This window comes from Bos indicus x Bos taurus, chromosome 9 (genome assembly GCF_003369695.1).
Source record: "Bos indicus x Bos taurus breed Angus x Brahman F1 hybrid chromosome 9, Bos_hybrid_MaternalHap_v2.0, whole genome shotgun sequence".
In the NCBI taxonomy this organism is placed as follows: Eukaryota; Metazoa; Chordata; class Mammalia; order Artiodactyla; family Bovidae; genus Bos; species Bos indicus x Bos taurus.
The window spans coordinates 74,289,451-74,350,398 of record NC_040084.1 but is presented as its reverse complement, the minus strand read 5'-3'; the positions used below and the strand labels follow the sequence as shown (position 1 = coordinate 74,350,398).

Sequence of the window (60,948 nt, the reverse complement as noted above, 5' to 3'; positions counted from 1 at the left end):
AAAATCCCATGGATGGAGGAGCCTGGTAGGCTGCAGTCCATGGGGTCGCTAAGAGTCGGACACAACCGAGAGACTTCACTTTCACTTTTCACTTTCATGCATTGGAGAAGGAAATGGCAACCCACTCCAGTGTTCTTGCCTGGAGAATCCTGGGGACGGTGGAGACTGGTGGGCTGCAGACTATGGGGTCTCGCAGAGTCGGACATGACTGAAGCGACTTAGCAGTAGCAGCAGCCCTTACATACAAAAAATAAACTGTAAAGTCTGTAATTAAAACTGTGGTATTAGCCCATGAATATACAAGCCCATGGAACACAAAACAAAAAATCTACAATTTGATCCAAGCTCATATGAACTCTTTAAAGTGGTATTTCAAGTCACTGAGAGCAAGAAGGTATTTCAATAAATGATGCTACAACTGGCTGGTTGTTTGGAAAAAGTTACATATGGTGTGAAGCATAAAATCTAAGACTGAATTCCCAATGGACCAGTGATTTGAATCTAATAAAAGATGAAATTCCACAAGGACTGGAGGAAAACCTGAGTGAATTTGTCTTTATCTTGAGTGAGAAGAAAGACTTCAACTATGACTGAAAGTCCAGAAGTAGCAAAATAAAAATGGACACATATGATTGTATGCAGAGTACATCATGAGAAACGCTGGACTGGAAGATACGCAAGCTGGAATCAAGATTGCTGGGAGAAATATCAATAACCTCAGATATGCAGATGACACCACCCTTATGGCAGAGAGTGAAGAGGAACTCAAAAGCCTCTTGATGAAAGTGAAAGAGGAGAGTGAAAAAAGTTGGCTTAAAGCTCAACATTCAGAAAACTAAGATCATGGCATCCGGTCCCATCACTTCATGGGAAATAGATGGGGAAACAGTGGAAACAATGTCAGACTTTATTTTTGGGGGCTCCAAAATCACTGCAGATGGTGACTGCAGCCAGGAAATTAAAAGACGCTTACTCCTTGGAAGGAAAGTTATGACCAACCTAGATAGCATATTCAAAAGCAGAGACATTACTTTGCCAACAAAGGTTCATCTAGTCAAGGCTATGGTTTTTCCTGTGGTCATGTATGGATGTGAGAGTTGGACTGTGAAGAAGGCTGAGCACTGAAGAATTGATGCTTTTGAACTGTGGTGTTGGGGAAGACTCTTGAGAGTCCCTTGGACTACAAGGAGATCCAACCAGTCCATTCTGAAGGAGATCAGCCCTGGGATTTCTTTGGAAGGAATGATGCTAAAGCTGAAACTCCAGTACTTTGGCCACCTCATGAGAAGAGTTGACTCATTGGAAAAGACTCTGATGCTGGGAGGGATTGGGGGCAGGAGGAGAAGGGGACGACAGAGGATGAGATGGCTGGATGGCATCACTGACTTGATGGACATGAGTCTGAGTGAACTGCGGGAGTTGGTGATGGACAGGGAGGCCTGGCGTGCTGCGATTCATGGGGTCGCAAAGAGTCAGACACGACTGAGCGACTGAACTGAACTTGATTGTATATTTTCAGGGCAAAAATACCATAAACCAAGTCAAAGTCAGGCTGACACAAGTTGCAAAATATATCATAAAGGTCAATATGTTTATCTATCTTAGAAACTTGAGTAAAGGGGAAAAGGCATGAATAAAGTATGTGAAGAGACAACTCATCTAAAAATAAGGCAATGACTCTTACCCATGTCAAACAGTGTTTGACCTTGCTTGTAAGAAACTACATTGAGATACTATTTCTTGCTTATCAAATTGGAAAAAGTATAACATACTCTTTGGGCAAAGCTTTGGGGAAACGGGCACTCTTACATTGCCTGTGGCTTTTCAAATTTGTACAGTTCTCTTAGAGGGCATTTTGGTAATATTTAATAAAACTACAATTGCATTTACTTTTTGACCCAGCATTTACCTTTTTTCCTCTGGCTTCAGTGGTTTTTGATGAGAAGTCAGCTGTTATTTGTGTAATTGTTCACCTTTAGGTAATGTATGTTTCTCTGGTTGCTTTCAAGATTTCCCTTTATTTTTGTTTTTTAACAGTTTGGATTATGATGTGTCTGTGTGGGTTTTGTTTATAGTTACTGAATTTTTTTGTATATCTGAGTTTCTTTGATCTGTGGGCTGATTATTTTATCAATTCTAAAGAATGCAAATACTTATTTTCCTCCCTTCTTTTTCTGTTTGTTTACTGTAATCTCTATTGACTTGTCAAGTTTACTGATTCGTTCCTTAGCTGTATTCAGTCTACTGATAAGCCTATTGAAGTATTCTTCACCTCTGAGACCATTTTTTATTTCTAACCTTTTCCTTTGGCTCTTTGTCATAGTTTCCATGTCTCTGCTAAAACCCACCATTTACTCATATTGTCCACCTATCCAACTAGACTCATTAACATATTTATCGATTTTTTTTTGAAGAGTCCCTAATTGGTAATTTCGACAGCTCTGTCATACCTGCATTTGATTTTATTAACATTTTGTTTTTTGACAAGGCCATGCTTCCTTGCATGCCTCGTAATTTTGGTGGAATGCAGTATATAGCATGTTTAAAAATTGAAGGGGCTGAAATAAATTTTATGTCCAGCAAGGGGCATATCTTTCTTTCCATCAGGATGTTAGCCTTGAAATTTGAGTGAATCTAATCTGTAGTTGAGCTGGGCCTGGGCTCTATGGTTAGATTCAGCTCACCACAGATTAAGTTATTTGAAAATCAAAGTGTTAGCTGCTCAGTTGTGTGCAACTCTTTGTGACCCCATGGACTATAGGCCACCAGGCTCTTCTGTCCATGGAATTCTCTAGGCAAGAATACTGGGAGTGGGCTGCCAGGCCCTCCTCCAGGGGATCTTCCCGATCCAGGGATTGAAACCCTTGTCTCCTGCATTGTAGGCAGATTCTTTACCAAGTTATTCAAGGGTTGCATCAAAACACTGTCTTTGATATACTTGGAAACTGTATGCCTGAAGAGCTTATTTTAGCTCTCCGATCTCCCTCTGAAGCAGGCCCCATGTTTTACCTTGGGGTTGGGGGCCTCTCATACAGTTGCTTCTCCCCCAGCTGAAAACTATGAAAAGCAGCACAAGGCCAAAAACGCCTGTGGATTTGTTATCCTCTGGTTTGGCCCTCAGATTTCAGCAGGCCCCACAGAGGTGTGCCTCAGCTGGTGTATCCTTCAGCTCTTCTGCTTTGCCCCACAAACACTCCATGAAAGTCTATGGAAGAGAGCTGTGTCTCCCAGGGATTTTAAGGGCCTGTGTCAGGGGCTTCCCTGGTGGCTCAGTGGTACAGAATCCACCTACCAATACAGGAGACAAGGGTTCGATTCCTGGTCCAGGAAGATCCCACATGCCATGGAGTAACTACACCTGTGTGCCACAACTATTCAGCCTGTGCTCTAGAGCCTGGGAGCTGCAACTCCTGAGCCCACACACCCTAAACCCTGTGCTCAAGGGAAGCCACTGCCAGGAGAAGCTGGCATACAACAATGAGAGTAGCTTCTGCTTGCTGCAACTAGAGAAAAGCCCACGCAACAATGAAGACCCAGCACAGCCAAAAATAAGCAGAAAATTTTTTTAAAGGGGCCACGTCAGCTAAATTTCATTACAAGCTCAGTTGTTCAGTTGTCTCCTTACCTGCATCTGTGGAAGCTTCCTCCTCTCTGCACTGTCCTGTTCACAGCCATGTCAAAGATGAAAGCAACTGTTACAATCTCTCTTCTAGGAAGTGCTTTTACTTTTTGGATTCAATAGGTTTTCAACCTTAGGTCTGCTGCTGCTGCTGCTGCTACGCTGCTTCAGTCGTGTCCAATTCTGTGGGACCCCATAGACGGCCTCCCACCAGGCTCCCCCGTCCCTGGGATTCTCCAGGCAAGAACACTGGAGTGGGTTGCCATTTCCTTCTCCAATGCATGAAAGTGAAAAGTGAAAATGAAGTCGCTCAGTCATGTCCAACTCCTAGTGACCCCATGGACTGCAGCCTACCAGGCTCCTCTGTCAATGGGATTTTCCAGGCAAGAGTACTGGAGTGGGGTGCCATCACCTTCTCTGAACCTTAGCTCTGGCAGGCTCTAAATATTTTGTAGTTTATGCAGCTTCTCATTGGTAGGACGGGAGCAGTGTGTTTTTATTAATAGTTTTTTGTTCTTTTTAATATGCCTACTGGTGTATTTTAAATTACACATATGCCATTCATTGTATTTCTATTTGCCAGAGCTATTCTATTTATGAGCTTCCCTGGTGGCTCAGTGGTAAAGAATCCGCCTGCAATGCAGGAGACACGGTTCAACCCCTGGGTCGGGAAGATCCTTGGGGGAAGGAAATGGCAACCCAGTCCAGTATTCTTGCCTGGGAAATCCCATAGACAGAGGAGCCTGGTGGGCTACAGTCCATGGGGTTGCAAAGAGTATGACATGACTGAGCAACTAAAACAACACTCTATTCATATGAGTGAGCTGCAGATGGCCTACTCCTTTAGAATGCATTTCTTATGCAAAAGGACATTTTCTTATACAACCCATTTAGGTTTTTTGGTACTACAGAACTTGATGTAGAAAAAATGAGAGAACCTGCCATTTCTTAATGACTCTCATTTAAGCAGCAATTTGGCTAAAGGCAAAAAATGGCCTCTGCAGAATCTATTATGCTAAATTTTAGCAGTATTTTCACATTTTCAGAGGAAAGCTGTAGGCTTATTCCAAGAACACAAGTATAGAAATAGATCTACCAGATCTCAAATACTTTAAGAAGTCAGTGATCTGGAATTTTCTTTATCAACATCTTTCCTATTGCCTATAAAATAGTCATCCTACCTGTCATTCTAAAAAGGCATGCATTCATAAGTTATATATCAAGTGTTTTGAGTAACACATAGTTTGCACATCAAAAAGGTATGTGAAAAGCACACAGTAGGTATGCAGTCCACTTGCCCTGCTGGCTCACATGTTAACAGAGGAAATCCAAAAGGCTATAATATTCTTTTCCTCCAAAAAAGTCGAATTTATTATTTCACATCAACTTTATAGAAGTTAAAGAGAACAATCAAGTTGTTTCATAGACTGGAAGGTGACTTATTAATTCCCTTTTATGTCCAAATCTCATCAGTCACTACATTTGTGAGGTAAATCAGCCAAATACTTGAAATCCAGATGAATTTTAAGATCTTCAATCTGTCCTGTTGAATATTCACAGTATTGAATAAATAAATCCCTTCAGATAAATGTGAATTTAAATGTTTGCAATATTCTAGCATACTTGATGGACAAGGCAATGGCACCCCACTCCAGCACTCTTGCCTGGAAAATCCCATGGACGGAGGAGCCTGGTAGGCTGCAGTCCATGGGGTCGCTAAGAGTCGGACACGACTGAGAGACTTCACTTTCACTTTTCACTTTCATGCATTGGAGAAGGAAATGGCAACCCACTCCAGTGTTCTTGCCTGGAGAATCCCAGGGACAGGGGAGCCTGGTGGGCTGCCATCTATGGGGTCACACAGAGTCGGACACGACTGAAGGGACGCAGCAGCAGCAGCAGCAGCAGCATACTTGAGATGGAGAAGGAAATGGCAACCCACTCCAGTATTCTTGCCTGGAGAATCCCAGGGACAGAGGAGCCTGGTGGGCTGCCGTCTGTGGGGTCACACAGAGTCGGACACGACTGATGTGACTTAGCAGCAGCATAGGTGAGAAGCCTTTCCCACAGTCATCACAAACATGAGGAAAAATTTTACTGTGTTTAGTAGCAACATGTCTGTTCACATTTGTATGAAGTCTACTCCGAAACCCACACACTTGACAAACAAAGAAGTTTTTACATTTGTCAAATGTGATTTTGCTTAAGAGGCTATACTGTCCATGTTCTCCATTGTTATACTTACCACTTAACTCTATTAAGTGGTACACGCATGCTTGTTTACCACAAGGCCATGCAAGTCTTCTGGATCATTCGTTTCATGTTCACAGAACAGACACAAGTACTGTTCATCACAGCTGCTCCTGGAAATGTAGGTAGAGTTCACTGCTTGAAGAGAACTGTATGTCACATTACTTACACCAATAAAGGTGATCACTAAAATGGGTGTCTGCAACGTGCTGTCTGAAGTTCTCAAAAATTACTGTCTTATAATCACACTATTTATAAATGTAGGGATCCTCTTCATGCAGGTTGGCATGTTCGATCAGAAGCATGTTGGTAGAGAAACTCTCTTTGCATACTCGACACACGTTTGAATCAGTACGCTTGTGCTTCAAGATCATACACCTGCTTTAAATTGGAAAAATATTTGCTGTTGAACTCACAGAGTTCACATTTATAGAGGCCACCATTGCCAGCTCCCAGTAAAGGCCATTTCTGCTGTGCAGTCACATTCAAAGCTCGGCTCTTGTCAACAATTTTGCAAAGTTTAGCTGGTGGCTTTTCATCAGTTTGGGCTTGGAATCTCTCAGAGGAATTGTTTCCTGTCTCTATATCATAGTCTTCAGAAACTGCATGCACTTCTGCGGCAACTGGAACACCTTCAGCAGTCTGAACTTCTATGGGGCTCTCCTCTTGGGTTTGCTGGTGGACTGATTCAGGGGAGCACAGTCTTTCATCACAAATTTCAGTATCAGCAGATTTTTCTGTAGGAAAGGCAGTGTGGTCTAGAAGTCTAAGTACAGGACTGGAAACCAGGTAGTTTTAATTTCTGTTTCTGGCCTATATTCCATCTGTAAATTTTGGCAATTCATTTGACATCTCTGTATCAGAATCAAAGATTTTGCTGTCAATTTAAGTCTGGTTATCTCACAGAACATACACTGTAACAATGATCAGAAGAACTTCCATTCAATCCATCTGCAATTCTGCTTATTCCAGAAGAATCTGAATAATGAGAAGGATGTAAAGTTTCCCTTTTTCTTTTTTTAGGATATTCATTCGTATCTTTTTAATTTGGTGTAATTCGTAATACTGGAGTGAGGAAAACTGAATTACAGGGAAATTTTCACAGATGGTGAAATATGCCAGTACCCGGGGGTACCCGACCAGCCCAGGCGCAGCTGCGAGGCAGCGGCCAAGAGGCCCGAGCGTGGTCAGAGGAGCGGCCCTGCTCAGGTTGGTGCTCCACTGGGCCCTATAATACAGCATTTTAAAGAACATCAAGTTTCTTTTTTTTAGAACTTCTAGCATTTTCCAGCTAGGAAGAATTCAAGTCCTAAACAAATGCAAGGTAATAAAACAGACATCATACTGACTGAAAAAGGTTGGTCTCAGAGAACAAGAAAGCAGACTATTCCAATCGTGTCTGCACACGTTTATGGAATCATGCTTACTGGGTACCTCAGGTAGGCTGGCCCACAAGACTTGATTTAAAGGTGGGAGTGGGGAAGACTGGGCTTCCCAGGAGGCACTAGTGGTAAAGAACCCACCTGCCAATGCAGGAGACATAAGAGACATGGATTCGACCCCTGGGTTGGGAAGATCCCCTGGAGGAGGGCATGGCAACCCAGTATTCCTGCCTGGAGAATCCCATGGACAGAGGAGCCTGGTAGGCTAAAGTCCATAGGGTCGCAAAGAGACACGAATGAGCAACTTAGCATGCACACATGTGGGGAGGACTTATGCATCTATATTATAGCTAGTTGGTGCTGCAGGACACTGCTTTTTAAAATATTTTTATTTATTTTTTGGCTGCACCAGGTCTTAGTTGCAGCATGTGAACTTTCTTAGCCGTGACGTGTGGGATCTAGTTCCCTGACCAGGAAGCAAACCCGGGGCCCCTGCATTGGGAATGTGGAATCTCAGCCACTGGACCGCCAGGGAAGTCTCACATAGGCCACTGCTTTTTACAATGTTTTGCTCGCTAGTGGCTTGGGATGAGGAAGGTGGGTGAGACACTGGAGATGGACACAAAGATGCGCCCCTAGCATGAGTAGTGGGAGATGATCAGCTGAAGGAAAAGGTGGCAAAGGAGGAGGAGCCATTGTTGCAAGAAAGCAAAGGAGCAGAAAAAGCTTTTTTGGAAAGTAAGCAAAGAGACACTAAGAGTTAAAAACGGCGAGGAGAGATAGATACTAAATTTTGGTAAAAACATAGATATCAACTAATGGATATAGCAGTATGTATGTTGGGCTACACCCCACAGCTCTGCAAGTTTTGTAGTTGCCCAGCCTTGAGACTGAAAAAGAACCCAGAGATAGCGACAGAGACATCAAAGGCTTAATAGATGGGAGGTCTTACATACCTCAAGCAGGTCCTGGAGAATCCACATGCAACAGACTGTGGACAAGACATGGGAGCAGTCTTCGCTACCTGGAGGGAAAAGGCTACTATTTATACAAAGAATTGACATCAGGTTGGCTCATCAGCTACCAGGGAAACCAGCAGCTGAGGCACGTCCCTCATTGCCCCTTGGGTTAATGACCATCACAAGAGTAGATATTGCCCTTTAATAAATTAGCAGATGGAGCCCTTCTGGCCTAAGGGGCAAGCATGCTTATGAGAACAGGGCACAGGTGAAGCAGGGACTGGTTAAGCAGGGGGCTCAAAAAGCAAGAGAATAGCCATCTTGCATGGCCCGATCATATACTCCTTCCCTACCTATCCTGAATGACCCTTATAGTCACAGGGGTCGTATGGGGGTTCTGATGACACACACGGCTGTTCTAGACTCCATTCACTGTTTTTTTTGCATTGCCTGAGGACTCAGGCAGGCCTTTTGTAATATCTTCCACCTGTTGTAACGCATTGCAGACGACACAGGGAACAATGGCTGTTATCACGCTGTATCACTGCTTTGCCCCCTTCTGTAGCTAAAGTCAGAAACCCAAGGTACTCTTACTATTTTACCATTGCCACAGGTCCCAACCAAGCCCTACAAACCTGCTCCTAAGTCCATGTCCCTAAAGCCTGTGTCTGTAATTGTTTAGGGGTGATGGGTTCAGTGTATGGTTGTCTTTTGTAGCTAACCCAGGTCCTTGTATTTTGTCTATGTGAAGCCTACCCCGTACAATGAGATGAACCATGAGGATGGAGCTGCTACTTTTAAGCTGGGAAAAGACTGAGGTTAACAGAATATCACCAATATAATGGAAGAGAAAGCTATCTCTCCCAGTAGACACCTGTCACAGGTCCCCAGATGCTAGTGGATGGCCACCTTGGCATCACCCCCACAGCTTTCTGTTCCCCGTCCTTATGTCCTTATTTCCTGGTGCCTTGGCGTTCCCCAGGAGTTTCCTCAGCCTCTTGGCTGGCTCAGCAATTGTTGGGCTACACCCCTTGGCCTGCAAGCCTTGTAGTTGCCCAACCTCAAGACTGAAGAAAGAGCTCAGAGACAGTGACCCAGATATAAATGACTCCATAGGTCGGGAATCTTACCCATCTGAAGCAAGGTCCTGGAGTGACACACTGCCATGTGCGGCAGACAGTAAGCAGGACACAGCAGCCATCTTTGCCACAGCAGATGTGGGGGAGGAGCCTGCCATTTACAGGGGGAACTGATGTCAGCTATTGGCTCATCAGCAACCAGGGAAACCAGCAACTGAGGCACTTCCCTCATTGCTCCTTGAGCATCAGAAGGTGTTTTCCTTTAATAAACTAGCAGGTGGAGCCATTCTGGCCTAAGAGGCAGGGGGCAAGCACATTCATGTGAGTAGGGTATAGGTAAAGCAAGGGCTCAAAGACCAAGAGAACAGCCATCAGAGTGGTCTGACTATACAGTACATAACTGATTATGCAGTACATAACTAAGGTCCCGGCACTGCAGGCTGTCCTTGCACTGACAGAGAAGCCCCAAGAGTGGAGAGTTTTGATGACTTCTAAGACTCAAGAGTTAGAGTAGAGAGGAGATGGCAGGTAGTTCAATCTTTCCACCAGAGACGGCTACAGCCAATCTTCCCTCTCTGCCTCAAATTACCTAGGTGCACATACAACTGCCTCTGCAAATACTAATCTTTCTCCATTATCCAGATTTCTATTTCATATTTCTATTAGCATGACTTTTATCCTGTGAAATTGTGCTCAGTCACTCAGTCATGTCTGACTCTTTGCAACCCACTTGGCTCCTCAGTCCATGAGAATTTCCCAGGCAAGAATCCTGGTGTCGGGTGCCATTTCCTACTCCAGGCGATCTGTGAAATAATAGCCTATCATGTAAAGCAGCATTTGATTCTTTCTTGATCTTATTTACAATATAAGGATAATTTAATCAACCAGGAATGGGTCTATTACAGTAGTTCTCAAACTCGAGTGTATATTACAGTCACCTGGAAGGTTTGTTAAACCACAGCTTGCTGGACCTCATCCCAGAATTTCTAATCCAGTGGTTCTGTGGAAAGAACAGAATTTGCATGTCTAATAAGTCCCTGGGTGAGGCTGCTGCTGTTTCCAGAATCATTTGCTCTGTTATAGTCACCTGGGATGAATGATGATTCCAGCTGTTCCCCCATCATCATGCTTCTCTTTGATAAAAGGAAAAGGAAAGAGCATCTCAGTTCACATTGATAAAAAAAAAAGTTACATTCAAAATGTTGTACAACTGATTGCAACTCACCAGGGTGCTGACACCAGGCTTGAGAACAACTTTAAACTATTGACCAAAGGAAGGGTCTGGATTACTTACAGAGGCAAAATGCTGTCAGTTGGGCAGAATGTCAGGATTAGTATCTTTCTAAGAGTCAGCTAGATCCTTTTGAAGAGGACTTCTTGAAAATTAGATGTTTCTTTAAATAGAACTATGACAAGCACTCCCTCATTCCTGTATTTTTTTCTGATCGATGCAATGGCAAAGCCTGTTTTAATGAGATATGATTTTATAAGTTATTTGGCATCAAGTTACTTGTGTTTGATGAGATAATTCATTTCTTATCCTTGTCATATGCATAATACTCAATTTCTTCACCCAAGGAACAACTGATCAATAAATATTTGTTGAATGAATATTCAACATCATAAAACTGAGTATAATTCTTGTGTTGTCCTGTTGGCTGCATAAGGATAATAGACATGGTGCTAAAAACTCAAGTTGTTAAGGTGAGGGTCACAAAGGGAGAAATCTTCAGAAAAAAGATGTAGTGGGGAGACGTGTTGTTTTACCGAGGAACTTTCATGCAAGAGCCTCTGCCACGACAGTAGATTATGTAGATTACTGTCTGCACCAGAATATGCAGCTGGGGGTGACATGGGACTGGGACCCAGCCTGCATTCTGTTCATCTACTCATCAAGCCACGTACCTGAGCATGGGGCTGCCACCATCCAAGGAAAGAATAGGTTTGCCTAATTAATCTCAAAGATGCATGCTCAGTTGCTCAGCCATGTCTGAATTGCTGTGACACTTTGGACGATAGCCCATCAGGCTCCTCTGTCCATGGGATTTTCCAGGCAAGAATACTGGAGTGGATTGCCATTTCCTCTTCCAGGAGATCTTCCCGACCCAGGGATTGAATCTGAGTCGCCTGTGTCTTCAGCATTGTAGGCAGATTCTTTACCCATTGAGCCATCAGGGAAGCCCCCAATACCGATTAACTCTTGGCAGCCTAGTTTCCCTGTGTCTGGATTTTTCTCCATTAATTGGTCATTGGCCATCTTGAAAATGTTGGTGGGTACATAGCACTACTAATTGTTTCACCTGAACACTTCATGCATGGAACCCCATGGTGGACCTCCAAGAATTCTTTGTTGCCATGCCCCCATCAGCAGAGGATTGGACTCTTTTCTATGAATACTGATGGACAGCTTTACTTTGTGGATTTAGGGATTCTGGGAAGGCCTAATAAATGATCCCCAGAGGAATCTTACCCTATTTAACAACTAGAGCTTGACATTCCAATTTAATTTGATCATCTTAGCTCAAGGCATGTTGAAATGAAACAAGTAATTAAGAATTATTCTGCTGTCAGTGTACTGCTTTTAGCACTCTGTGGTTATGTATGTCACAGTACTGAGCAGAAGACATTATGGATTTACTTGGCTGAGCCATTTCCCTTATCCTAGGCTCTCTGGGTCTTGTCTCAGTTTTAGTCCTCTCATTTTCCCCAGTACTTCCTACAATCTCTGTTACATAGTAGGCCATCAGCAGATGTTTATTGACTAAATGAATCACCAACAATCCTATCACATCCTTGTTTAGTTTATTCAGAAAAATTAAGATTCTATGTTCATAACCTTAAAATTTTATTTTTAAGGTAGGCTAAAGATTTTGATTTCTTATTTTCTGATCTAGATGGTAAACCCAAATTAGTTCTTCGCATCTTTAGATTTACAGATGTCTTATCATTTGGAATAAAAATCACTTCACAGAAAATGGTTTGTTATTACCATCTGCTTCTTTCATTTGACTCTGTTCAATTTTCAAATGAGCTTTAACATTCTACTCTAGTACATATTATTTTCATTGCTTTTCTTCATATTTTGGGCATTTGTTCTGGCACTATCCATTAGACCATATCCTCCTCTTACATGGAGCAATGGCTAGCAAATGGTCGTTCACCAAGAACTACATTTCCCAGCCCTCATTGGGTCAAGTTGTGGTCATGTGACTAGTCCACACCAATAAAATGTGATCAGAAATGATGTCTTCTTCTAGGCCAATATAAAAAAGTATACTTCCTCTGTACCCCTTTTTTCTTTTGCTGGTTGTCATAGAGCAATAATGAGCCTTGTAATCTTTACTGTATTATGGATTCCTTTGGCACATATTAAAAGCCTCTGAATCCCTTTGCAGAATGTTTGTTAAATGTATACAAATCTAGAATTATAAAGGAAACAAACTATATTAAATAAAATTATTAGACTATTTAGAAAATCAGTAATACATAATATATCTGAGTATATTCATTATCTATCACTATGTAACAAATTACCATAAAACAAATTTTTTTTCATGGTTTCTGTGGGTCAGGAGCAGCTTAACTGGGCAGTTCTGGTCCAGAGTCTTTCAAAAGGCTACATTCAAGGTGACAATTAGGAATGCAATCATCTGGAAGCTCGAGTCAGGGAAAGACCCACTGCTAAGCTTGCTCAAACAGCTGTTGGCAGGTTTCAGTCCTTTGTCACATCCATTCCTCCAAAGAGTTCTCATGTCATGGCAGCATGACCTCCCCAAGAGCAAGTGCTCAAAGAAAGGGCACAGAATCCATTGAAATGTTATAGCCTAATCTCAGAAATGACATAGAATCACTTTTACCAGAATCTATTCACTAGAAGAGTATTATACAAAGGTGCAAATGCCAGGAAACTGGGGGCCATGCAAAAGCCTGCATACCATAATGATTTTTTTGTTTTTGTTTTGTATTAAAATACAAGATCTAGAGGAAAGTCTAATAACCACTGCAATTTTGAAAGTGTGCTGAGTATAAGTGATTCTTTGAAAGTTTGGCAACAACAGTGATGATTTTAAAAATCTATGATTTGTTTGTTACAAAGATGCAAGTACTGCTAATAGTTTCTGTGGTTCTTGCCTATATTTATAATTAAAGGAAAGGACAAATTTTGGTTTGAAATTAACAGTGATGTAACTTTTCCCTTGCAAATATATGGGCAGCCCTGAATTCTATCCATGAATCCTTTGGAGGTTAGCAGACTCTTGAATTCTAGCCAATGACCCTATGAGATTGGAGAGCCCCAGATAGCTTAGTACCCCAAATCACTACTTGAGGAAATAGTTATCAAACCATTACAATTGCCTTGATCTGTTGAGAGAGAGAAAGCCTCTATCATGTGTGAGCCATTATATAGAGTCTATTTGTTATTAAAACTATTTGTTGTCTAGTCCCTAAGTTTTGTCCAACTCTTTTGTGACCCTGTGGACTGTAGCCCACCAGGGGCCTGTCACAGGGTTTCCCAGGCAAGAATCTGGAGTGGGTTGCCATTTCCTTTTCCAGGGGATCTTCCCAACCCAGGGATCAAACCTATGTCTCCTGCATTGACAGGCAGATTCTTTACCAATGAGCCATTCTCTCTCTCTCTCTTTAGTCGATAAGTCAAGTCTGACTCTTTGCCGTGGACTACAGCCTGCCAGGCTCCTCTGTCCATGGGATCCTCTAGGCAAGAATACTGGAGTGGGTTGCCACTTCCTTCTCCAGGGGATCTTTCCGACCCAGGAATCAAACCTGGGTCTCCTGCATTGCAGGTAGATTCTTTACCAACTAAGCTATGAAGGAAGCCCCAATGAGCCATTAGGGAAGTCCATTTGGTACTACAGCCTATCCTATACTCCCTAATACATTTGCCAATTAATTACAATATTATTTCTACTTTATTTTGTCCTTCAACATACACTTTTGAGTAAAATTTTAACTTACCTTTGTGTTAAATTCCATAAATTTATCTGCTATTTTAGAGCATTCATCTCATTCCACTATCATCTAATTCACTAACTTAATATGTACATGTAATAAAGACATGTAGAGACTAAATTATATTATTCCAGTGACTTTTATTTTTTTCTTCAGGTTTCAGTTTTATACACCAGATGGTTGCCAGCTGGATCCTTATGAATAAATTGTAAATAATCAATAATAATCAATATTTTTATGGCTCATGCTCCTAAAAGATATTTAAGCACGTTAATGAACTTGTGTTCAAACAATGAGCATCTCATCACAGGGACAACAGATCATCCCACATCCCATTGGCAGAAATATCTCCCTGGGACAAGTAATGGAGTCTGAAAGACTGAAGGTATCTAGGTAAAGCTTCTGGATGGGTTTGTGTTAAAAGAAATTAACCTAGTTATAGTACAAGGTTGGGAGAAGGCAATGGCAACCCAGTCCAGTACTCTTGCCTGGAAAATCCCATGGACTGAGAAGCCTGGTAGGCTGCAGTCCATGGGGGCGCTAAGAGTCCGACACGACTGAGCGTCTTCACTTTCACTTTTCACTTTCTTGCACTGGAGAAGGAAACGGTGACCCACTCCAGTGTTCTTGTCTGGAGAATCCCAGGGACGGGGGAGCCTGGTAGGTTGCCGTCTATGGGGTCCCACAGGGTCGGACATGACTGAAGCGACTTAGCAGCAGCAGCAGCAGCAGTACAAGGTTGAAGGGGTTTTGTTGTCATGGACATTAAAAAAAAATGGTACAACCACTAAGAAAACAAAGTCGGGTCTGTGATTTTACAATTCTTTCTAAAATTGAATTTTAAAGATGAGCCAGTGGTGTTAATTTCAACCTAACTAGCCAGATCCTAGTATGACAAAATGAATTTTGAAAATAATTGTCTTGCAAAAGATCAAGTCATTTTTAGGCATATATATAATGGCTGGTTGGAAGTCAGCATAAAGATTCCTTTTAAATGGAAGCGAACCATGTAACATTTATAGTTTTCTTACTGAACTATATAGTACTCCCTTTCACTGTTCAAGAGAAGATTCATTAAGCAAAAACAGCACTATAGGGCACTCCAGAAAAAAAAAAAAAGAAACAACAATTCTCTCTGGAAGCAAATATCCCCCAGCAGTAATTTAGAACTAGATTGATCAAAATGGTGATTTACTAATGAATATTTCATTTTCCTCTATTAAAGTATAATTTTGACCATGATTTATAAGAACCACATACAAAAAAAATCTTTTCTTACTTAGTTCTTAGCTCCTCATTATCTTATGCAACTTAAGTAAAACTAAATGGTCTAAAGTGAAGACAAATTTGTATTATAATAGCAGTGCTTATTGTAAAAGTTTTAGAATATACAGAAAAGCTTGCCGCAACTAGAGAAAGCCCATGCACAGCAACAAAGACCCAGTGCAGCCAAAAATACATAAATAAAATAAATTAAAAAAAGAAAAAGTGTTGTGCTACATTGAAATTAGTTACAGAATGATAATATATATATATTCTCATATAATTTTATTACTTTATTATAAAATTCTAATGCAGTTTTCTTTATGAAAAGCTATAGAATGGAGTTAAACTGTTGGGTCTCTGATAATGTTTGTAGACCATCTAAAGTATAAAATTATTATGACCCTGTATAAGATTATATAACTTATATTGGAAAGAGCAAGCCATCTGCAAAGATGGCCAGAACTTTTCTTATGACTTGGATTTATCTGACAACTCCCAGTAACTTTAAAACCTAGATGAATATTTATTTCCCTTACATTTACTTTTTACTTCCTTTCAGTTTCATGGGGCAAAAATCAGGTATTTTCATAAACAAAGCATAGCCTAAGGTTTGGAGGAAGAGAAGATTCAGGTGTGGCACTGATAATTTATTTTCTGTCTTGATGAAAAATTGTGCTGAATAACAGAATAAAACATGGCATCAAAATTCATCTAGTTGACTTTATCTACTTTTCAAATTTCAATCATTTTTTGACATTGACACAATCATTTATCTCTGAAAAGTTGGAGGGCATATGCCTTCCCTGCAGGCAATTTATATATTTATAACTGAGCCATCTTCTCAGAGAGATTATTTAATTCTGCTTCCTCTTCCACACCTGTCATCCCATTGTATACACCCTTAGTGTCTCATTTTTCTAATGCTTTAAACATTTAATTTCCAGTTAATATGCACCTTAAATTCATCCTTGAGCTGTCTAGGCTTGAATGCAGATATCATTACCCTATAGTCCCCTTGACACAATGAATTCACAATTTCTGTGCATTTTGTTACCCGCCCCCTCTTGGCTTTTCTTAAGGCACTAATAAATATACCAGCCTGAAACCCTCAAATAGATTTTCATTTCACATTTATCCTTTTGAACAGCCTGGTGCAGCATATAACTGTGGCCCAGATCTGGGAACTACTTAGCCTCCCCTAATGCGAATAGTTTTGTGGTACATGTGATTCGTGGTGCATGTTAGAGTTAGAGCTGGATAATTCCAACAATGTCATTGCTGAGAAAGTACAGCAGGTCAGGGTAATGTTATTACTTATCTTGTGCTTTAAATGCATAAATACAAAAGGAAATTTGAAAAGACATAAAACACTAATACTTAAAATTACAGTTCTACTTAAGATAGAACTATATTATGCATCATTTCTCTATCAAGACCATTTAATCATTACTTGGACACTGAAATTTCTTTAAAAATTTATTTTATTTATTTGGCTGCATCAGGTCTTCATTGCAGCATGCAGGATCTTTAGTTGTGGCATACGAATTCTTGTTTGTGGCATGTGGGGTCTAGTTCTTTGACTAAGGATCAGATCTTGGCTTCCTGCATTGGGAATGCAGAGTCTTAGCCACTGGACCACCAGAAAAGTCCCTTAAATTTCTAAATTTGTTTACTTTGGGGTAATAAGAGAAATGTTCAGATAAATATATATGCATGTGTACATATGCTAGACTATGTATCTTATTACTTAGAATCAGATATATGGGAACTATTAACCAACTTGCATATAAGAGGAACAGTACAAGGTCAGGTTGATCTAATATTACCTCTACTAATAGTATTTACATGGTTAAAACTGCTGTGAAAAGATGGTAGTCTTTAGAGCCGGATGGACATTTGATAAATTTAGTTGACATGTGACTTTGGCAAGATACTCTACTTCTGCAAGTTTCAATTTCCTTATTGTTAAAACTGGGACTATTTATTGAATGTTATATAGTCAGTTCTGCCATAGTGAAACATGTGTGTTCATAAAAATTCATGTGCTAGGGCCCAGAAATAAACATACACATGTACAGTCAGTTAATCTGTGACAAAAGAGGTAAGAACATACAATTGAGAAAAGACGATCTCTTTAGCAAGCAATGCTAGGAAAGTTGGATGGCTGCTGGGAAAGTTGGATGGCTGCAGGTAAATCAATGAGGTTAGAACACTCCCTCACATCATACACAAAAATAAACTCAAAATGGCTTAAAGACTTAAATATAAGCCACTAATGACACCATATGACACTTGCCTGGTGGTAGAATGGCTAAGACTCCATGCTCTCAATGCAATGGGGCCCAGGGTGGATCCCTGGTCGGGGAAATAAGATTTGACGCATCACAACTAAGATTCTACATGCTGCAACTAAGACTCAGTACAGCCAAATAAATACATATTAAAAATAAAAAAAGACATACTATAAAACTCCTAGAAGAGAATATAGGCAAAACATACTCTGACATAAATCATAGCATTGTTTTCTTAGGTCACTCTCCCAAGGCAAAAAGAAGTGAAAGCAAGAGAAAAGAGTAACAGAAGATGAGATGGATGGCATCACTGACTGAATTGACATGAGTTTGAGCAAACTCTTGGAGACAGTGAAGGACAGGGAAGCCTGGTGTGCTGCAGTTCATGGGGTTGCAAAGAGTTGGATACGACTTAGAGATCGATCAACAACCTATAATGGAAAAGAATCTGAAAAAGAATGTATACATATATGTAGCTACATATATATACACATATGTATATATGATTGAATTACTTTGCTGTACATCTGAAACTAACACAACCTTGTAAGTCAACTACACTTCAATAAAAATTTTTTTTTAAAAAGGTAATGTGCTAGGCAAAATAACAATAAAAATCACAGGGCTTTTGGCAAAAATAGACTTAGGATATAATACTCAAAAACTTCATCAGTTACATGTGAAAAAAAATAGGAACCTAGCAAGTATGGTAGCAGAGTTTCATACATGTTAAGTGGTTAAGAAACACATAAATACTAAAATACTATTTTATTTTAAAAACACCTGGTTTACTTGTAGAAATGAGTATCAAGAAAGCTGTGAGCTGTTGTGAAGAGGCAGAAGGAGAGAAATCTGAAATCAGAAGGAAAGCTGTAACATGAACAGAGGATGAATGTGAGTTGAAATAGCTGGTAGGTGCTGGAGTTGCTTATGTTTCAGAATTCTCATTCAGTTCAGTTCAGCTGGGTGTTAATTATTGCACTCATGTAGTGTTTCTTGCAGACTAAGTGGCACAGAAGCCCACTGTCCTTGTCTTTTTGACTTCACACACTTAAGCACATGCTTCTTTTGGCTTCAAAGACAACCTCCGAGATGGTCTCCAATGATCTCCACTTTCTGGTATCCACACCTTTTAGTCTGCTTTCACACTGCACCAGGGTAGGTCTGAACAGCCAATAAAATATAGTAGAGTGATGGTGTCACTTCTGAGATTAGCTTATAAAGGTAACAACTTCTGTCTTGGACTCCCCTTTCTCCCATCATTAACTGGGGGAAGCCAGCTATAGCATGAGGACACTGAGGCAACCCGTGCAGAGGTCCATGTGATTGGGAACTGAGGTCTCCTGCCAACGTTCACATGAGTGATTGTGGAGTGCATCTCCAGACTTCAGATGTTTGCAGTCTCAGCTGACAACTTCACTGCAACTTCATGAGAGACCCTGAGCCAGAATCAGGCAGATAACCCCTCCAGATTCCTGACCCACAGACACTGTGAAATTATTGTTTAAAGTTGCTACGTTTTGTTATACAGTAACAGATAAACTACTACATTTGATTTTGTCTTCTACCTCCCTGGCTGTTTTTTCTCAATCTCCTTACTGGTTCCTCTCCTCTTTAAATAAATGTATAAATGTTGAAATTCCCTGGAGCAGAAAAGATCACCTTCTGTTTCTGGAATGGAAAGAATGGTAGTGAACATAATTAATCAAGAGGAGGGTGGTTCCAGGTGAGAATAAATAGATAAGTGCAGGTCGTGGTACATAAGTGGTTATGTATATATAGTGGATAAGCTACATAAGTAGTTTGGATTTCAATCCAGCTGCAGTGGAAGGTTAAGATTGTAATCAGAGATATGGCATGATTTATTTGAAAGGGATCATTCAAGTTCTCTCTGAGAAATGGACTGACAGTGGGCAGGGAGACCAGCTAGGAGGCTGTTTTAGTTTAAGTGAGATAACAATGATAATTGTGAGAAAAGGAAAATGCAAATAATTGTAAATGTATTTTGGAAATGGATTGACAGGTCTCAGCTTATTTATTGGATTAAAAATTCAGGGAAAGAGGAAATAGTGTTGCTCCCTAGATTTTGACCTTAATTCACTGGATTTTGATAGTGTTATAATAGTTGGGAAGATTGGAGAGAATAATAGGGAAGGAAAGAATAAACAGGTTGGGAAAAAGAAAGGAAATTAGAAATTTCATTTTTTTCTAACATTTTCATTTATTTATTTAGATGCACTGGGTCTTAGTTTCAGCATGCAGGATCTAGTTCCCCCACCAGGGACAAATTCAGACCTCCTGCATTGGGAGCATTTAAAACTAAACTAATTTAGTTTTAGCCACTGGATCACCAGGCAAGTCCCAGGAATTCCATTCTTAATATTAGGTTTGAGATGTGTGTGAAACCTCCAAGAAAGACAAGGTATGAAGTCAAGTATGTGTGGGTCTGTGGTTCAAAGAATTCCAGTTTTGAGATAAAGTACAAAGATGATACTTAAAATCACAGGATGACAGATATAGAAAGACAAGAGATGACTCAGGACTGAACCCTAAAGAATTTCAACAAAGAATGTTCTGCTCCTCCTATAACCTCTCTCAAGGAAGAAATGGTTTTTGGTGATAAAGCTAATAATAATTCCATTACCTCACTTTTGGTGGCCTTTCCTCTCTGCTCTTTAATAGCTAGATTAAATAGCCATCTGGCATAATCTGTGGGCAAGTATTTCTTATGAAAACTTTGAAAGTATTACATTTATTGCAATAATCTTTGTGAGAAAGATGCACATTAATCTTGGTGGGACTTAAGAACAATGCTTAACAGTCATATTTTGATATTTCAATTTTTTAAAATGAATATTAAAGAACAATAGTGTAATAAATAATTCTTGAATATATAATTTTGGTAATTTTAAATCTTGGGGAAAAAACAACTTCCATGTTCGTAGCAGGCAAATCGAGGATAGAAAGGGGGGGGGGGCGGGGTGGAGGAGGGTGGAACCCAGTCAACTTGCGCTCACCAGTAGGAAGTGAAATAGATATGGCAAGGGAACCATTTCAATTGTACAGATACGAAAAAATGCCAGACCATTTGGGAAAATATCCTCATAAATAGAAAATGTCTCTACCCAAAACACAGCATGCAGTTGAGGGTTCTTGTTTGTGAGCAACAGAAACCAACTCTGGTTAGCTCATTCAGAAATTTACTGAAATATCAGCTAGCTCCAAGTATCAGGATACATTTTATCACACACACACAAAAAAAGAAATCAATACAAAGCCTTGGGAAGGATAGGAACTGAGGAGGTAGCAGAAACAATAGCCAACCACTCACAGCCCCCCAGCCTACATAACCTAAACTCTTTTGGCCCAACTTTGTTTTGCCTGCTTCCCACTACTAATGGGTTAGCAACAGTTACTATTCTCAGGGAGTGGGAACACGCCCTCCAAATTCCCCTTCAACTTTAATTTCCCCAAATGAGAAAACAGTTCCAATGTTGTTCAGCCTAAAAAGACAAACAAAACCAGTAGAAGGAGGGAGTCTGCCTTCCAAGTCTAACCTTCCAACACCATTTTCAGATAGCAAGTCCTTTCTTGTTCTCTCTTTCAAGTTACCTTAAATGAAACAAACCAAAACCCTAAGGAAAGAGTTTTATAAACATAGAGTAAACTATCAATGTTAAGTTAAATTTAGCTTACTGATTGATTATTCTTTTTGTAGGCATTTATCTTATTAAGGTTGGTCATTTGTTTACAATTACTATTTCTTCTTGGGAAAATTTCTTTTTATACAATGTCCTTTTGTTAAATGGGCTCTTGATTTTCTCATGTTCCTCTCCACTTTCTTTGTATTTTCAACAGGGTAAAAAGTTCCATTACAAAGAATGGAACTGTATTGGTGGAATGTCAGGTTTTGAAAGTAAAAGAAAACAATACAGTGAAGTACATAAACCATGATCTAAATTCAATATCCTCTAATTTTGGAGATTGATAAAAGTGTCATATATCAAATGAACCTAATTCAAAAGAAGCCTGGATTGCTTTTTATTAAAGGATTTGTTCCAATGTCTCTTCTACTTAGTTATTACCTCAGGTTATTTAAAGGCAGTTATACTGCCTCAGATAGCAACATGACTTCGTTTTCAATGCATTCGCAACAGAATTGCAGAGAAACGCTTAAGATAATATCCTAGCTTATAAAACACTCTTGTCAGATTGTGGTTTATCCTGATATAATGGGTAAGGGCTTTTAGCTTTAAATCAACCCCCTCCCTTACTTGCAGAATAGTAGTTGTATTGAGCCATCAACGGCTTTTCCTTTTTTTCTTGTAATATAGTTTATCCATTCAACAAATATTTATTGAGCACCTGCTGAATGCTTGGGACTTATCAGTGCACGACATAGGCCAGAGATTCCTGCTTCCACATTCTGACAGTGGTGAGGGGTTGAGGGGCAGGCTGTACAAGAAATAACCGAGAATACATCCCATAAAAATGAGGTATTTTTTCTAGTTGAGCTCGTAAATTGGACGTGATGAGAGAATGCCCTAAGCACAGTATTAAATCCACGGCTAGGGCCCAATACTGGACTGCATTTACTGACAGAAGACTGGTTACTAATTAGAACTTTTAAATCCTTTCAGGCAGTTCAGGTCCCTTAACAACAAAGTAATAACGATTTTAGGCCCTAAGGAATTACGCGCAGCTAAGTCTTAATAGAAAATGTGCTACGACTCTTACTTGAAATTTTATCCAAATGAAAAAATGTGGCTTCCCTTATTCATAATCTGGTTTATATTTTTGGCAGATTAGGTTGTTTCTGGACCAGCACAACTGATCGTTAAGCTTCGTGTTTTGCTTTATTTTTATGCTCAAACCAACGTCTCGAGGCGTCTAAGTGGTAATGCTTTAACCACGTCCGAGGACAAGAAGCAACCTCTGACGCAAACCGCCAGGATAGCCTAAGCCACTTCGGAGTACTGCAGCGTGAACTCCGCTACGGGTGGGAGAGTTGGTGTGACGCCACTCAAGAAACGGACGCAGATCGTGGCCATTTTTCTACTTCTAAGTGCGTCTGGCATATTTTCTATCAAACAAAAAGCTACACTTCCTAGCTTACAGTTGGCGTCTGAGAAAAAACTCGGCGCTTCCTGGCAGAGAGACGCAATGTGCTAATAGAGTCCGTGTCTTTTCCTCAGTGTGAAATTATCCTTTTGTTTCCGGCCTGGTCAGAGTTGGTCCCACAGAAAAAATAGACCAGACGAGCAAAAGTGGGGGCAAGCGAGGTCCGGAGGGTTCGCTCAATGCAAACCAGAGAGACCAGCGAATACCCCGGTGTGGAACCACGACCTCACATCACCAAAACACCCCGCCCACTTTCTACCGCCACCCTGGCGGAGGCGGCTGATGAAGACCGGAAGGCGGAGCCGCCAGATCATCGCGCGAGACCAGCCACGCGACTTCCCAGAAAGCCTCAGGCAACATCTTTACCGCGGCCGGAGAGCGGGTTTAGGGCGGTGGAGTGGGTGGGACTTGGTCAGATATTTAGCGGCACCGGAGGCCACGCCCCAAATCGGAAGTGACGGAGAGGAGCTAGCGCGTCGAAGATACCTCTATGGTTTTCCTCCCGTTCTTGAGTGGGGAAATGGCCGCTGTGTAGTTACCGGTGAGATAAGTCCCGGGAACCGTCCTTCGGCGTGTCAGGTAGGCCTTGCGTTGCGTCTAGATAACTCAAAAGGCAGTGAATATCGAGGAGGAATGAATATTACTGAATCTTTTGTTGGTAGTGGCGGGTTGGCGGTGACAGGAGAGCCCAGGAAACGTTGTGCCGTTATTTATGCGTTTCCCAGCCAGTTTCCCTCAGGCTTTCGAGGCACTACGGGCCGAAAAGGTGGGGGGTGGGGTGAGCAGCGAGAACCGTGCGCGCGCGCGCGCCTGCGAGCCTGGCTCGAGACCCACAGACCGCGCGGCCTTCCGTGCGCCTGCGCAGATCTGCGTTTTCAACCCTTCCCCCATTTTCCTCAGTCCGGACCTCTGCGCGTGGCCGACTGAAAGCTCTCCCCGGCGCACGCGCGCTTCCTCTTCTCTCCCTTCTCCGCCTACGGCTCCTCTGGCGGTCCGAGGTGCAACTTGTGTTCGTTTCTCATTGGCTGGAATCGCCACCTTTCTTTCCGGCCTGAGAGGCTTGGACAAAATAACTAACCTGCAACAAAGTGCTTTGGGTAGGTTAACCCCTTTTCGCGCCCTCTTTTAACTCCTTTTCCCAGGCTTCACGCTCCCGGTCGGTTTACGCCTTGATTTTGTTACTCTAGTTTGTCCTAGGATCTCGTTCCGCGCTCTCTGACCCCGGCATCCGCCTCCGGCTTTCTGGGTTGCGGGAAAATTTTCTTCGGGTTCCCCTGGTAACTGATTTGAAGCGAGAGTGCACTCTTGACTCTAGGATTTGGTGCCTAGTTACTAGCTTGGGCAGCGGTCTCAGCCGATGGGTGTAAGGACGGCCCTGCCACCTCCGGGGCTAAAGGGCAGTTCTGGAGTATCCGCTAAGCCACGTCCTTCATGCAGATTTAGCCACTGTACCTTGTGAGAAAAGTTGCATCCGCGATTGGTGGTATAAATGGATGGATGGGAGTGGTGAGTTGAGGTTAGGGACTTTGCCATCATAAATCCTTGGTTGGCTTTATTTAAATTTTAAGGTGTATCTCGTCAGAATCCAGCAGTAGTGGCAACTACTTTTCTAAGTCAAACTTTATTTATTTTATATATATGTATAATTTTAGAAGTGAAAAAACTTGAAATTAAATTTGGAGGTAGATATGACCAAAAATGACATACAGAGATGAGCTCCTTCAGTCTTGTATTTTTTTGTGCAGCAGCGCCTCTTAAATTTGGGGGATATTAAAAGGCAAAACAGTTTATTTCTCACTGTGAATTCTCATTCAGATTGGACTATAGCTGGAATGGTTGGGCTACAGTTTAGACAAAGAACCTTTACATAGGAGGAAACGCTACCAGTTTATTTGCAGTTTTATGTGATCCTAGACAATTTTGGATAACTAATTGAATGGGAGGATTATGTGTCCGAAATAACTTACTTTAGGTGAGTAAACTAAAGCCTGTCTACTGATGGCAGTTAGCATCTTGTTTTAAGAATACCACACTTTTCATTGTCACATTGTGGTAGTCATGGGAATCCTCCTTGATTCAGATAATTGTGGCAAAGGAAATTTTTTGGCTAGAGCTGATTCTTGAGTTGGAAGAGCAGTAGTGTTTCAGGACTTGGAGATAGATCTCTGAAAACTTGTGACTTGGGTAGGCTCAGGTTTAGTTCAGTGTATTGAATATGGGCGGCTACCTATACTAGATTAGCTATGTGAGTGACAACTTGTGTTAATAGAAATGGAAAGTCTTTTCGCTTCTATTATATATAGAACTTCGTATTAGGGTTTTTCAGAAGCTGCATTCAGAATCATTGGGGAAGGACAGGGAAGCCTGGCATGCTTCAGTTCATGGGGTGGCAGAGTCAGACACGACTTAGCAACTGAACAACAACCACAGCTATGTAATTTACAGTGATTTATTAAGTGACAAAAAAGTGGATAAGGGAATTGGGAAGTCCAATTGTCTCTGACTGGTAAGTGTAAATGTTTAGGTTATAGCTGTAGGTTATGAATTTGTTTATTTTTCAGTTCAAGTTTCTTAAACAGTGGTTGTCAGTGTTAGCCCCAGAATGTTAAGTAGTTAATATTTTCTTTGCCCCCAGCTGGAAAAAAGTCAACAAACGTTGTTCAGCTGTTAAGTTGTGTCCAACTATTTGCGACCCCCATGGACTGCAGCACACCAGGCTTCCCTGTCCTCACCATCTCCCAGAGCTTGCTCAAATCCATGTATATTGAATGGGTGATGCCATCGAACCATCTCGTTTTCTGTCATACCCTTCTCCTCTTGCCTTCTTCACTCTTTCCCAGCTTCAGAGTCTTTTCTAATGAAATCAGCTCTTTCGCATCAGGTGGCCTAAGTGTTGGAGCTTCCTTCAGTCCTTCCCATGAATATTCAGGACTAATTTCCTTTAGGATTGACTGGTTGGATCTCCTTGCAGTCCAGGGTCCCTCGAGTCTTCTCCAATACCACAGTTCAAAAGCATCAGTTCTTCCATGCTCAGCCTTCTTTATGGTCCAGTTCTCACATCCATTCATGACTACCGGAAAAACCATAGCTTTGAATAGATGGACCTTTGTTGGCAAAATAATGTCCTCTGCTTTTTAATAATGCTGTCCAGGTTGGTCATAGCTTTTCTTCTAAGGAGCAAGCATCTTTTAATTTCATGGATGCAGTCACCATCTGCAGTGGTTTTGGAGCCCGAGAAAATAAAGTCTGTTTCCGTGGTTTCCTCATCTATTTGCCATGAAATGATGGGATTGGATGCCATGATCTTCGGTTTTTCAGTGTTGAGTTTTAAGCCAACTTTTTCACTCTTCTCTCTTTCATCAAGACGGTCTTTAGTTCTTCTTTGCTTTCTGCCATAATGGTGGTCTCATCTGCATATCTGAGGTTATTGATATTTCTCCGTGCAATCTTGATTCCAGCTTGTGTTTCATCCATCCTGGCATTTTGCATGATGTACTCTGCATAGAAGTTAAATAAGCAGGGTGACAATATACAGCCTTGATGTAGTACTCCTTTCCCAATTTGGAACCAGTCCAGTGTTTGATACTAAGTATTTAATATTTTCTTTGCCCCCAGCTGGAAAAAAAAACCTACAAACATTAATGTAATAATAATACAGGTTGACATTTGTGTGTTATTTCGGAATTTTCAAACCTTCAACTTGATCTAGTATTTCTCCATATACTAGTTTAGCTCAGGCACTCAGTTGTGTCCGACTCTTTGCAACCCCATGGACTGCAGCACGCCAGGCTTCCCAGTCCACCACCAACTCCTGGAGCTTACTCATACTCATGTCCATCAAATCGGTGATGCCATCCAACCATCTCATCCTCTGTCACCCTCTTCTCCTGCCTTCAGTCTTTCCCAGCATCAGGGTCTTTTCCAATGAGTCCATTCTTCGCTTCAGGTGGCCAAAGTATTGGAGTTTCAGCTTCAGCATCAGTTCTTCCAATGAATATTCAGGGCTGATTTCTTTTAGGATAGACTGATTGGATCTTCTTGAATTCCAAGAGTCTTCATTGATGCCAAAGCATCAGTTCTTTGGCGCTCAGCTTTCTTTGCAGTTCAGCACTCAGATCTGTACATGACTGCTGGAAAAACAATAGCTTTGACTAGACGGACCTTTGTTGGCAAAGTAATATCTCTGCTTTTTAATATGCCGTCTAGGTTAATCATAGCTTTTCTTCCAAGGAGCAAGCGTATACTAGGAGGAGGCCAAAAAAGGTAGAAAACTTTTTAGGGCCACATGAACCAGGGAGTGGCACAATCTGGTCTGGAATGCAGGTATTCTTTTTCTCAGTTCTGCATGCTTTTTTCTAAAGCAGGCTGCCAAGGAGCTGGACACAGAACCAAAAATTTGTGACTAAACCATTTTTTTTTTTTAAGCTTTTTCTTAAGGAAATATTCAAGCACAAAAGTGGAATATTGAGCTGTTATTTAGGCTTAATAATTATCAGCATTTACCAACTTTAACATTATTTGCTTTTTTTTGAGAGTGCTTAAAAATTATTTTATATTGGAGTATAGGTGATTAACATTGTGTTAGTTTCAGGTGTAAAGTGATTCAGTTATACATGTGAAATCTGTTCTTTTTCAAATTCCATTTTTCTGGAGTATTTTAAAGCAAAATTCCACTCATTTTATTAAGCATTTCTTGAGTTTGGAGCCTTAGACCACTTGGCCATCCTCACACCCTGTTAAGCATTTCTTGACTTTTTAAATACTGCTGACTAATGCTATGCCAAAAATATTAAATATTAATCATTTGAAGTGAAATTAATAAACTTTGAATATAGACCATGTGCCAGATAAGTCATTTCTATTTATTAGTTTAGTACATTTAATCTTAAGCCTATGAGTAAGTACTGTTACTAGCTTTATTTTATATCTGTGGAAAGTGAAGCTGAAAGAGATTAAAGTAATTTGTCCAAAGTTGGGTAGCTGGTTAATTGTCAAACCAGAATTTTGAACCTAGTCAATTGGAGTAATAGTCATGGGAGGTATTTTTAGGATTATTAAAGATATGAATAGCAGTAGTTTCCAAAAATTTGGAGCCCACATCCTGAATATGCTAAAATTAAGACTGGGCTCAAGTACTTACTGTTACTTCAACCTTCTAATTTGTCTCCCTTTTCTTTGCTCCATGTGGTTCATGCTCTATACAGCAGCCATCTTAAAATGCAAATAAATAAGATGGTGACACTTCCCAAATCAGACCTTCTACGACCTTCCCATTACAGTTAGAGTAAAATCTCAACTCTACTCTGGCCTCCTTATTAGATGCCATTTGATTTAGTCCTTTCCTGTCTCCTGCCTTATCTTGTACCCTCTCATTGATCACAGTACCTCAGCCTTCTTACAAGTTTGTCTTGAATTGGTTAAGTTTGTGTCCTTTACCTAGAATGCTTTTCTTGGATCTTTGCAGTGTTCCTTCTCTTTAACTTGTTACCTTTTTAAAGATGGTTCAAGGATCCACTGAAGTAGTCCTCCTCTCCATCTCTTGACATCACTTTGTGTTCTTTGGTTTCTCTCTTCCCCTGGCTTGAACGTAAGCTCCAACAGAGAAGGGAACTTAATGTCTCAGTTAAAGTGCTGTGTTTCCTACAGTAGTAGTGTCTGGCTTCTGATAGTCTCCTTTGTTTAAATTCATATGAATTATGAAAGCTTAAATTCATCTGAAAGGTGGGGTTAAATATGTAGCTTATGGGATTATGAGGATTAAATAAGGTAATTTTATTTAAAGTCACCTAGCACAGTTCTTCAGAGAAGGCAATGGCACCCCACTCCAGTACTCTTGCCTGGAAAATCCCGTGGATGGAGGAGCCTGGTAGGCCGCAGTCCACGGGGTCGCTGAGGGTCAGATATGACTGAGCAACTTCACTTTCACTTTTCACTTTCGTGCATTGGAGAAGGAAATGGCAACCCACTCCAGTGTTCTTGCCTGGAGAATCCCAGGGACGGGGAAGCCTGGTGGGCTGCTGTCTGTGGGGTCGCACAGAGTTGGACAGTGACTTGGCAGGGACCTGTCGTGTCTCCCATAATATATAACACAGTGCTTTGTATATAGACTTCCGTTTAAAGTAGAAAAAAGGCAAGCTGATTACAATTTTTGTACTGTCTTAAATATTAACAGTATTAAATGTTAATTTGTAATGTATATTATTAACGTATTATGTGTCATATTTTGTATATGATCATTGAGTTTTTTGTATGGATGCTTGAATATATTCATTGATTGTGAATAAGAAGGTACGTCTGCTAGGCTAACAGCCTACAGCCCCTTTTCCCTCACTTTGCTGTTTCTAGCATATATTTTCTTGGTACCTCAGAAAATCATGACTTGGAGTAAAGAGAGACTTGGCAATTGGTTCTTCTTTGGATATACAGAAACTAAAATAAGCCTTTTAGAATTGTTTGGGGGTAAGTGTTGGTTAAAATGAGCCTTGTATCACTTCCAGCAGTGAATCAGTAGTATTGGACTTCTCGGTCAGAATAAAGTTTCATAACAGCCTATCAGTTTAGAAGATGAGAGTTTTTCTCTGCCCACTTGGGGGATCTAATATTTTTAAAACTAAACATAGGAATACTTTAGAAATCTTTCTGTTTAATGTATCCGTGTTCTTTTGTTTTTGCTAATTTTTATTTTGCTATATTTCCCATACTTGCTAGGTTCCTATTCTTTCTTCCTATCTTAAAAATAAAATAATTCCCTTAGCTGTAAGGCCCTGTATAAATATTTAGGGAACATGTTATTGTTTTACCAGTTTAATCTTATTTCTTCTACTTTGTGTTTTCATTTTTATTACATTTTTTCCATTGGATCAATAATTTGATAGGACAGATATTAATGTGGGTTTTTTTCCCACTTAAACTGATTTATTAATTCCTTGAGTGTAGTCACATACAATTTTGTATTGTTTAGTTTCTGATCCCCTCGTAGTTTTGACTGTGCTTTGTACATAGCTGAAAATGTGTGCTAAGTCATTTCAGTCATGTCTGACTCTTTGTGACCCCATGGACTGTAGCCCTCCAGGCCCCTCTGTCCATGGGATTCTCCAGGCAAGAATACTAGAGTAGGTTGCTATGCTGTCCTCCAGGGGATCTTTCTGACCCAGGGAACAATCGTGTGTCTCCTGCATTGCAGGCAGGTTCTTTACTACTAGCGCCACCTGGGAAGCCCCATAATTGATAATAACTGAATTTTATTCATAAGGCTAAGCATTTCAGTAAATACTGAAACTGCTCAATACTTTGTGTATAACTTAAATTTATTTGCATAGTAATGTAAATTAGTTTCGGAAGAGCTCTGGCTTCCAGTTGATACTTGTTTCATCTACTGGCTGGTTGTTTTTTTTTTTTTTGAAACATCTGGTATATAAACAGCAGCAGCATGATAGTTGTTACATTAACTTTAAAAATCGGCTTCAAATGAAACTGAACTATATGAAAGGAAGTGGTCAGGAGAAGATAAGATAAATAGCATTAAAGTAAACTCAAACTATAGTTGTTATAAACTGTAGCATTATGAATACTAACTGTAGATGGTAGTAGTTGAATCCTAAGTTGTGTCCGACTCTTGCGACCCCATGGACTGTAGCCTGCCAGATTCTTCTGTCCATGGGATTCTCCAGGCAAGAATACTGGAATGGTTTGCAGTTTCCTTCTCCAGGGGATCTTCCTGACCCAGGGATCGAACCCAGGTCTCCTGCATTACAGGCAGGTTCTTTACCGACTGAGCTGTGAGGGAAACCCTTACTATAGATACATAACATGTTATACCAAGATGGCCACTTACGCTAACCACTTTGGAATTTTCTGATAGGATGACAGTATAGCTTCTGTTTTCTAAAGCCTAGATCGCTAAAATTAGAACTCAAGTGCTTGCATTAAAGGTCCTGCAGTTTCATAATGCACTGCTGCATTCTGATTAAAACAAAAGTTAAATTTCTTTAAGCTTTTATGGTTAAAAACTTATTTCCTGATTCAATATTCTGTTCCTGAAATATTTAGTGCCTTTATTAAGAGTTTATTGCAGTGCTGAGTGATAATATGTTGTAAATAGTGGATTTTTTATCATAATTCAAATTTTTTTTTTTTTATCTTTGCTAGGAATTTAATTTCTCAGAGCATTCTCTCCAGGAAGAATCTTACAGTATCTCAAAGACTTCAGTTGACTGCTTGATCCTGCATAAAACCCAAGGTAGATGATTAGTTTTTCTAGTCTGAAGTTTGGACTTTTTAAAGAAAATGTGACTTCTGAACCTAATGATTTAGACTGATTAAAAGTGATATGGTCTGAAACTTTTGTTATGGTGACTTGTATGAAGTAAGCCAGATTTTTAAAGTTTTAGGGAAAAGATTCTCTTTTATTTCTAGGTTGTATATCTGCTTCTACTTCTATAAACACATCTACTTAAAGACTCAAAACACACAGTTATTCAAAAATAATCAGGACAAAATAGCTCTGCTTATTTAACTTATCTTTTATGCGTACAAGAGGAGTTCCATAACTTAACTTTTTCCCCTTTACATGGGTGTTAAAGTTAGGTTTGATTGCTTATTATGTGCTGAAAATTGTTTTAAGAATATTACATGTATCAACTCATTTAATCCTCTCTACATCTCTGAGGAAGGTACTGTCTTTATATCTTAACTCACTTGGAATTAAGAGTGAGAGAAGATGAAGCTGGTGTTTGTCTCTTTGAAGACAGTTGTGTTTTATTTTAGAATAAATATTTGTTTGAAACCCATTGAATTTGTCATTTATGTGGCTTTTTTGGTGAGGAAGTATGCAGACATCATTGCTTCCTCTAGTTTATCTCAATACTTTTCAAAAACTTTCATACTACTGAGCAAAGTCTAATTAGGTCAAAATGGTTTAAATACATGGCAATTGCAGGCTATTAGGAAAGTTTAGTGAGTTGATTTTTTGGGGAAAAAATACTTAATTTTGTGTAAATTAGTGAAAATTTAAAATAGTTGTAGCAGGAATAAACTTGGGAGATGTGTAGGTTTAATTTTGTAAAGAGTAGATCTTATAAATCAGTCCTGTTACTAATTTCATGAGGTCTGATTATTGCATTAGATACTAGCTAGTATTTAGAAAAGTTAGAATATTGGTGTACAGGTTCTCTTTTTCTTGCCGTCCCAATCTCTTCTTGCAGCAATCTCTTTAGTTTCTTTTATCCTTTTTCATCTTTTCACCAGAAAGCTATAGGGTGAACTAGGCATTGTCACATAAGTCCATTTTTATTTCTACAGTCATAACTGTTGAAAGCAGAGCTTTGAGCTCCAGCTGTTAAGAGACTTAATGACCTTTATTCTACTGGGAGACTTATCCGTCACCATTCCAAGCAGTATTGCATACATGGAGTGGTCAGTTTAGTCCCATTTCAAAGCCATAAAGCACTTATGATGACAGCTGGGTAGGTTTACTCTGTTTTTTAATATTATGTCATTTGTATTTTCTTTTCAGGTTTGTTATCTGTAATACTCTGATATTATTTATCTTTTTTACAGGAGAGGTAGGCATTTGTATTGGGCATGGAATAACATCTAACGTACTGCTGCAGTCTGATGTCATTGCTCTTTCTGACTTCTGCAGCTGCTGCCTTTTTTTGGATTGAGGCACATAAGTGGAAAAGTCCATAGAAATCTTCTGTTGTTTCTTTACAATACCTGCCATGCAGGTGCAAATACAGTTTTAGTTAGGGATAATTGACTTAGTACTTACTTGAATAATGATGGGTAATATCCTTTGGGAAACTTAATGTTTTATAAATTTAATTTGTATCTGAAGATAAGTTAAATAATAGAAACTACTTCTCTTGCATTGTAATTTTAACCTTTTTTGCCCTCTCATTTGCCTAGGAGAAAAGAAATGGGTCGCTCCAATTCTAGATCACATTCTTCAAGATCAAAGTCTAGATCACAGTCTAGTTCTCGATCAAGATCAAGATCACACTCAAGGAAGAAGAGATACAGGTGAATTACTGTGCTTTTACCTCTTTAAATTATAATAATCATACCAGCTAACAGTTATAGATTGCTTACACAGGCAGAGTGCTAAATTCATTAACATGTTTTAGTCTCCAAGAACGCTGTGAGTGGATCTGTTGTTTAGAATTAGTTCACTGGGGAAACTTTGGATGAATTTCCTGCAGATAAAGGGGAACTGTTGTAATGTTAAGAGATGAATTGGATAATGTAAGAATTATTTGGCAGTAAATAATCTTTGCTATTTCATAGTTTCTTGTTTCTGACTCTGAGGTCTCAATAGGTTTATTCTTTTATATAAAAATGATTGACTCTGGTGGTTTTTCTTTAAATGGTAATACATACTTAGCATGGAAAATAGAAACAAGTTAAAAATAAATGACCATGATCTTATTATGAATTAATGTTAGTTTCTGATTTTTCTTTAGTATTTTTCTTGACCTAGCTTTTTATTACATATACATTTAGCCACTAATGAATATTCTTCCGTGGCATTACGTATTCTTTTGACATTACCACTTTAAGTGCCTGCATGAATGTGATGTGTTAGTGTGTCCCATTGTTGGATGTCACTTTTTCCCCCGTTTTCTCGATATATACCTTAGAATTGAGATGTTTTTCATTGAAAATAATAACCTTTAACTTTTATATAAATGAGGGGTTTTTTAAAAAAAATACATTTTTAGCTTTGACGTCTTATTTGCATAATATATTCAATCAGAATGGTACAATGGAATAGTTTATTTTTCTTTCATTGATATTTATTTCATTTTTAGTTCTAGGTCTCGTTCCAGGACGTATTCAAGATCTCGTAGTAGAGATCGAATTTATTCTAGAGATTATCGTCGAGATTACAGAAATAATAGAGGAATGAGACGACCTTATGGATACAGAGGAAGGGGTAGAGGGTATTATCAAGGAGGAGGAGGTAGATACCATCGAGGTGGTTATAGACCTGTTTGGAATAGAAGACACTCTAGGAGTCCTCGACGAGGTCGTTCACGTTCTAGGAGTCCAAAAAGAAGATCCGTTTCTTCTCAAAGATCCCGAAGCAGATCTCGCCGATCATATAGATCCTCTAGGTCTCCAAGATCATCCTCTTCTCGTTCTTCGTCCCCTTATAGCAAGTCTCCTGTCTCTAAAAGACGAGGGTCTCAGGAAAAACAAACCAAAAAAGCTGAAGGGGAACCTCAAGAAGAGAGTCCTTTGAAAAATAAATCACAGGAGGAACCGAAAGATACGTTTGAACACGACCCGTCTGAATCTATTGATGAGTTTAATAAATCATCGGCCACATCTGGTGATATTTGGCCTGGCCTTTCAGCTTATGATAATAGCCCCAGATCGCCCCATAGTCCTTCACCAATTGCTACACCACCTAGTCAGAGTTCATCTTGCTCTGATGCCCCCATGCTCAGTACAGTACACTCTGCAAAAAACACACCCTCTCAGCATTCACATTCCATTCAGCATAGTCCTGAAAGATCTGGGTCTGGTTCTGTTGGAAATGGATCAAGTAGATACAGCCCTTCTCAGAATAGTCCAATTCATCATATCCCTTCACGAAGAAGCCCTGCAAAGACAATCACACCACAGAACGCTCCAAGAGATGAGGCTAGGGGACGTTCCTCATTTTATCCTGATGGTGGAGATCAGGAAACTGCAAAGACAGGAAAATTCTTAAAAAGGTAAGAGTTAAGAGAATTTAGATCATAATAGTAATATTTCTCTGAATTCTGTTTGGATTTATGTTTTAAAATTGCATTGTGATGTGTATTTAAGTATTTTTACTCGTGACTTCTTTCTTTTTATAAAATAATTCCAAGTTGATTGTAAAGTGTTTTAATGTTTATGAAGATAATTCATGCTCTTCCTTTTCATTTCATCCATTTTTTAAGTCCAGAATTAAGAATGTAAATGAGAAGTTGAAAGTGTTAAAGCATTGAAAGCTTATTTTGTCTTCATCATTATAACGTGACCTACATAAAATAATGCAGTTATATATTCTTGTGTGGTAGTATAAATAGTCCAGCTGCCAATTTTTAATAAATTTTCCTGACTGTAGAAAAGATAATAAATGGTATTTCTTATTGACTCCAGTAACATTTCAGAGAGATGCTTGGTCTAAATGCTAATTTTAAGCATTACTAAAGGTTCCTTAATGAAAATGGATTACTAAGGTAATATGGTTGGTTTTAAGTAAGGAAATACAGCAAGCTTGCTATTTATTTTTCTAGTGCTTCCCAACCTAAAATTAATTTTTTATTGAATTGATATGTAGTTTCTACTTAATATTGCCAGAAATCATTTTCTACTTAAAAGTATATACATGAATTATTTTGTGATTTAGATAGAATAGTAACATCTAATATTAACTACACTGAAGTCCACCTTTTTGAACTCTTACTTAGTAGATATGTTAGTGAAATTTTGAGTGTAATAAGTAGGATTCAAATAGATAAATATATTAAATAGATAAGTATATTTTAAGTATCAGATAAGTGTATTACAGATAAGTTTTTAGTAGTTCTTAGTCTCAAAAATTAAACTTAAGCTCTGTGGAAATTTGGATTTGTTAGTGCAGAATTGTGAACTATGAGTAAACAACAAGTTTTTGAGAATGGCTTTACTTTTTTTAAACTTCAGAAGTCTTACTCTGTGCATTTATTTAAAAACTCAGCACATAAGCTTTATGGATGCTTTTAAGGCTTTCTGTAAGTGGAATCTGAAAAAAGCAATTTTCAGTAGGATTTTTTCCTCCTATTACTGGCCCTGTGATATTGGGAAGCACAGTTAAGTATGTAAGTGGTCCAGAATGAATGCAATCCAGAGTTACCATCCTCTTCTTTGCTTATTCACAGGTTCACAGATGAAGAGTCTAGAGTATTCCTGCTTGATAGGGGTAATACCAGGGATAAAGAGGCTCCAAAGGAGAAAGGATCAGAGAAAGGGAGGGCAGAGGGAGAATGGGAAGATCAGGAAGTTCTAGATTACTTCAGTGATAAGGAATCTGGAAAACAAAAGTTTAATGATTCAGAAGGGGATGACACAGAGGAGACAGAGGATTATAGACAGTTCAGGAAGTCAGTTCTTGCAGATCAGGGTAAAAATTTTGCTACTACGTCTCATCGGAATACTGAGGAGGAAGGACCCAAGTACAAGTCCAAAGTTTCATTGAAAGGCAATAGAGAAAGTGATGGATTTAGAGAAGAAAAAAATTACAAACTTAAAGAGACTGGATATGTAGTAGAAAGGCCTAGCACTGCAAAAGATAAGCACAAGGAAGACGACAAAAATTCTGAGAGAATAACAGTAAAGAAAGAAACTCAGTCACCTGAGCAGGTAAAGTCTGAAAAGCTCAAAGACCTCTTTGATTACAGTCCCCCTCTACACAAGAATCTGGATGCACGAGAAAAGTCTACCTTCAGAGAAGAGAGCCCACTTAGGATCAAAATGATAGCCAGTGATTCTCATCGTCCTGAAGTCAAACTCAAAATGGCACCTGTTCCTCTTGATGATTCTAACAGGTAATCCACATTGCTCCCCAGTAAATAATCTGTGGGTGGTTAGTTAATAATCCAGTTAATTATCTTATTTTCTGACCATACTTCCCATTTTCATATTCAAACCAATGGTATATTTTGTTTGTATGTGTCTGTCTGTTACCGATATGCTCCAGACCTGCTTCCTTGACTAAAGACAGACTGCTTGCTAGTACACTTGTCCATTCTGTCAAGAAGGAGCAAGAATTCCGATCCATCTTTGACCACATTAAGTTGCCACAGGCCAGCAAAAGCACATCTGAGTCATTTATTCAACACATTGTGTCCTTGGTTCATCATGTTAAAGGTATGTTTAGTATTGTGAATTATATTTTTCTTGCAAGTAAAAAAAAATTAACAGCTATGCATAATAATAATGCACCCTAGGGCTCTATGTAGTCTCTCTTAAAATTTTGTATAAATAGCACTTCATAAATGAGATACCAGTCTTGGTAACATTAACACCTATTTAATAAAGTGATTTTTAATAAGTGAAATGTAAGTAAAATTAAAACATACCCTGAAAATCTGTATCATGATAAAAATGATACAGATTTATACAGTGCTGAAAGTCTTTTTGAAATGTGCCATAATACTGTCCTTGAAGTTCAGAGTGCTTGCAGATTATCTTTGATTGCATTCATAAGACCTGTATTAATGTACTCGTGGCATAGATTTATAACAAAGTGGTGCAATGTTGTTACTATTATAAAGAATTTCTTTTTAACCTTTAAAGAAACTTGAAACCAGTGGGAGGGGAAAACAGTGTTTCTGTGTTAATTTTGTATTACTTAATTTGTTATAATATTTTACTTTTTTATATGATAAATCAGAAAACTTTATTAGGATTTTTAAAGGGGGGAAAAAGTTCAAGAAATTTAAAAGTGTGTTAGGTAAGTAGTGATACTGTGAGTAGTGAGTGACTAAGGATAATAATGATGACATTCCTTGAGGTCCTGGGGATGATGAAGGATGTTCTTTTCAACTGAAGTAGTGATACTCTCTTTTCGACAGTGTCTAATTTTAGTTCCAGAGTTACTAATAATTTTCAAAGATTTTAGCTTGCGACTTTTTGGGCAAATAGATGTTATTATTTTATTTTTGTGTTTGAAAGGGAGTTTACCCTGAAGTAGGTTTCTTACCTAGGAATCTCCGTGGCTGTTGCTCTGAAAAGCCGTTTTTGAAAAGTTTGTCTTTGGACCTGAGAACAACTCATAGGTGAAACTTGTCACTCAGGAATTCTTAATGCACTTGATATTTCAAAATAGTGAAGAGTTAATGAATTTCTTTTTTACTGTAATTATTTAAATGTAGTAACAAAAGAGTTTAGCTATTTGGCTATAACTAGGTTTGTGAACCAATTTATGACCATATTACTGTGGTGCATAGAATATGAAACATTAACATTTTTTCTTTTTTCACTTTTTTTTTTTTACCTGTCTCTACATTTTACAATTTATTGCTGAATTTTGAGATCAGGTTTTGATAAATTTTTCCTTTTTCCTTTTTTTTTTTAAAGAAAAGAACTGTAGTTATGTTTCATTATTGGTATTGTGCAACCGATCTGAACAGCTCTTACTTCATATAGAGCTGAAAATGCCCAGTGATGTTTTCTTTTTCATTGTAACTAGGTCCTGGAATATGTTTTGAAATGGCAAATCCATGTTTCAAAGTAAAATAGCTGTTGAAAGATACAGGCAAAGTTGAATCTTCTGTCTTCCTGGCAAAAATGGCATAAAAACTGAGTTGCTAGCTCAAATTCCTGGGTTTCATGGAATTATGATTGAGGCACTACCCTGGTAGTGGCCATTTCAAGTTTTAATGATTGGTTATGAGACATGTGCTGGATATTGGGCGGTAAGTTGACACAGATGTATGTTGACCTGTTAAGCAGATAGCTTGCTTCGTAATGTAACATTTCATGACTTTATACGTCTTTCTATATTACATCAACAGCATATCTTGAAATGGTTTAAAAAAGAATTGGTGTTGATATTACTAATTTTAAAATTGTTAAAAGACAAGACAGTAATATCAAATGTACTGTCAGGTTTGCCAAGATGCCAGATTTTTGGAGTAATTAGTATTAATTGATGTAAAAAATATTTTTCCAATTGAAGTGCCAGTATTCAGTTTCTTAAATCCAGTTTTTGTTAACAACATAGTTCTTGCCAAAATAATTTTATTAGTTTATTAAAACAAGCTTTGCAAGTTATTTTAGTATTTTCATTTTCTGCAAATGATTACTTGAAGTTAACTTCATTGGTTCATATTGGCAAGGCTTAAGGACATTGACATATTATTGTTGCTTTTTGTTTTATTTGAGGAAGTGTAGTGCGTTATTGAAATGGAATTAGAAAGAGACTCTTGATTTAGTATATTTATTGTTCTTGGATTATATGTAATATTGACAGAGACCTGTGAGGAACTTTGCATCAGTTACCTGTTGAGGTACAAGAAGTTACGTGGGACAGGGTAGGAGTTCTTTGTAACACTTGATTCTCTTCTACTAGGTTTCTTGAGTATTTTTATTTTCTATTCACCTGCTACATGCCCTTCTGTCACAATTGAAAATTCCTCTTAAGGTAAAGGTAACTAATTGGGCAGTGTTTCTCCTAAATCAACAGAGCAATACTTCAAATCATCTTCAATGACCCTAAACGAGAGGTTCACTTCGTATCAGAAAGCCACTGAAGAACATAGTGCCAGGCAAAAGAGCCCTGAGATACACAGGTATGTATACCGGGCATGTAAAAATGTTGTTTTGATAGGAAGACACTGTTAAACAAGTTCATGTTGAAGCTATAGATAAGATACATGAAACTATATGGGTATCATGACTCAAATGAAAGTTTTCAGTTTACCATTTCTTTTTAATTTTCAGTATATTTGGTTAAAACTGGTTGTTAGAACTTAAAATACTCATTCTTATCACTTCCCAGTTTGGAATTAAATAGTTACCAGTTTGTCTTTTGGGAGGGGGTTGGATGCCTGGAGTAAGTAACCCTTGAATTTTATTCACTTTGAGTAAGTTTGTAAAATAAAAATGCTTCGTGAGATAGAATTGTTCCTTGTGAAAAGATCGTGAATTTGAAGTCAGATAGTTATTTTCAGTTCCTTGCTCTCACTTAATTGCATTGTGATAAAAAAGTTATTTAATCTCTGAATGTTTTTTTTCCATCTACAAATAAGAATAACAAATAAAATATCCTGTTTTGCAGGATGATGTTGACAGTTAGTATTAATTGTAAAGTACCTAATTCAGTGCTTAATACGTAGTAGGTATGGTTTTGGTGGTCACTGCTGAAGAGGCACTGAGAAGATTCAACTGACAGTAGCTTAAGAACTCAAGGAGAGGCACAGAATAAAACTAAAGATACTGAATATGTAAAAATATTGGAGATAACTTAAGAACAAATAATCCTATTTGTGTATTTATTGATACTGATGTATTATAATTATATGCTGATACTTAAATGATAATTTTAATCAAAAAAGTTTTTTCTTTTTTGATGATTAAAGTAAGCTTGATATCTTAAAAGATCAGGCTTCATTTGTTTATAAATAATTGGAGGCATTTTAATTTATTTTTAATAAATAGTTTTTATTTCTTAATTATCTATTAAGAATTAGATTAATAATCTTGCTATACTAAATTTAGTCAACTGGGAGGGAAAATACTGGTATTCCCTTTACAAAAATGGAAAAATTTTAGGAATTTGTAGAATCATAAAATTAATGTGACTACAAATAGACTTTATTTTACATTAAGGAGAATTGACATCTCTCCAAGTGCCCTGAGGAAGCATACCCGTTTAGCAGGGGAAGAGAGAGTTTTTAAAGAAGAAAATCAAAAGGTATGTTTTGAATGCACTTTTTCTTTTCCAAGTTAACTTCTGGTTCATTAATGCTATTGTTCTAATAAGCAGTTTATTTAGGCAAAATGTTTATAGACATCATCTATTTATAACTTGTAAATAGATATATTTTTATATATATATATCTGTGTTAGTGTGTATGTAGTGTTTCATCCTAGAAAAAAATTAAGCTCACCCTTTACTATATGTTAAACTAAGAATAATTAATTTAAATGCTAATGAAAAAAAAGTATTTCTAAGCAAAAGGCAAAGAATCAGTGAGTAGACAGGAAAATTATAATAGGAAAGATACACATTATATAAAGTTTTCTGTTAGAGGTGAAATGGGTGATCCAGAATAAATATTCCTTGATTTATGTGTGCCTAAATTAATATCTTTAGGTTCTTCAAAGAGAGAACGAGAAGTAATCGCCATGCTACTGGGTTTTTGATCTGGACTAAGAAATAAGCATTCTAAGAACTGGTTTACAAATGAACACTTGGAATAAAAACTGTGTTACCATTGGAATATTTGTAGATTTGGGGGAAGAATGCTTTTAAACTTCAGAAAGGAGTCTGAATGACTGGCATTGGGGTCGGGGGACTTTTAAGAATGGAATTCAGTCATTAAGGGGACTCTGTTTAATTGACAATTTGATATTTCCTAGGTAGATTAGTCTATATGACAGGCCATAAAATTCTAGTTGAAATGTGGAGCAGGGTTAAAAGAGAGCAACTGTCTTGTAATGAGAAAGTTAGGGACTTGGAACGGGTATTACTTGGTTCCAATCGTGGCCATTACTGATACTATCTTGATAATAGGAACGTGATTAGCTTTTTGGATGTTGGTTTTCTGATAAGAAAAATGAGAATACATCTGTTTTGCAGAGTTGAATAACTGGGCTGTTATGATAACATTGGCACTTTATTACTAGAAACTATTACTAAGGCTTTCATTTATAAGCTTTTTAATTAGGCATGCTATTAATTTATTAAATAAGAAATTTAGAGCTTAGAAAGTGCTTTCTTTGCGTGGGGCACATTGATTTTGGTAAAGCAGATTCTGAGAAGTGAATGCTAATTTTGGCTTTTATTTTCAATGTCTTAGGTTCAATGTTGATTAATTTTGTTTTGCCCACAATTTAGTCTATTCTTGTACTCTTGACAGAGTGAGTGTCTTTCTTCTGTCTTCATTATTCAGACCAGATTTTGATCTAGAGGAGAGAAAATAGTGATAACTAATGGAAGGATAAGAGGAAAAGACATTGCTTTTTATCCTTTATCTTCCTATCTGAATGAACAATTAACATACATGTAGTAGTGTGTAGTTTACATATATAGTTTGGTGTTTACAAAGTACTTCCACCTATACTGTTACCCATGGGCTTGGCAATAGCATATTACTAGGTGAATAGGAAAGTTTTTGCTCTTGATTAGATATTCTCATAACTGTGGGAGCAAATAGGTGAGTAGTTGATACCATTTGGACATATACTTCCAGTTTTAGGAATGTTTATGAACATTGTAGCTAGACTTCCCAGAGTAAGTACTTCGTATTGTTGAATACTAGCAAGGATGTCCACATTGCTTAGCATCTTACTGATGTATAATTTTTCTTCATTCCTAGATGCCTCTTTCCATCTTCCTAAATTATATAGTATTTGAAAAAGCAATGGAACAAGAAGGAGGTGAATTGTGACCCAGTTAAACTAATGTCCGTTGCAATACCTGAATTGAGAAAGGGCAGTATATGGCCCAGATACTGAGTACAGGATTGGGAATGAATCTTTCTGGCTTTGTTTCTACCCTTGTTCAACCTCAGTTGGTTTCATTAATCATATTATGTTTGCATGTTATGGAAAATACAGAATATTTAACTTTTAAAGTGATTTTTATTGGGTTGGTCAACTAATTTGGGAAGAACTTGATGATAATGAGGCTTAAATAATGAGAACCATTTACTTTAGGATCCCTTAACTTTACTGTCAGATGGCTATACCCACAACTGAGTATAATCTCCATCATTGTTAAAGTATATAAAAAGCTGTTTCAAAAGATGAGGGATAATTAACGAGGATGTACCGAGTGGAAAAATAATTATATCATTTTACTATATGAAAGTTTATTATGGATTGCTTTGAACAGAAACCTATGACATTTTGAAGACAATTAGCTTTTAATTACTTCTCCAGTCCTGTTGTACTTGTGTTCACAAGTGTTTAGTGAAAACAGCAAGTACGTTTTTAAACAAAAACTTAAGTATGGAAGTAGTATGTTATATTCATTCTTTTCTGCTACTAAAAATGCCAGCTTAGAAACTGGCAAAAAAAATTGGTATTTTATATATATATTTCTTTTTTTTTCCGTATAGTTTCCCTGAAATCTGTATTTTACATCTGTCTTTTATAGGGAGATAAAAAATTAAGATGTGATTCTGCTGATCTTCGGCATGACATAGATCGTCGGAGAAAAGAAAGAAGTAAAGAACGGGGGGATTCCAAGGGCTCCAGGGAATCCAGTGGATCAAGAAAGCAGGAAAAAACTCCAAAAGATTACAAGGAATACAAATCTTACAAAGATGACAGGTAATTGTTAAAACTGTCGGAGTTAGGTTTTAGCTTCTAATTAGCCTTTAATAATTGTCAGCTTAATTGCTTTCAATTTTGACTGTGTAATCGAATGTTTAAATTTAAACAATTAAAATTATTTGTTTTACAGCAAAAATGTATTTGTCTTTTACACGGCTTATGGTGGATGAGGACAAAAACTTTGGAATAGCAAGCTAACACTGAAAAAAAAATGACAAATTAATGTGTCCTATTATCCAGGCTACATCAGGAGGTTGGACTTCAATGCAGTGCATTTCTAGAAACAGTTTGTGTAAGAACTTTGGTTCGTTATGCTTGATTCCGCACTTTTTCAACTCATAACACCCAGAGTACAAGAATTTTAAACTGATGTCTAGTGGTTTAACATGGGAGAGATGGGGGGAGGAAGGACTAGTTTTTTTGAAATAGCAATGTGTATTAGGCTTTCAAAGTAATGTTTCCATGGATACTGTTAGAAGTGGTAAGAGTTATCGCAGGTATGACCTTTTCGGGTATTGCAGTAGAATCATGTATTGATCATGATAGAGTCAAGTAAATATTAGGAATACTAAGTATCATAGATAATTGTTTTTCTTGCTGTTCATTAGGTGAATGGTGGTAATTTTACTCGTGTTTTTTAATTTATAATTAATTTTAATTTACTGGTATTTATAATGTCATATGCCTTTTATTTCAATAATGGAGTTATGGCCCAATCTGTATCAACTGTTTTCACCTAGGGTTGTACAAACTGCAGTCATTTTGAAACATGGCCTTAAGGACATTCATACTTTTTCCTACTCTTCCCTTCCTTTCCTTTAAAAAAAAAAAAAATGTTAAAAGTGTTGAACTGAACTTTATATTCTTGAAGTTTCCAGACTGCTAGTTTCTAACTGGCAGGTCATAGCATGTTTTCCAGTAGTGATATAAAACAAATATTGGAGGAGAATGGAAACAGACTATGTCAAAGTTGAACACCCAATCATTTTAGTTTCATGATAATTTTAATAGGGGATAGTTTCTTTGACTTGAAAAATATCCCTCTTATTGTAAGATACAGCAGGGTCTTTCTTAATCTTTTTTTAAAATAGCACATTTTTCTTGTTTCTTTTATTTTTCAGTAAACATAAAAGTAGAGAGCAAGATCATTCTCGATCTTCATCCTCTTCAGCATCACCTTCTTCTCCTAGTTCTCGAGAAGAAAAGGAGAGTAAGAAGGAAAGAGAAGAAGAATTTAAAACTCACCATGAACTGAAAGAATACTCAGGCTTTGCAGGAGTTAGCCGACCACGAGGAACCTTTGTAAGTAATAAAATTATTTTCTGTCTTTGATAGAACTTTACTTTAGAGCACTGTACATAAGGAAAGTAAGATACCTGATTTAGTCATTGTTGTGTGAGCCATTACTCCTGTAGTCTTTAAAATGGTATTTGATATATCTTTATTAAGAAATGCCATTTGGGAGAGTGAGGAGGAGCTGGAGCTGGGATGATAACCTCCTTTGTATAGAAAGTAAAAAATCCATGTTTTTGCCTGATTTTGAAAATATGCCATTTTGAGATTTAGAAGCATCTGTATAACTTATTAACTTTGGAATCAGTAACTGTACATAGTGCTTAGAGACCCAAGAGTCAAGGAAAGTTAACGATTTAGATTCATTTCTTTAATCACTTTTTTATTAATAAGAACATGTCTTGAAACAAAAAAATCCGTTTGTATTAACTTTTCATTTTTGCCTATTCAAGTTCTTCTTTATATGTGTGTCAGTCATAGAAATTACATGACTTTTTATCCTACCTAGTATATATATTATTATTCCCATGTTTCCATAAATTCTTATAATTGTAAATTTAATGACTTCATAGTAGTGCATCTTCTTGACTCTTTAATTTCTAGGTTCAGATTTCTAACTTGAGCTAGTATCCAGTTAGTTGTTAGTAGGGTTTATTAGATTATTTGGGAAAGAGAAGAGCTTTGCCCATATGGTGATAGGTGTAGTTAACACTTAGGACTCCTGTGTAATTCAAAGAAATTAGACAAATCTTTTGGCTAGTAAAAGGGAAAAAACCAACTTCTTAAAGTTTAAACTATTTAAAAATTTTAGTTCAGGCCATGAAAGAAAGTGTAGTGTTCTGACAACCTAGGTTGACTGTGCATTTCTTCTTAACCTATTCAGCTTTCAATAGGCAGAATTTTTTCCCTCCTTACTAGTATAAAATGGCCACCTTTTCCATCCTCAGTGGCTGTGAAGTTGAGATTTAGGGAAGAAATTAGGGAATGTTTTTTGTTACTGCAGTAAAATTAGAGTTTGCATGTAACTTAATACCTTTTGATTTCATTACTAAACAACTTTGTTAATCAGTTTCGAATTAGAGGCAGAGGAAGAGCCAGAGGAGTTTTTGCTGGGACAAATACTGGTCCAAACAACTCAAATACTACTTTTCAAAAGAGACCGAAGGAAGAGGAATGGGATCCAGAATATACCCCAAAGAGCAAGAAGTACTTCTTGGTGGGTGTTAGAAATCTCTGTTTATTTGGTTTGCATTAATTTTCAAAGCATACTGGGTGAATACATTTGAGTACAGGCATCCACTACTATGAGAAGTTTTTACTATAATATAGGAAACTTTTAAAATAAATCATTACCCAGATGATTTGAAGTTTTGAACGTGTGGGTCCCTTTAGTCCTGTTTATACCTTATTGATATTACCTATGGACTGGTCAGGGTAAAGTAAAAATATACCTGATTTGATAGTCACATGCAGAGAAGAACATTAAACTACTTCATATCTGTCTATAAGACGGTCAAGTTAAGAAGGTAAATCATTAAGATTTCCCTTTCATCACTACAGCTGTTTGTTTAATTGAAAGACAAGGAGAAGAATTCTTCCACAGCACATGTATTTAAGGTTTTCAGGAGGTTGTTAACTTCTATTGGAGTAAAAGGAAGATGAAAAATTACATTATGGAAAAATTGCTAGGTACACATTAGTTTGATGCTTCCTTGTGATGCTCTTCTCTCTGAAGTAGTTTGTAAGGGATGAAGCTAGAGGAGGTGGGTCCTGAAAGATTCTCTAAGTAATGATGGAAATTTTTTGCACTTGGCATGGGAGAAGAGGGTTTATCTTCCATTATAGAAACTTAAGGAAATACCAAAACTATTAACAGAATATTCATTTTTGTCATAGCTTTTCAGGGAAGTCACGTTTTAGAGATTATTTCTGAAGACTAGTTGTTTTGTTGAAGCAAGGAGGAAAATAGTGCTGAGTTTTAGAAAAGTGTCTTTTATTTGACTTTTTATGAGTATATTTGAATAAAGCTGAATGTCCCAGCCATCTGCCATGGTAGACTATATAGCTGTATTCTGAACTAGATATATATTTTGGTTGAAGAATGGGCATTGTAGTTGTTTCAAAAATTAATTTCCATTTGCCTCTTTTTTGGAGTACTTTAATGACCAAGAGTCTGGAAAAGTTAAATTTTTACAGAGTGCATTATGCGTAATGTTTCCACAATCTGTGCTTCTTTGAGGAGAAATTTATGCTTGACTTGACAATTTCTGGAAAGTGAAAGGTGTTTTATTGAGTTACAGAAAGTTTAAAAGATACATTTCATTTTTAATATAGGAATTTATGAATTAATACACTGCTGTTTATGCTATGGATGGAAAGATACATAGGATTTCAATTCTTGGTTTAAGAGACTGGTAAAGGGGAACATTCTAAATACATACTGTGGATGTCCTCCCGAGGAAGAGTGGATTATTGCAAAGGAGATACTGATTAAGAGAGACTTTGTAGAGGAGTTTGGATTGAATCTTAAGCTTAAAAGATGAGCAGGTGTGCTGTAAAAAAGCAGGAGTGAAACATCCTAATATAGAGAACTCCAGTACTCACATGGCTAGATGATTGGTATAAGTTTGGGAAAATTAAGAAGCAGGAGCCAAATTGTGGAAGACAGTAATACTTGAGTAAATTTGGATGTTAAGCAGAGTTTGAAAAACGCGGCTGTGACAAACAGATCTGAGAAATAATTGAGTGTCTAAGGGACTAGTTTTGAAAAATGTTAAAGCCTTATGAAGGCTTATTCAGGGACCCTCTAGTTTGGTGTTGGTAGTGAGAAGAAAGGATATTGCAAGCACAGGGAATACAGAGGAAAGCAGCTCATTTGAGGTGAAGGTTAAGTTCTGTTATGGAAGTGCCCAAGACATAATAAGTGGAAATGTGCAGTAGGTAGTTGCTAATGCAGATCTAGAGAGAAAAAAACCTAGGTGCCATCGTACAGTCACAGAACCACAGTAATATCACCCAGTCAGAAGAGAAGAGATTAAAAGGCCAACCTTTCAAAGGTGTGAATGAGGAGCAAGTGCTTGTAAAAATGCCAGACAATAAAACAAGTGTAAAAGCACAAAAAGTTAAGGAAATGAGAGGTGAACAAGTTAAATAATTGTTTAACACTTTAAACATTTTGCAAATATTTAATTTGGTGGCTCAGAGGATAAAGAATCTGTCTACAGTTCATGAGACCCCGGTTTGATCCCTGGGTTGGGAAGATTCCCTGGAGAAGGGAATGACTACCCACTCAGTATTCTTGCCTGAAGAGTCCCATGGACGAAGAAGCCTGGTGGGCTACAGTCCATGGGGTTGCAAAGACACGACTGAGTGACTAACACTTTCACTTTTCTATGATATTCTTTCTAGTATCATAGTTTTTGTCTTAAATTGGGACATAATTATTTTTGATTAGCATATAATTAGGCTTTAGTTACACTAATCAAGATGAGTGTTATTTAACATTCTACATGTTGCTGTTCTGGACTATATTTTAAAATCTTCATTTCTGTATAAGACATACGTGTGCATTTGTCACAGGCTAGTGCTCACTAGAAGTATAATTAATGTCACATTTCTTCTTATATATAACTCAGTTCCCCAAATTAATTATTTTGGTTGTTAATTAATGAGCCCTTGGAATGATAGCTTTGGTTTCTCCATGTGTATTTATGGATAGTCTGTAAAGGTATTTTTCAGTGATGAGACTATAAATACAAAAATTTTTTTTAATTCAGAATGAATGAAGTTGAAAGCTATAGATTGCTCTAGGTTTTTTTCAGAATAATTAATAAGCATGGACATTCTGTCCATAGTAATGAAACATTTAATACTTAGTAATAATAATGGATAACATTTATTGAGCATTTTGTTCAGCACCATTCTTAGTGTTTTGAACTGAAAGTGAAAGTCGCTCAGTTTATTTTCATGCTTGTAAAGTCATTTTGAGGTAGGACCATTATTCAGTTTCTATAGATGAAAAACACATTGGTACAGAGATTGAGCAGCTTGACCAAAGGTACTTAGCCAGAGAGAGTGGGGTTAGGATTTGAACCCATGTCTTGGGGTCCAAAGGTTCTTAACAGCATGTATCATTTTTCCTCCAGTACTTGGTAACAGTTATTGCATTCTTATCTGAAATTTCCCTTCTCTAAACTTTGAGTTATGCAAAGATAAGATAATGTTTTCAATAATAAATATTTCAGGAAAGATAGTAGTCTTTAGAACCTGAGATTCTCTGGAGGGATTGAGAGTATTTGTAAAGAGTTTGACCAAATAGGAAAGTACTGAAATGGGTAAGTTCCCCATGTTACTGTCATCTGAGGAAGAGAAAATTCCTTGTGGAGACAGAGATTTAGATTGGAGCTTTAGTAAATTAACTCTCTTGAAACTCGATCATTCTGTAGAGAAGAGAAGACAATTCAGAAGATTTTGGTTCTAATATGGCCTCCTTTGTTAACATTTTTTTCAAACTGGAATTTTCCTTTAATAATTTTACTTATTTTTGACTATTCTGTGTCTTCATTGCTGCTCATGCTTTTTCTCTAGTTGTGATGTTCAGACTTTTCATTGCAGTGGCTTCTCTTGTTGCAGACCATGGTTTCTAGGGCCGGTGAGCTCAGTAGATGTGGTTTCTGGGCTCTACTACACAGGCTTACTAGTTGTGATGCACGAGCTTAGTTGGCCATGACACTTGGGATCATCCTGAGTTGGGGATCAAACCTGTGTCTCCTGCATTGGCAGGTGGATTCTTTACCATTGAGCCACCAGGGAAGGCCTCTGTTAACATATTTTTGATTATATATTATAAATATCTCATATCCCCTTTATCTTCTATAAAGTAGTTAATGTTAATTAGTCTACAGTAAGACTGAAATCTTAGATATAAGAATTTGAGGATTAAGACTCAGTATGCTTTAGGGACTTCCCTGGTGGTCCATTGTTAAGACTGTGCCTCCACTGTAGAGGGCATGGGTTCCATCCCTAATCGGGGAACCAATATTCTGCATGCCACTTGTCCAAAAAAGGAAAAGAACTAGTATGCTTAGCATTAAAGTGTCACTTCGGTAGCTGCTGGGATATCCTTTGAGAAACAAAGGATATGTTGTGATGATGTAGCTGTTTAGTTTCAGATTATTGTATAAGATGATTATATAGTTAAAAGTAATTGCTAGTCTAACTCTAGTGTCTAGCTTTGTTACTGCTTTTCCTGTTTTAGCTCTTGGCTACCTCATTTAGTAGTCATTTACTGTTACCATGACTCCTGGGAAGCTTACTCTGAGGATGATGAGCATAAGGGGCATTGGAAAAGATTGGCTCTGTGGCTTTGGGCAAGTTACTCAGTTTCTCTGTCCCTCGATTTCTTTATTCCTAAAATGGAGTTAGTATTTTACAGTTGTTGTAAGGATTAGATGAGTTAGTATATAGAAAATGCTGAGACCAGTGCCTCATCCTTAGAAATAAGCACCATGTAAGCATTATTACCACCACCTTTGATTGAGTGCCTGTCTGTCAGGCACTGGGCTGGGCACTTTTTACAAATCATTTGTGTTCCTTTAAGACTATCTTCGTTTTTTTTTTAAGTGAGGAAGTAAAGTTCACTCAGTTTCTGTTAAGATTTAAATCCATACCTCTTGCTTCAAAACCCATTTGCTTCTTCCTACAAATTCATGGAATACTGTGTAAACATCACAAATGAAAAGCATAAACTATAGAGTTGTGATGATAACAAAAAGGAGCTTGAAATTACATCATTGTATGTACGTATTATTTTGAGTGGCAGACTATTTTAAAATAATTTATTTGGGATTTACAGTTAAACTTTGACGTACTGGAATGGTACATTTTTGATAGTTCCTAAGTTCATTCTTTGGTCATCTCACTGGTTTGATAAAGCTAGATTATTAGAAAAGAAATTGGTGAGGGCTCTTTTCACACTGTCTGTTAATTACATGTGTGAACTTTTTAAGTCAGGTAGGAGGGTGAGCTGTATTATGTGAATATGCACAAAGGCACATTCTTTGTTTTGAAAAGGTGCTTAGTTATGTATTATTTTTTAAAAGTTTAGTGACTTTGGGACAGTTGGTCAGTATCAGTACTCCATAAGTTAGGCAGCTATGTTTGTATTATACCTGTTGTCTCATAAAGGGGCATCATTCCCATTTTTTGTAGGTACAAACTTAAAAAGTTTGTTTGAGATGGGCAGCAGTTACATTACAGGAGAACTTCTCATTTTTTGTTTTGTTCTTTGGGATGTAATACTCATCTACTTGTACACAAAGCCAAGTACTTTTCACTTTTTCAGATTGTTTTGGTTAATGGGATAATTTGTAATTTGGGGAACAATCTATTTGGATGCAGTTAATAAAAAATTAAAGTTGGGATGTAATAGCTGCAGAATTTTAGGTTAGTGAACAAGAAATAAGTTGCGGTATTACCCTAGGGATCATGCCATCCTGATTTGGTTTGTGCCCTTGCCAAGAAGATTAATATGTAATACACATTAATTTAGATTTATCTCAGTAGGATTTTTAAAAGTCTGTATCTGTATGTAAAAGATACTTCTTACCACCTATTTTATTTACTAAATGTTATTGATAATGTTGTAATGACATTTTTATACTTTGTTACGTATTTGTGACGGGTAATTTTTTTGGGAAAATATCAGTTACATTATCTCATTTATGCATAGTAGATTGAAATAATGGAAAGCAGAACAATAAAAATTTTGATAATTGGCAGTAATTTAGCAGTTGAGATTCTTCAGTAAACTGTCTGGGCAGCTCTCAAATGCTTGGGTTACTAAGCATGTAATTATTTACTTTCATGATGCAGCATGTTTTTGTTGAAAAGTTCAGTTTTATTGGTTTTGTGTATTTTAGAACAGTACCCACCTCATATACCCAATTTTCAGAAGATTTATACAATAACACTATTGGGGATGTAATTATATTCCTTACAAGAAAGACATTTCTTTCTTTGTTTAACCTTTCTGTAGCATGATGACAGAGATGATGGTGTGGATTATTGGGCCAAAAGAGGAAGAGGTCGTGGTACTTTCCAACGTGGCAGAGGGCGCTTTAACTTCAAAAAGTCAGGTAGCAGTCCAAAGTGGACTCATGACAAATACCAAGGGGACGGGATTGTTGAAGATGAAGAAGAGACCATGGAAAATAATGAAGAAAAGAAGGACAGACGCAAAGAAGAAAAGGTAGAGATTTTCAACTTGTTAGTGGTTCTGATATGTTCTTTTGTGTGAGTTTCTTGGGCCAGTTAGTTATTTGATTTTTAGATACAGTGATTATTTTGAATTATTTCACTCTTCATATCTTTGCTAATCTTTATTTTATTTCTCTCTTTTTTTTTTTTTAGGAATAGGAAATCTGAAGTAAGATTGCAACAGAGAACAGAACTTGCACCCACCATTTTTTTTTACATGATTTTTGTTTTCAAATAAGAATGTAAGCATTTTACTTAAAATTTTACTGTTTGCAAGTAGTCTAGAGAAATTTTGTTTTGAATCTTCAAATATCTTGAAAAATAGTAGACTGTATGTTGAAAATTGTACTGAAATAAAGTAGAAAATTGTTACGTACCATATTTGTAACTATCAACTTTTAAAAAAATATATACTTTTACTGTTTTTGTTACATGCATTGTAATTCTGCTTTGTCTATAAGATATGGTCAAGTACAGCTCTGTGAAAGTTCTGATTCTCTCCCCTCCCTGTTTGTGTTAATGTTTATTCTGAAGTAAACGTTAGCTCTACATACAGATCCCTGAAGAGCAATTGTCTATAGAGACCACACTAATTATTTTAACTGTATACATCTGTTTAACATTCTCCTTAATTCAAACACACTACATTGTAGGGTGACTAATTTTTGAAGTATACCATGGAAAAAGTTGTTATTTTGGTAAACTAAGCTAATTTAACATCTCATCAAATGTTTAAGATGGTAAAAGAAGCTTTGCCAATAGCTCAAAAGTACTAGCTGTTAAAAGTTAAATTGAAAAGTATGAAAAAAATTTTTTCTTAAACTGAAAGCAAGCAGTGGGCTATAAAAAACATTTTTAGGAGCCTTTACCATTTGCATTCAAAATTCAGTGTTCTCTGTTTTCTTTGAAAGTTTGAGTCATGGTCTTAGATATCAGTTCTTTGAGAGAGGAATCTGGTTTGTAATAATACAAACAAAACCCCCATTCCTACGGAACGTCTTACTTAAAAAAGAAAAACAGAACAAAGCCTGTAATTCTGATATTGGTATGGTTATTCTGCAGAATAACTTGATAATGTTAAAAAGATGTGTACCTGACGTCATATCTCACATACTTATTTGAGCTTTTAGACAGCTGAATCACTAGTTCATAGTCTAACTATAAGGAATAATAGGCAAACAGAATATACTGCTCATTAGTAGTATTTTAAGAAACTTGTTTTCCAAATGTCACCAATAAAAAGATTTGACAGGAAGTTTGTCACAGCATTGATCTACCTTGTTTTTTTTCCCCACTATTTCTGTTTCAGTTTGTAAAATGGGTTTTTCTTTTTCTTTCCAAGGGTTCTGTTCTTCAGGAAGATAATCTTTCAAATGTGAATTGCCTTTAATTTATGTTTATGATGATATCTCTTAGAAGGAATGAATATCGGAAATAGTAAAATTTCAGTGCTAAGTCTGCTCTGTGAGCATAATATAAAAGTAGTCAAATTCATTTTATTAATTCAGCAACTGAATTAGTTGTATTTGTTTGCATTAAAAGATAATGATTATTGTGTTAGTGTAAACAAGCATTTTAAGTGTATGGCTCGTTCATGCTCACTGATGATTTAGGATGCTTCTGGCACCTTGATTGCAGTCAGAGGCATTTACCTAACAGCTATATGAGGGGAAAAATAGAAAAACAAAACTCAACAAATGTGATGTTCATGGCCCTAAGATCCTTAAGCATTGCATGATTTCTCTTACTTTGTTTTTCCGAAATTGAGCAGAAAGGAAACACTGTAAAAACAAATATATGTTGCATTAATCAGGACATAACTAATATTCTCCTAGTCAGCATAGCACGTAATTACCTGCTAAAGCAACATGGATCTGATCTCCAACACAGGAAAATTTTCACCTCCATTTTATTTTATACAAATAAATTTAGCTTTTAACAATTATTATTTGGTTAGATACTGAATCTCTGTACATGACTGTAAATGCGGAGTTTTGCTTTTCCACATAAGAGAAGTGGAAAGGGGAATTTACTGAAAAATTATTTAATAGGGAGTAGGAATAAAGCTACCTAAGGCCTATCAGCAGGTTACAAGTTCAAGTGCATTGCTTTAACCCACATGTACTCATATTTGGTTACTTGTATTAAAATTGAGGGGAAGAGTATCCTATTAGAAAATAGTGGGAAGGGGGATTGTGAAAACACTTCAATAGAATGCCATTGTGGCTGTTATCTTTGTTTTAGAGCCAAGCATATCAAGAAGCCTGTCTTTAAACCACAATTCAACTCTACACTTCATGACATGTTATAAAAGCTGAATGGTTGGTCTTGGTAAGGATATTTGTTTACAAGTGCCAGAAAATAGTAGCTGTTTGATAACCTGCATTAATAGATTTCCTTTTGCCTACAGAAGGAAAATAAAAATAACCAAAGGATATTTCTAGAAAGGATTAAGAAAGCTGTTTAAGAAGGCCATGACTCAGTCCTTAGCTGTGTACACTTTTCAACATCTTAGAAATTTTAATATAAAAAGCATAATTTGTTTTTCCTATTGCAGCCTACTTTTGGGAAGTACTATTTTTCCCTTTTGTCACAGTTAAAATCAAGTGTTGGGAATTCAATTACAATTTGAGTAAAAATATACCCAATAAGAATGAATGTAGATGGCTAAACGATTCTTACTCAGTGTGATGTATAATGCAACAGGGACCCTTGTAAATTGTCATATGCCAATAAAATGTCATAAGTGGTAATAGCTGTTGTTTGTTTACCTGATTTTGAGACTATGTCTGTGTCTTTGCTGTACAGCTAATGTTAGTGGTTTATGTCTAATTTTAGGATACCAGCTCATCTGTTAGTAGAGTTACTAGTATGATGGGGCTTTTGGGGAGATGAGTAAATATTCTATAAAACTGTTCAAATTCACATCTATTTTTTTCTTTTTTCCTCTGAAAACATGGGAAATGTTACAGTGGTGATTGTAAGCCATTTGTTAACACAGCAATTCCAGATTCTAGTCTAGCCTTCCAGTTCATGTGTTCATATAAGAGCTGTCAGCTATAAATTATGATGGAGACAGCAGCATTACTTCTGTTTCTAAAAATGTGGTAGTTATCAACTAAAAAGTGTTTTTTGGGGTTTTTTTTTGTAACTTAGTCTTTTTTCACTTTGAGTTAGAACTGGTAATTCTTAACTTCACTTAACCCTTTTGTAAGTTACTTGAAATATAAAGTGACCATTCTGTAACTTTAAACAAGAATTTTCACAGAAATTTGTGTGCTAAGGTAACGTTTTGATTAATAACAAATGTTACTCCTTTCTCTGTATGTTTAACTACACTGGATAATTTTAACATGTATCAGCTACCTACATAAAAGTATGCCATCTTATTTATTAAGGACTTATTTTCATAAGATAGTTGCTTTTTTTCGTTTTTGACCGCAGCATGAGGGAATCTTAGTTCCCTGACCAGGGATTGAACCTGTGCTCCCTGCGGTGGGGGAGAGGAGCCCTAACCACTGGACGGCCAGGAAATTCCTCTCTTTGACTTTTCAGCTGGAATCTCTGGGATATACTTTGTTCCATGTGGAATGATATTCCTTTCACATTCAGAACAAGAAGTACAGAGACCTGTCTGAATTTGTAACTTGCTTAAATAGGGAAGGAACGTGGAGAAATTAACTTCACCCTTGGATTGTATTTGATTGGTTTCAATCTATATAAGTAGTAGATTGTGATTGATCTTTGACAAAATTTTAGAATATTATCTGTTACATAACATCTTGGATTCTCAAAATATGGTTGAAATCATTATTTATAAATGTGAGTGTCAAGGGTTTAGTTGTTCAGTTTATTGAGGTGGATGTTAAAAATTTGAAGTTTATGTTAATGAAGTTTAAAGTGAAAATTTTATTTTAGAATCCAGGAATATATAGAAATAACTGTATTCCATTGTTTGACTTGAGAGCTTTAGTAGAGATTGTGTAAATTTATGAACTGGATCAAGTTTCAGAATCATTCAGTAAGTTGTACATCGTGTGCTAGTTCTCTTTCTTGTTGTGTTACCTCCTCACATGTTAGTTTTTTCAAAAATGGATCCCAGTGGTTAAAAAGAACAGGCGTTAGGGTAGCACTTTCCTGTGGCTACTAGGAGAAAAATTTCTAAATAATGTGTCTTAATTATAATGATCTGTATGTAAGATATTTTTCTCAAGGACGTTTTAGGTGTTTGACAGCAGTGAACTGATTTGCAGTGCTTTTAAAGTGCAGAAAAGATGATTCTTGAAAGTAGAAAACGATAAGTGGTTTTAATACTATTCTCCTAAGAATTGGAATCAGATTTTTCTTAGTAATCTCTTAGGGTTGCCCAGCTTCTTGATTGAATAATATCGAGCCCCAGAAGTAGATGATATATTTTTAAAATATGTAACCAACAAAAACCTTCTGTATAGCATAGGGAAGAACTGTGCTCAGTATTCTGTAATGGCTTAAATGGGAAAAGATTTGTAAAAGATACATGTATAACTGAGCCACTTGGCTGTATACCTGAAACTAACACAACATTGTAAATCAACTGTAGTCCAGTATAAAAAACCCTTCCCACAAATGCCACCCCAATAAAATAAATTGGGACAAGCAAAAAAATGATAGTAAGTACACCAAACACTTAGGTGAAGAAAGGATGTGCATTCACAGTATGAAGTCTGTATTTGACAATGATAACTTCTTGGTACTGTCATAGTAATTGCAGATTCCATGGCTTGTGAAAAGCCACGTAAAATTACCACTTTGACCCTCCAGAATGGTGGTTTACTTGCAGTCTTACTTAGTCCTTGATTGTGGGAGGTCATAATTTTTCTGGCTTATTTGTACTAGAAAAGGAAACTTTTTTGGCTGTGCCACACAGCTTGCAGAGTCTTAGTTCCCTAAGCAGGGATTGAGCCTGGGCCCTGACAATGAAAGCGTCAAATCCTAACCACTGGACACTCGGGGAATTCCCTAGAAACTTAATTTCTAGGGTACTTCTGAGACTGCTATGAGGGAAATGTTAAATGCACTTGGGAATTTTTTTGAAAGCAGTTGAATATCACCACCAAATAACAATACTTGAAATACATAATTTAGAGACTTCTTTAGTGGTCCAGTGGTTAAGAATCCGTCTTGCAATGCAGGACACAGATTTGATAGCCAGTTGGGGAACCAAGATTCCACATGCCACAGAGCAACTGAGCCCACGTGCCTAAACTGCTGAATCTAGGGCCCACAACTAGAGTGTCCCCTCACCACAGTGAAAGATCTTGTATGATGCAACTAATACCTGAGGCAACCAAACATAATATTTCACTGGTTGATGTCAGTATACAGTGATTTTATGTTTACATTTGGTGATGATACTCAACTTTAAAAGTCAACGTGTGGCTCTTTTCACCCCTGTGATAACTGGTAAAGATGCTCATAACATTTACCTCAGTTACTGTAGCAGTCTTCTAATTTGGAAATCTTGACCTTTAAATTGCACCTTTTAATTGCCATCAGTGAAATGTTTTTCAATTGAAAAAATTTTTTAAATTTCTTTGATTTCTTGTTGCCTAAATCTTAGGATGAACTACAGGAATTTGCTCTGAGGTGTGGTTTTTTTTTTTTTTTTTTTTAATCCTTTGCCTTATCCTACTCCTTGTTCATTTACCTATCTTAAAATCTTGCATCTTAGCAAAAAGTCAAAAAATTGCTCTTGTCCTCATTCTTTCAGGCTGGCAAGTCATTCTGCTTATGTGTCATGCTTTGCTAGAATAAATGTTTAGCAATTAGCATTATGTGTTGTGTAGGACATACATACTGTGGACAGGCCATTACCTACTTGGTAGAATGTTAACATTGTACCCTGCCACATTATTTAAGGTAATTACAATAATTGGAGTTCTCCTAATCACCTAAAATTGAGGTTTGTGTCAGAAGACTAATGGGGTTTCTAACTGGGCTGTCACAAGATTAAGTACCTAGCTTTCTAGCCTTTGTTCAAACCAGCCCTCAACCTCCATTTATTCACTGGGAAAGTATTCTTAACATTGGGTTTAAAGTTGAATCAAAATTCCTTGCTCTTGAGAAGATAGTACCTAGTGTGATGATTAACAATAATGTATTATTAATGATTCTGAAAAAATATATCTAGATAATAAAACCAAAGGTGATAAGCTTATCCCATTAACCTGCAAATAGTGGGATAGGGACACATCACCAACCTGCCTGGTACTGATACCTGTGTGAGTAAAAGTAAGAGTTGGGTAGCATCTGACAGGCTGGAAAAGGAGATTCTCAAATGAGCCTACTAAAACTGGGGCCTTGTCCTCTCCAGTAGTGAGCACAAGGTACCCACAGTAAGTACGGAAAGACTGGAGCACTTGACCTCAGTGAACTCTTCAAGTAGACCTGCCAAGACAAGACTCCCTTTTAAGGACAGGACCCCACAGTGAGGAAAGGACTGAAAGGAATCTTAATGAGCAGAGTAGAGACAGGAGATGAAAAGGGCCTAGATTCAACTGGGAGAGGGGAACACAGCCAGGAAGATCTTAGAAAGCGTGCCACCATATTTTCAAACACCACTAAAAAATGACAGAAAAGGTAGAAAAGACTTACTGAATCCTGCATCATTCTCAAAGTTCAGGAAAAATAATGTCATATCGCATAGAAGATTATCAAGATGTATGTATGACTGTTTTAGTACACATAACATGGAGGAAGGATCTCTGAAAAGTTAGAGGAAAGTTGTCAGCAAGGCATTCATGGAAGATGTAGCATTTGACCTGGGCCCATCTTGCACTTGGATCAGTTGAGTTATATTAATAGTGCATGCTGAAGGAGGTGTGTTAGTACTACTGGTTTTCCTTCTCATGCTTTCAAGGGATATTCTGCCTTTTGACCCTATTGTCTGCTGTTTGATAGCAGATTGGAAAGAGGAAGTTATAAGATCATGATGTATTTGCAAAGGCAAAGGGAAGGATAAGGAAGCTGAGAAAATTTAACGTAGGGTCACTGATCGATTTGTTTTCTTTTACATTTGTCCAGCAGCCCTTTCCTGCTCTTTTCATCCTTATCTAGCTTATACTACTGTGACTATAAGCACTGTTGTTCTGCCAGTTTCTTAGTGTCACATCATTCTTGGTGTCTGTTTTCTCTTACGTATATAGAATTATTTTATTCAACAAACTCTTAATGTTCATCAAATATACCAGGTATTCCTCTAAAATGATGGAGATATAGCATGGGTCAAGACAGAGTTCCTGTTCTGGACAGTTCCTGTTTGGCAGTAAGTGGAGCATAAATACTACATGATCTGAGTACTGTAAAGAACAATAAGTCATGGAGAGACAGTGGAGACATGCTATTTATATGGTGTTCAGAGAAACCTTCTCAGGTCTCCACTAGAATGTAAGTTCCAGGAGGGTAAGGATCTTAGCTGCCTTGCTAATTGCATTCTCGTTGTCAGAATGATGCCTTGCACATAGTAGACATCCAGTGTTAGCTGAATGAATACATGCTGTGGACACAGAGAAATTTGTTGAAAAATTCTCCCACTTAAAAATTGTGTTGGTCAGCAGGAGAGACAGTTGATCTTAAATTATGTCACTCCAGTGCATTTCTTGCTGAAATATGAAAAGCAGGAGCTGTAGTTTCTTATGAAGCCCAGGAACTTCAGATTAGAACTGAAAATTGAGATATCAACTGCCAGGACTTGGTCATCGCTTAACCGTCGTCAGCTAGGCCAGGTCAGCATCCGGCTCATATTGGATAGCCTAGATAACCTGGAGAATTTCATGAATGCCGCAGATTCCTCGATGACAGTGTTTAGCACCTGCTAGTCCCTTAAACCGGAGAAGGCGATGGCACCTCACTCCAGTACTCTTGCCTGGAAAATCCCATGGACAGAGGAGCCTGGTGGGCTGCAGTCCATGGGGTCGCTAAGAGTCGGACACGACTGAGCGACTTCACTTTCACTTTTCACTTTCATGCATTGGAGAAGGAAATGGCAACCAACTCCAGTGTTCTTGCCTGGAGAATCCCAGGGATGGGGGAGCCTGGTGGGCAGCCATCCATGGGGTCGCACAGAGTCGGACACGACTGAAGTGACTTAGCAGCAGCTTAGCAGCAGTCCCTTAAACAGGGCTTCCCTGGTTGGCTCAGACGGTAAAGCGTCTGCCTTCAATGCGGGAGACCTGGGTTCGATCCCTGGGTCGGCAAGATCCCCTGGAGAAGGAAATGGCAACCCACACCAGTACTGGAATTGTCTGGAAAATTCCACGGATGGAGGAGCCTGGTAGGACACAGTCCATGGGATCGCAAAGAGTCGGACATGACTAAGCAACTTCACTGGTTCACTAGTCCCATAAACAACAGATGTTCGCTGAATGGACGAATGATTAAACAATAAAACGCGACACTCCACGACAGGCGTACTTGGGAGAGGGGTCCCACTTCGGGTCTGCATGTAGAGGACGATACACTTTCTCTGCGATGATCTGTACGGGGCACGAACTCGGGATCGTGAGCCTGAGCCAAAGGCCATAAGACTCCACAACGCCAGGCTTCCTACGCAGGTATGTGACAGCGCTGGGGAAACCTAGAGACACGATCTGAGCATGCGTCGCCATGTTTGTGTGATCTGCCACGCCCACTCGTTGGCTCTAAGCTTCCATTGGCTGCCCCGCTGAAGACCCGCCTTCTTGAAGGAAAAGGACATTCAGTGGGTCTAAATAACCTTCCGTAACCAATCACAAGCAGCGACCTAAAGGTTTGTCCAATGACATCGGGCTTCGGTCAAGGCCCGCGGAGTTTAATTTTCGTCCGAGGACGCGGAAGTAGCGATTAGGTCTAAGCCGCAGGTTGAGTGTCGCACGGAAGGAGGGCCGAGTCTTCATCCCGGATACCCCGGCTGGGTGAGGGGCTTCAGGGCCAATTCCGGGGCCAGTGGAAGTGTCGTTTCCGCCCGTGGCAGGCAAGCCGGGACGCGAGGGCGGGCACGTGTGGACCTCTAAGCGCTCCTGGATCAGGACGAGAGCACGCCTGGCCTCGTCCTCTGCGGATTCCGCCGCGAGGTTCCTTAATGACTGCAGCTTGAAGTTCCCGTGTTTGCCGGGAGGCTGGGCTTCGGAGGAAGGTGAACCAGGCGACGGTGATCACCGAGCGGGAGAGACCCCGAGGCGGCTTGGGGCCAAAGGGAGTGACGTAAGCCGGAGCTAGTCTCGGTCTGTTATTTAGTAGTTGGGTGACTAAGTCACGTCACCTATCCGGGCTTCATAATCCTTATCTTTAGAATGAGCGAGGAGGGATGGGTGGTACTCCAATATATCAGTAAGGAAGTGTTATCATTCCTTTTGTTTGGTCAAAGTCTCTAGTCGGCCATCTGCCTGCTCTCAAGGAAGGGCTGAACTCATCCTTGCTTAGTCT

General features: G+C 38.0%; 2 protein-coding genes and 1 pseudogene across 11 annotated transcripts in view; 2 read left to right on the top strand and 1 right to left on the bottom strand.

Annotated features, from left to right (window-relative positions):
* Positions 1-4,987: 4,987 nt before the first annotated feature.
* Positions 4,988-22,865, bottom strand: LOC113898739 (annotated as a pseudogene).
* Positions 22,866-23,349: 484 nt separating this feature from the next.
* BCLAF1 (BCL2 associated transcription factor 1) lies at positions 23,350-54,262 on the top strand. Of its 7 annotated transcripts, XR_003512664.1 has the most exons (14): positions 23,353-23,514; positions 31,084-31,174; positions 32,845-32,958; positions 33,747-34,658; positions 35,832-36,497; positions 36,650-36,819; positions 39,140-39,245; positions 40,285-40,369; positions 42,779-42,954; positions 43,088-43,249; positions 44,079-44,259; positions 45,320-45,466; positions 51,287-51,499; positions 51,661-54,262. XR_003512664.1 is itself a non-coding variant. In XM_027551651.1 (13 exons), the coding sequence occupies exons 3-13, from the start codon at positions 32,855-32,857 to the stop codon at positions 51,664-51,666; spliced, it is 2,247 nt and encodes a 748-aa protein (XP_027407452.1). In that variant the 5' UTR covers positions 23,354-23,514; positions 31,084-31,174; positions 32,845-32,854; the 3' UTR covers positions 51,667-54,262. The 7 variants fall into 7 exon arrangements, 6 of the variants coding, with proteins under 6 accessions (XP_027407451.1, XP_027407450.1, XP_027407452.1 ...); XM_027551651.1 differs by lacking the exon at positions 43,088-43,249 and having other exon boundaries at positions 23,354-23,514; positions 36,351-36,497; XM_027551648.1 differs by lacking the exon at positions 43,088-43,249 and having other exon boundaries at positions 23,355-23,514; positions 33,753-34,658.
* Positions 54,263-60,354: 6,092 nt separating this feature from the next.
* MTFR2 (mitochondrial fission regulator 2) overlaps positions 60,355-60,948 on the top strand; it is a 17,704-nt gene continuing 17,110 nt past the window's right edge. For 2 of the 4 annotated variants that reach the window (XM_027551640.1, XM_027551643.1), the window contains exon 1: positions 60,355-60,726. The gene's annotated coding sequence lies outside the window, so the exon portion shown is untranslated. Of the gene's footprint in view, positions 60,747-60,948 lie in introns of all 4 variants that reach the window. The other 2 variants (XM_027551642.1, XM_027551641.1) reach the window with 2 other exon arrangements.

What these genes read in the sequence shown, in the direction of transcription:
- BCLAF1 (XM_027551646.1), top strand. Translation starts at nt 32,855, where the DNA reads ATGGGTCGCTCCAATTCTAGATCACATTCTTCAAGATCAAAGTCTAGA. An exon ending in ACAGGAAAATTCTTAAAAAG is followed by an intron (nt 34,659 to 35,831) that starts GTAAGAGTTAAG and finishes GCTTATTCACAG; the next exon opens with GTTCACAGATGAAGAGTCTA. An exon ending in TTAAAGAAGAAAATCAAAAG is followed by an intron (nt 40,370 to 42,778) that starts GTATGTTTTGAA and finishes TGTCTTTTATAG; the next exon opens with GGAGATAAAAAATTAAGATG.